The 72,089-nt window shown below is 47.6% G+C and overlaps 1 protein-coding gene across 1 annotated transcript; it reads left to right on the top strand.

The window, feature by feature from the left end:
- Positions 1–27,808: 27,808 nt before the first annotated feature.
- Positions 27,809–35,226, top strand: LOC103632469 (uncharacterized). The gene is made up of 5 exons (XM_008654279.2): positions 27,809–27,853; positions 34,332–34,394; positions 34,483–34,527; positions 34,613–34,867; positions 34,952–35,226. Exons 2-5 carry the CDS (start codon positions 34,392–34,394, stop codon positions 35,018–35,020), a joined length of 372 nt encoding a protein of 123 aa, XP_008652501.2. The 5' UTR covers positions 27,809–27,853; positions 34,332–34,391; the 3' UTR covers positions 35,021–35,226.
- The last annotated feature ends 36,863 nt before the right edge of the window (positions 35,227–72,089 follow it).

The following is a 72,089-nucleotide window of genomic DNA, read 5'->3' as shown; positions in this document are numbered from 1 at the left end:
ATAAATATTTTAGTTGTAAATAATTTTGGTATAATTATTATGATTTTTAGAATTATTTAAAATGTATTTATTTATATTTTTAAATAGAAAAGAGAAAAAATAAATTGAAAAACCCTAACCCTAGCCGGCCAAGCCGGCCCACTAAGGGCCCAGCCGCGTGCCCCCATTTCCCCCTCCCCTCTCTCACTAACCGGTGGGGCCCACCCGTCAAGGCCCCTCTCCTTCCTCCCTCCAGCGCCGCCGCCGTGCGCGCCGCCGCGTCGCGCCCCCCCCCCCCAGTCGAGCCGACCCCGCTGGCCCCTCGCCTCCCCTCCGAGCTGGAAACTGATGCTGCCATCTCTTCCTCTCCCTCCCCCAGTTCCCTCTCCTTCAAGTCGGTAACGGCCGAGTTAAAGCAAACGCCATCAATGGCGTTTTGATGGCACCGCCGCCGTCTTCTCCCCTCCCCGTCTCTTCTCCTCCTCCCTTCTCTCTATAAATAGGAGCCAGCCAAGCCCGTTTTCTCTCCCTCCCCACTGTGCTCCCTCCTCTCTCTCTCTCTCTCTCTTGCTCGTCGTCGCGTCGAACCGCTAACCGCCGGAGCCTCGCCGTCCACGCCCTGCTCGCTAGAGTTCGTCGAGTCGGCCGCGCTCGTCGCCGTCCACCCCGACGCCGAGACCGCCACTGCCCTGCTCCCTGCCCGCGATCGTTTCGCCCCTCCCTGCTCATCGAGTCCCCTACGCGTGAGCAAGAGCTCCAAGGTAGAAGAAGGAGATTTTGCATTTTAGCCCCCGGTTTTGTATAAAACTAATTTCGAAAAATCCAGTTCAGAAAGTATTGAAAGAGACCCCTGATGTATACATTTAATTATAGATCAGCCCTATAGAAATATTTTGGATATAGACATTATTTTTGTATTTCTAAATTAAATAAGTTATGTCATGATTCTATAATATTGTGATTAGGTACTTGTCGGGGACCATAATTAGGGGTACCCTCAAGACGCCTAATTCTCAGCTCGTAACCCCCATCAGCATAAAGCTGCAGAGGCCTGATGGGTGCGATTAAGTCAGGGATCAGTCCATACGAGTGACTCGATCACGCCTCGCCCGAGCCTAGCCTCGGACAAGGGCAGCCGACCCCGAGGGATTTCCGTCTCGCCCGAGGCCCCCCTCCAACGGCGGACACGTCTCCAGCTCGCCCGAGGCCTTGCCTTCGCTAAGAAGCAACCCTGACTAAATCGCCGCGCCGACCGATCGAGTCGTAGGAGCATTTAACGCAAAGGTGGCCTGACACCTTTATCCTGACGCGCGCCCCCCGGCAGAGCCAAAGTGACCGCCGTCACTTCGCCGCTCCAATGACCGGTCTGACAGAAGGACAGCGCCGCCTGCGCCACTCCGACTGCAGTGCCACTTGACAGAATGAGACTGATAGGCAGTCGGGCCCTGCCAAAGGCGCCATATGAAACTCCGCTCCGCCCGACCCAGGGCTCGGACTCGGGCTAAGCCCCGGAAGACGGCGAACTCCACTCCGCCCGACCCAGGGCTCGGACTCGGGATAAGCCCCGGAAGACGGCGAACTCCGCTCCGCCCGACCCAGGGCTCGGACTCGGGCTAAGCCCCGGAAGACGGCGAACTCCGCTCCGCCCGACCCAGGGCTCGGACTCAGGCTAAGCCCCGGAAGACGGCGAACTCCGCTCCGCCCGACCCAGGGCTCGGACTCGGGCTAGGCCCTGGAAGACGGCGAACTCCGCTCCGCCCGACCCAGGGCTCGGACTCGGGCTAGGCCCCGGAAGACGACGAACTCCGCTTCGCCCGACCCCAGGGCTCGGACTCCGCCCTGGCCTCTGCCGAACGACCTCCGCCTCGCCCGACCCAGGGGCTCGGGCTCGGCCTCGGCCATGGAAGACAGACTCGACCTCGGCTTCGGAGGAGCCTCCACGTCGCCCGACCTAGGGCGCAGGCCAGCCACGTCAAAAGGAAGCGCCATCATCACCCTACCCCGAGCCGACTCGGGCCGCAGAGAACAAGACCGGTGTCCCATCTGGCTAGCTCCGCCAGATAGGCAATGATGGCGCCCGCAAGCCCTGTGACGACGGCGACTCTCAGCTCTCTTACGGAAGCAGGAGGACGTCAGCAAGGACTCAACCGCTCCGACAGCTGTCCCTCCGCCAGGCTCCGATGCTCCTCCGACAGCCACGACATCACACCAGCTGGGTGCCAAGATCTCTCCGGTTGCCACATTGGCATGTACTTAGGGCGCTAGCTCTCCCCCGCTAGACACGTAGCACTCTGCTACACCCCCATTGTACACCTGGATCCTCTCCTTACGCCTATAAAAGGAAGGACCAGGGCCCTCTTAGAGAGGGTTGGCCGCGCGGGGACGAGGACGAGACAGGCGCTCTCCTAGGGCCGCTCGCTTCCCTCACCCGCGTGGACGCTTGTAACCCCCTACTGCAAGCGCACCTGACCTGGGCGCGGGACGAACACGAAGGCCGCGGGATTTCCACCTCTCTCACGCCCGTCTCCGGCCACCTCGCTTCCCCCCTTCGCGCTCGCCCACGCGCTCGACCCATCTGGGCTGGGGCACGCGGCACATTCACTCGTCGGCTTAGGGACCCCCCCGGTCTCGAAACGCCGACAGTTGGCGCGCCAGGTAGGGGCCTGCTGCGTGTTGACGAACAGCTTCCCGTCAAGCTCCAGATGGGCAGTCTCCAGCAACCTCTCCGGCCCGGGACGGTGCTCCGTTTCGGGAGTCTTGAGTTCATGTCCTTCGACGGCAGCTACGACATGATACTCCTTCCACCGCCGCGCGACAACGACAATGGCGGCCGACAACCCGCCCGCCGGCGGTGGAATCGACGACATCTTCCCCGTGTGGTGGAAGAACAACATTCGAGCTCGCCCCGTCCTCTCCCCCGCCAACGGAGGAGGAGGCGGGGCAACCAAGGCCAAGCGGGAGGCCGCGCTTCGTCGGCTGTCGAGCGAATCGACATCCCCAGTGCCCCAACGGGGGGCGCGTCGGGCGTCGACCTCTCGTTTGAGACGAAGGCGGGTGCCGTCCCCCCGCGACGCGCCAATCCCGAGCAAGTGGACGACGCCAGCGCGCTCGCGGAGAGCTTGCAGGACGTCGCCCTCGTACCTGAGACGACAGTGCAATCAGCCCCCGACGTGACTATGTCGCTCCTCGTCGACCAAAAGGTACCGACTAATTCCCATCCTACGTCATTTCGACTCAGCCTCAACTCGCCTAGCGACCTTGCTTTGGCGGGCGCTCTCGTTGAGGCGAGTGCAACCCCTCTGGGGTTTCGCATGTAGTCGCCTTGGGACCGGTTGACGGACGTCTCGACCTACGGGCCCTCTGGGTCCGAGGAAGATGACGATCCCAGCATCTGTTGGGATTTCTCTAGATTTGGCAACCCCAGTGCCATGCGGGACTTTATGACCGCATGTGACTACTGCCTCTCCGACTGTTCCGACGGTAGCCGCAGCCTCGACGACGAGGACTGCGGCCCAAGCCGCGAATGTTTCCACGTCGAGCTAGGGGATCCCTCCGAAGGCAACCATCTCGGCATGCCGGAGGACGGTGATCTCCCTAGGCCGGTGCCTCGCGCAGACATCCCGCGGGAGCTAGCTGTGGTCCCCGTTCCGGCGGGGGGTCACGACCCACAGCTCGAGCAAGTCCGCGGGGCGCAGGCCAGGCTCGACGAGGGAGCAGGAGCGCTTGAGCCGATCCGCCGGGACGTCGGGCAGGTATGGGCGGGCCAACCCCCAGCCGGAGAAGTACATCACCTGCCCCAGGGTTTCCAGCACCGCGTCGCCAACGACGTCAGGGTTAGGCCGCCACCCGCATCCAGTGGGGTCGGTCAGAACCTGGCAGCCGCAGCGATGCTCCTCCGCGCGATGCCGGAGCCATCAACCACCGAGGGTCGGCGAATCCAGGGAGAGCTCAAGAATCTCCTGGAAGGCGCTGCGGTCCGACGGGCCGAGAGCTCTGCCTCCCGAAGGCAGGGATACCCCTCGGAACCTCATGCCACGACTTCCCGATTCATGCGGGAAGCCTCGGTCTACACCGGGCGCACGCGCAATACCGCGCCTGCGGCCCCGGGCCACCTCGGCAACGAGCACCATCGTCGCGACCGTCGGGCCCACCTCGACGAAAGAGTGCACCGAGGCTACCACCCCAGGCGTGGGGGACGCTACGACAGCGGGGAGGATCGGAGTCCCTCGCCCGAACCACCCGGTCCGCAGGCCTTCAGTCGGGCCATCCGACGGGCGCCGTTCCCGACCCGGTTCCGGCCCCCGACTACTATCACAAAGTACTCGGGGGAAACGAGACCGGAACTGTGGCTCGCGGACTACCGCCTGGCCTGCCAACTGGGTGGAATGGACGACGACAACCTCATCATCCGCAACCTCCCCCTGTTCCTCTCCGACACCGCTCGCGCCTGGTTGGAGCACCTGCCTCCGGGGCAGATCTCCAGCTGGGATGACTTGGTCCAAGCCTTCGCCGGCAATTTCCAGGGCACGTACGTGCGCCTCGGGAATTCCTGGGACCTCCGAAGCTGCCGGCAACAGCCGGGAGAGTCTCTCCGGGACTACATCCGGCGATTCTCGAAGCAGCGCAACGAGCTGCCTAACATCACCGACTCAGATGTCATCGGCGCGTTCCTTGCCGGTACCACCTGCCGCGACCTGGTGAGTAAGTTGGGTCGCAAGACCTCCACCAGGGCGAGCGAGCTGATGGACATCGCCACCAAGTTCGCCTCTGGCCAGGAGGCGATCGAGGCTATCTTCCGAAAGGATAAGCAGCCCCAGGGCCGCCCATCGGAAGATGCTCCCTAGACGTCAACTACACGCGGCGCCAAGAAGAAAGGCAGGAAGAAGTCACAAGCAAAACGCGACGCCGCCGACGCGGACCTTGTCGCCGCCGCCGAGTACAAGAACCCTCGGAAGCCCCCCGGAGGTGCTAACCTCTTCGACAAGATGCTCAAGGAGTCGTGCCCCTATCATCAGGGGCCCGTCAAGCACACCCTCGAGGAGTGTGTCATGCTTCGGCGCCACTTCCACAGGGCCGGGCCACCCGCAGAGGGTGGCAGGGCCCACGATGACGACAAGAAGGAAGATCACCGAGCAGGAGAGTTCCCCGAGGTCCGCGACTGCTTCATGATCTACGGTGGGCATGCGGCGAACGCCTCGGCTCGGCATCGCAAGCAAGAGCGCCGGGAGGTCTGGTCGGTGAAGGTGGCGGCGCCAGTCTACCTAGACTGGTCCGACAAGCCCATCACCTTCGACCAAGCTGACCACCCTGACCACGTGCCGAGCCCGGGGAAATACCCGCTCGTCGTCGACCCCATCGTCGGCGACGTCAGGCTCACCAAGGTCCTGATGGACGGGGGCAGCTGCCTCAACATCATCTACGCCGAGACCCTCGGGCTCCTGCGCGTCGATCTGTCCTCCGTCCGAGCAGGCGCTGCGCCCTTCCACGGGATCATTCCCGGGAAGCGCGTCCAGCCCCTCGGACGACTCGACCTTCCCGTCTACTTCGGAACGCCCTTCAACTTCCGAAGGGAGACTTTGACGTTCGAGGTGGTCGGGTTCCGAGGAACCTACCACGCGGTACTGGGGAGGCCCTGCTACGTGAAGTTCATGGCCGTCCCCAACTACACCTACCTGAAGCTCAAGATGCCGGGCCCCAACGGGGTCATCACCGTCGGCCCCACGTACAAACACGCGTTCGAATGCGACGTGGAGTGCGTGGAGTACGCCGAGGCCCTCGCTGAGTCCGAGGCCCTCATCGCCGACCTGGAAAGCCTCTCCAAAGAGGTGCCAGACGTGAAGCGTCATGCCGGCAACTTCGAGCCAGCGGAGACGGTTAAGGTCGTCCCTCTCGATCCCAGTGGCGACACCTCCAAGCAGATCCGGATCGGTTCCAGGCTCGACCCCAAATAGGAAGCAGTGCTCGTCGACTTTCTCCGCGCAAACACCGACGTCTTTGCGTGGAGTCCCTTGGACATGCCCGGCATACCGAGGGATGTCGCCGAGCACTCGCTGGATATTCGGGCCGGAGCCCGACCCGTCAGGCAGCCTCTGCGCCGATTCGACGAGGAGAAGCGCAGAGTGATAGGTGAGGAGATCCACAAGCTAATGGCAGCAGGGTTCATCAAAGAGGTATTCCATCCCGAATGGCTTCCCAACCCTGTGCTTGTGAGAAAGAAAGGGGGGAATGGCGGATGTGTGTAGACTACACTGGTCTCAACAAAGCATGTCCGAAGGTTCCCTACCCTCTGCCTTGCATCGATCAAATCGTGGATTCCACTGCTGGGTGCGAAACCCTTTCCTTCCTCGATGCCTACTCAGGGTATCACCAAATCCGGATGAAAGAGTCCGACCAGCTCGCGACTTCTTTCATCACGCCCTTCGGCATGTACTGCTATGTCACCATGCCGTTCGGTTTGAGGAATGCGGGCGCGACGTACCAGCGGTGCATGAACCATGTGTTCGGCGAACACATCGGTCGCACAGTCGAGGCCTACGTCGATGACATCATAGTCAAGACAAGGAAGGCTTCCGACCTCCTCTCCGACCTTGAAGTGACATTCCGATGTCTCAAAGCGAAAGGCGTCAAGCTCAATCCCGAGAAGTGTGTCTTCGGGGTGCCCCGGGGCATGCTCTTGGGGTTCATCGTCTCCGAGCGAGGCATCGAAGCCAACCCGGAGAAGATCGCAGCTATCACCAGCATGGGGCCCATCAAGGACTTAAAAGGCGTGCAGAGGGTCATGGGATGTCTTGCGGCCCTGAGCCGTTTCATCTCACGCCTCGGCGAAAGAGGTCTGCCTCTGTACCGCCTCTTGAGGAAGGCCGAGTGTTTCGCTTGGACCCCAGAGGCCGAGGAAGCTCTCGGGAACCTGAAGGCGCTCCTCACAAAGGCGCCTATCTTGGTGCCCCCAGCTGATGGAGAAGCCCTCTTGGTCTACGTCGCCGCGACCACTCAGGTGGTTAGCGCCGCGATTGTGGTCGAGAGGCAAGAAGAGGGGCATGCATTGCCCGTTCAGAGGCCAGTTTACTTCGTTAGCGAGGTACTGTCCGAGACCAAGATCCGCTACCCACAAGTTCAGAAGCTGCTGTATGCAGTGATCCTGACGAGGCGAAAGTTGCGACATTACTTCGAGTCTCATCCGGTAACTGTGGTGTCATCCTTCCCCTTGGGGGAGATCATCCAGTGCCGAGAGGCCTCGGGCAGGATCGCAAAGTGGGCGGTGGAAATCATGGGCGAGACAATCTCGTTCGCCCCTCGGAAGGCCATCAAGTCCCAGGTATTGGCGGACTTCGTAGCCGAATGGGTCGACACCCAGCTGCCGACGGCTCCGATCCAACCGGAGCTCTGGACCATGTTTTTCGACGGGTCACTGATGAAGACGGGAGCCGGCGCGGGCCTGCTCTTCATCTCGCCCCTCGGGAAACACCTACGCTACGTGCTACGCCTCCATTTCCCGGCGTCCAACAATGTGGCTGAGTACGAGGCTCTGGTCAACGGGTTGCGGATCGCCATCGAGCTAGGGGTCAGACGCCTCGACGCCCGCGGTGACTCGCAGCTCGTCATCGACCAAGTCTTGAAGAACTCCCACTGCCGCGACCCGAAGATGGAGGCCTACTGCGATGAGGTTCGGCGCCTGGAAGACAAGTTCTACGGGCTCGAGCTTAACCACATCGCTCGGCGCTACAACGAGACTGCGGACGAGCTCGCAAAAATAGCCTCGGGGCGAACGACGGTTCCCCCGGACGTCTTCTCCCAGGATCTGCATCAACCCTCCGTCAAGATCGATGACACGCCCGAGCCCGAGGCGCCCTCGGTTCAGCCCGAGGTACCCTCGGCCCCCGAGGGCGAGACACTGCACGTCGAGGAGGAGCAGAGCGGGGCCACGCCTGATCGAAATTGGCAGACCCCGTACCTGCAATATCTCCGCCAAGGAGAGCTACCCCTCGACCAAGCCGAGGCTCGGCGGGTAGCGCGACGCGCCAAGTCGTTCGTCTTGCTGGGCGATGAGAAGGAGCTCTACCACCGCAGCCCCTCGGGCATCCTCCAGCGATGCATCTCCATCGCCGAAGGTCAGGAACTCCTGCAAGAGATACACTCGGGGGCTTGCGGCCATCATGCAGCGCCTCTAGCCCTTGTCGGGAATGTTTTCCGGCAAGGCTTCTACTGGCCAACGGCGGTGGCTGACGCCACTAGAATTGTCCGCACCTGCGAAGGGTGCCAATTCTATGCGAAGCAGACCCACCTGCCCGCTCTGGCTCTGCAGACGATACCCATCACCTGGCCCTTTGCTGTGTGGGGTCTGGACCTCGTCGGTCCCTTGCAGAAGGCGCCCGGCCGCTACACGCACCTGCTGGTCGCCATCGACAAATTCTCCAAGTGGATCGAGGTCCAACCTCTGAACAGCATCAGGTCCGAGCAGGCGGTGGCGTTCTTCACCAACATCATCCATCGCTTCGGGGTCCCAAACTCCATCATTACCGACAACGGCACCCAGTTCACCGGCGGAAAATTCTTGGATTTTTGCGAGGATCACCACATCCGGGTGGACTGGGCCGCCGTGGCTCATCCCATGTCGAATGGGCAAGTAGAGCGTGCCAACGGCATGATTCTACAAGGGCTCAAGCCTCGGATTTACAACGACCTCAACAAGTTCGGCAAGCGATGGGTGAAGGAACTCCCCTCGGTGGTCTGGAGCCTGAGGACAACACCGAGCCGAGCCACGGGTTTCACGCCGTTCTTCCTGGTCTATGGGGCCGAGGCCGTCTTGCCCACTGACCTGAAATACGGCTCCCCGAGGACGAGGGCCTACAGCGATCAAAGCAACCAAGTTAGTCGAGAAGACTCGCTGGACCAGCTGGAAGAGGCTCGGGACAAGGCCTTACTACACTCGGCGCGGTACCAGCAGTCCCTGCGACGCTACCACGCCCGAGGGGTCCGGCCCCGAGACCTCCAGGTGGGCGACCTGGTGCTTCGGCTGCGGCAAGACGCCCGAGGGAGGCACAAGCTCACGCCCCCTGGGAGGGGCCATTCGTCATCGCCAAAGTTCTGAAGCCCGGAACGTACAAGCTAGCCAACAGTCAAGGCGAGGTCTACGGCAACGCTTGGAACATCCAACAGCTACGTCGCTTCTACCCTTAAGATGTTTTCAAGTTGTTCATATACCTCGCACCCACGCAAAGTTTAGTCATCAAGGAAGGGTCGGCCTCGCCTCGGCAAAGCCCGACCCTCCCTCGAGGGCTAAAAGGGGGGCGACCCCCGCTGCGTCGAAATTTTCCTCGAAAAAAGATCTCTTTTAGCAGAATATCTTTCGTGCTTTTTGACTACTTCGAAAAGCGGATCCTGAAAACGATGGAGTACACGTAAGCAGCCAAGGCTGACCGAGCCGAGGGACTCCTACGCCTCCGGGATACGGATACCTCACTCATCACCTTCTGCGATAAGTAACTCGCATTCGGATAAAGTGATTCCACGGACCGAACAAGTCTTTACGTTCGGAAGCTCTTCTGCCGAAGCGATCCTTCGAGCCTTCTCGACTGAGTCAGTGACAGGGCCTCATGGACGGGTGAAAGTACGCGTAAGCGGCAAGGCCGACCGAGCCGAGGGACTCCCACGCCTCCGGGATACGGATACCTCACTCATCACCTTCCGCGAGAAGCAACTCTCGCTCGCACAAACATTCCTATTACCGACAAAAAAGTCTAGATACTCGAAATAAGAGGAAAAGAGACACAGCTTTACAACGCAGCGAGGGTGTGTGTTCTGGCCTCAGCGGCCGCAGAAGGCACACGCTACAAGACAATCTGATCCTGCAGGCTCGGGTCTTCACGCTGGAAGGGGGCTGTAGCACCCTCGGCATCGACGACACCTTCAGCGAGGTCCGACCCAGCCTCGGACGGTGACGCGGTCCAGGGAGTTCTCCGGGAATCCGGCCCGAGCAGGCGGCTCGGCCGGTTACCCCTGGGGCCTCGGCCAACCATCTTCCAAGGGCGCCAGCCCGATCCGAGGCCTCGGCTGATCAACTCCGGCATCGGCCCCGCTGACGGACAACCCGGTTAGGCTCCGGCCAACCAGGTTTTCATTTTCGAGCCAACTCCGCCTCTGTTCGTGCTGATATCGCTACCCCTGGCCTTGGCTCGTCGAAGAGCGGCCAAGGGGTCTCTTTAACTAAGCTAGAGGAGCCTCAGACAACAAGGCCGATCGAGCCGAGGGATTCCTACGCCTCCGGGATACGGATACCTCACTCGTCACCTTGACACGGGGCGACTCATGCTTGGTGAAGCGGTTCAGATAATCAACAGGCGAGTCTTAGTGCTCGAAAATGAGGAAAAAACACGGCTCCGTGCCAAAATTACATACATGTTCAGGCCTCGACAGCCACAATGAACAAAAACACTGGCATTCAAAGTGCCATTACAAACGGAACTCCGGTTCCCCCTCCGCAGGTACGAACAACCCCACTCGATGGGGGTGGGCCTGCGGAGCAACAGAAGACTGACGAGCGGCTCGCCGCCGCCCGCTCTAACTACGACGACAACGACCCCCCACTTCTGCCCAGACCAATGGGCGGAAGGGGCGGGCAGCCACGCAGGCGGCATGCAATCGCGCCAGGTGGACGCGCTTCTCCGACTCCCAACACGCCAGCATGGAGGCCCAGGCCCACGCGTCACGCAACCGGCGCGCCGGATGCTGCATGCAAGCAACTGCACCGCCACTTGCGCCACCACCGCGCCTCTTCGGTTGCGGAACCAATACCGCGACTCGAGGCGGCCCAGCGCACGACCCAGCAGCGCCAGCCTGGCGCGACGGTCAATACAGCCGAAAGTGGGCCGGCAGTAATGACGGTGGCAGGCGGGCGGGAGCAGCGGTCACGTCGTCGGCCAGGCTCACGTCCCATCCAGGGGCAGCAAGAGAGCCTCCTCTCACGGCGTGAAGACGACGCGCCCGTGATCCGTCCCTCGAACGGCTCGCGCACGCACAACGGCCGCCCCGCCAACCACTCGCCCTGTCGCATTAACTCCGCGGCAGGACAGGCGGTGCTTCTGGCAGGAGAAGCGGGCGACGCTTCGCCTTCGCCGTAATAACCGCGCCAAAAAAGGTACGCCACGTCGTTCGATTTCGTATCCTTTTCCTTTTTTCCTCTTTCTCTATCTCTTGCAATAGGGACCGGGAAAGGGGGATACCCCGAAAAGGATCCTTCCCTGTGAAGGAACCGGGCTTCGAGCCCCCCCTACTGATCAGAGGTTCGAAGGCTGGCCCCCCGAGGGGTTCAACAGCCGCCTCAGATCGCGTGGGCCCTACACCCACTACTGGTCAGAGGTTCGAAGGCCGGCCCCCCGAAGGGCTCCACAGCCGCCTCAGGCTACTCGGGCTCCGCGCCCATTACTGATCAGGGGTTCGAAGGCTGGCCCCCGAAGGGTTCACAGTCGCCTCAGACGCCGAGCGAGGGATGACCAGGGGTACGTTCGATACATAACCAAGGCTCGGGCTGCGCTCCCGAGGTACCCTAGGACATTTCCGAGACCAGCGGGAGCGATCTTGTAACGGAATCCCATCGGAGGGAGGCATCGAGCCCTCGGACCCCGTCGCCAGGGGACCGGGTCCGGCAGATCACCCGCAGGTACTTTTGGGCGTGCCTCTGGGCCCCTAGCCGACCCCCAACGAACGGGGCACAGACGTCCACTCGGATTACCCGCTTGCAGCTCACCGGAGACACCATGTTCGGTGCCCATCGAGGGTAACATGGCGCTCTCCCCCCCTCCTCCTTGCGGAAAGGCGACGTAGGGGCGTATGTAAAAAAGCCGAGTCTGTCCCTGATCGCCCTCTTGCCCTGTGCGGAGGCTCGGGGGCTGCTCTCGCAAAATCGGCTCCGGCCGAACCGTTGACAGCGTCAACATACCAGCCCGAGAACTTGGGCCCCAACCGTGCACCCGGGCTACGGCCAGTTCGCATGAGGGAACAACCAGACCAGCCGAGGCATTACGCAAGACATTAAGACCTCGGAGGAGTGAAACCACTCCTCCGAGGCCTCGGGGGCTACACCCGGCGGGTGCGCTCGCGCGCACCCACCGGAACAGAATGCAACCGAGAAAGGCTGGTCCCCTTGCAAAAAAGTGCGACGAAAGCCTCCAAGCGAGTGCTAACACTCCCTTCGAGGCTCGGGGGCTACTGTCGGGGACCATAATTAGGGGTACCCTCAAGACGCCTAATTCTCAGCTGGTAACCCCCATCAGCATAAAGTTGCAGAGGCCTGATGGGTGCGATTAAGTCAGGGATCAGTCCATACGAGCGACTCGATCACGCCTTGCCCGAGCCTAGCCTCGGACAAGGGCAGCCGACCCCGAGGGATTTCCGTCTCGCCCGAGGCCCCCCTCCAACGGCGGACACGTCTCCGGCTCGCCCGAGGCCTTGCCTTCGCTAAGAAGCAACCCTGACTAAATTGCCACGCCGACCGACCGAGTCGCAGGAGCATTTAACGCAAAGGTGGCCTGACACCTTTATCCTGACGCGCGCCCCCCGGCAGAGCCGAAGTGACCGCCGTCACTTCGCCGCTCCACTGACCGGTCTGACAGAAGGACAGCGCCGCCTGCGCCACTCCGACTGCAGTGCCACTTGACAGGGTGAGACTGACAGGCAGTCAGGCCCTGCCAAAGGCGCCATAGGAAACTCCGCTCCGCCCGACCCAGGGCTCGGACTCGGGCTAAGCCCCGGAAGACGGCGAACTCCGCTCCGCCCGACCCAGGGCTCGGACTCGGGCTAAGCCCCGGAAGACGGCGAACTCCGCTCCGCCTGACCCAGGGCTCGGACTCGGGCTAGGCCCCGGAAGACGGCGAACTCCGCTCCGCCCGACCCAGGGCTCGGACTCGGGCTAAGCCCCGGAAGACGGCGAACTCCGCTCCGCCCGACCCAGGGCTCGGACTCGGGCTAAGCCCCGGAAGACGGCGAACTCCGCTCCGCCCGACCCAGGGCTCGGACTCGGGCTAGGCCCCGGAAGACGGTGAACTCCGCTCCGCCCGACCCAGGGCTCGGACTCGGGCTAGGCCCCGGAAGACGACGAACTCCGCTTCGCCCGACCCCAGGGCTCAGACTCCGCCCTGGCCTCTGCCGAACGACCTCCGCCTCGCCCGACCCAGGGGCTCGGGCTCGGCCTCGGCCATGGAAGACAGACTCGACCTCGGCTTCGGAGGAGCCTCCACGTCACCCGACCAAGGGCGCAGGCCAGCCACGTCAACAGGAAGCGCCATCATCACCCTACCCCGAGCCGACTCGGGCCGCAGAGAACAAGACCGGTGTCCCATCTGGCTAGCTCCGCCAGATAGGCAATGATGGCGCCCCGCAAGCCCTGTGACGACGGTGACTCTCAGCTCTCTTACGGAAGCAGGAGGACGTCAGCAAGGACTCAACCGCTCCGACAGTTGTCCCTCCGCCAGGCTCCGTTGCTCCTCCGACAGCCACGACATCACACCAGCTGGGTGCCAAGATCTCTCCGGCTGCCACATTGGCATGTACTTAGGGCGCTAGCTCTCCCCCGCTAGACACGTAGCACTCTGCTACACCCCCATTGTACACCTGAATCCTCTCCTTACGCCTATAAAAGGAAGGACCAGGGCCCTCTTAGAGAGGGTTGGCCGCGCGGGGACGAGGACGAGACAGGCGCTCTCCTGGGGCCGCTCGCTTCCCTCACCCGCGTGGATGCTTGTAACCCCCTACTGCAAGCACACCCGACCTGGGCGCGGGACGAACACGAAGGTCGCGGGATTTCCACCTCTCTCACGCCCGTCTCCGGCCACCTCGCTTCCCCCCTTCGCGCTCGCCCACGCGCTCGACCCATCTGGGCTGGGGCACGCGGCACATTCACTAACGCCGACAGTACTAGAATCCTTTTTTATTAACTTCTCATTTGGCACATAAAATAATATTATGTTACCGATTGTGTAAGTATAATTTTTTATGATATATGGAATTAAAATAAATACTAGGTCCCATTTTCTTAGTCATGTTAAAATCTAGATTATTACTAGTCATGATGACTGTGTTCATACGTATAGCACTTAATTACTTAGAATTAGTAAAATATCTATTTATGTCATAATAACTATGTTTATGGTATTAAAGTCCAAAATTAGTAATCTACATTAATTCTTAGAATATTAATGTAAGGTGGTTTAGAAATAAACATTTCTAGCTATACGTATAATTTCAATTTAGAAAGAAAAGGATAAAACCTAAAAGGACTATTATTAAGTAATAAAGAAAATAATTATTTTCCGTAAAGTTTGTTAAGACATTTTTATCTACATTATACTTGATAAACTAGCGTCATAGTCACCTACTCATATTTTCACCAATAATAACTCAAGGTGGAAGATATAGTGGATTAATAAATATTTTTGTTGTAGGCATATTTATGAGTACAGTTGTGTAATGTGTATGTAATGGTGAATGATTACCCATATAATGGTGTATGTTTATTATTTTGCATACGTATGCTTTTGTATGTACGATACACAAATCAATGCTAGAAGTTGACTGTGAGGTAGATGAACCAAACTCGTTCAAGGACGACCCACAGGACACTTTCGTGCAAGGCAAGTGGATTCTCCCTCTGCATTTCTATTTGTACCGAAATAATGCATACAATAATATTTACTTTTGGATATATATTGCATAATTTGATGGGATTTGCCTAAATCAGGATTTCCTAGAATTACCAACCCTATTCCTTGAATTACCCTAGGATAAATGCTATGCTTAGCAATTTTTGCTATTGCTCAACTTGATAAATATGATGTCACTCTTTTAATGATACTATGTTCCAGAAATGAAGTTTTATTATGATGTTAGCCCGATGGTTAAACAAGAACATTTTGTATTAAATGGAACATGGAGTGACCACCCAGGATAACAGTGCAACCACGAGTGCTATAATGGCTCTGGCTTTGGTAATTAACTCTATAGACTTAGTGCTTAGCAACCCTACCTAAAGATGGGTAAGAGGGGGCGGCAGTGGTTTGGTGGCAGCTCATGTTAACATGGGGTGGCAGTCTTGGCTAAGTTACCTCACCTAGAGGGCCATCAATACTGACGTGGAAACCTTAGCGGGTTGCTTTTACTAAGGATATTTTGTGAAAGACTCATAGTGGATCCCTAGCCATTCACCTCGGTAGTGTTTACGGGTCTGATCAACCCAGGCTAGATGGGATACACAGCTTGTGGGTAAAGTTGTACCACCTCTACAGAGTGTAAAACTGATATGTCAGTAGTGCTCACGGTTAAGAGCAACCTGGACCCTCACATGATAATTGAACTTAAAGATGGAAAATAAATCGTGATCTGATGATCTACCGGTGGTTTGCTTAAGTGATTTAGCTTAAGTGCTTTTGATATAATATTATGCCTTTGATTAATTGGGATATTTGGGATACACACTTATTAGTAAGACATGTGTTGCTAATAAAATATTGACCAACTAAAATGTTTATCGCTAATCCATAGCCTACCTTGTTAACTTGCATTAATTTCCCCCACTTCCTGAGCCCCAACCATAAGTGAGCTCACCCTTGCTAATATTTTGATCAGAGGGTGATGACGAAGACTTCACAGATGACGTTGATGAGTTTTGAGTCTAACGATGCGCCAGTCACTTTCCTGTGGAAGAGTGTCCATGTTTAATTCTGTCGTACTTTGATTATGAAACTTGTTTAAGATACTATGATTCAGATGATGTAATAAAGTTACTCTACTCTCTTTACGCCTTTTTTGCATTGTCTTTTGATATATTACACTTGTGATGTCAACATATGTGTGGAAAATGGATCCTGGCCCACATATGTTATGCATTCGGTTTTGCCCCCAGAACAGGGTGTGATAGAAGTGGTATCAAAGCTATGCTGACTTTAGGTCGTTAGACCAGTTAGAAATGGAAAGCCTAGTCTGTTCAAAACATGCTAATTTTGTTCTTACAAAATTATTTTATTAACCTTACCTCTTTAAAATTCAACTAAGTTGACATTTTCTCTTGTAGATGGTTCGTACAATCCAAACCACTCGAATCAACACCAACTACATCCCTCCGCCACGGCAAGTTCCTGTCTACCCAGTGGTAATCGAGGAAATTTCTGTGGATCTCCCTCGCATTCGTGTGGAGAACGGAGTCATTCTGGAGGACATCTCGGAGGAGTTTCTGCCTACGCACACCCCGTTGGCAGACTCACTAGCCTTCGCAGCTGGATCGTCAACTTCAGCACCGCCTGCACCAGCAGTCCCAGCCCTTGCTCCCGGAGGCAACGACCCAGACGACTCTGGTGACGATGATGAAGACGAAGAAGAAGAAGAAGAAGAAGAAGAAGAATAAGAAGAAAACATCAACGATGAAGCCAACGATGAACAGCAGGACCACTACTTGGGGTTATGGCCTGTCACTGAACATTATACCTCAATGTTCGAGACAGGGCACTTCCCTAACCTGATGTTCTGTATGTGTTGGGAACCTATGTCCGACCCCTGTATGAGACCAGGCGAGTGTGTGAGCCTCCTCGGGCTTGCTACTACATCACTCGCATTCATGTCAGGGTGATGGATGCAGGTGATAGAGGGTTCAGGACTCTATCAGCTCATGAGTCTCTGACGCCGCTACCACCTATGCTTCTTCGGTCAGCAATGCTACTAGGCAAACTCTGTGGTCCCTCAGCCACACCTACCGGCAGCAGCTGCACAACATGAAGTACATGCATCTTCCTCTGCATATTCGTGGAGAAAGCCAGACCAGCATTGTTCTAGGTGGAGCTGGAGAAGATCGCCTCAACACCCTAGCTGGTGTGGTGGCAGGTCTTAACACCGACCTGGATAGTGCTACCCTGGACCTCTCTAGGGTACACTTGGAGCTGGAGGATGCACACGCAAGGATCGCAGCCTTGGAAGCTCATCTTGATGGAAGGATTCCCCCTGAAGTTCAAGTCCATGCCATGGCGTTATCCCCTCCCCGCAAGAGGATCCGCTATGGAGAACCAGGATCCATCACCAGGCTGCTATAGATTTTTCATTTGTGTTGTAATAAGTTAGTTTTCGCGTTAGACGAAGAACACTTTTCTACTACTACACTTATAATAATAACAACCATGTGATGGTGTTGTTTGAAATGTTTGATTTGGATTTTTACATGAGTGCAATGGTCTTATGGAATGATGGCCATAAGAGCATAAAAAAATAATAAACTTAACATTAATAATAAGCTATTCCCCATAGAATCTTTTCTACTCTTCACTTACCCCGGGATTGCACTTTCTAACCACCCAGATGGTGAACACTCGGTCAGGTCCCAATAACCATCAGAACCAGCGTGGACAGCAGTTGCCACCACCACCACCCAATCCCACTATGGATCAATTCATCGCAGCGCAGATGCAACTTCTGCAAGGACTCACAGCTTCTGTACAGCAGATTCAACAGAATCAGCAGAACCAGCAGTACCAACAACAACAACATGCACCCCAAGCTAGAGATAAGCACTGGGACATCATGAGTCATCACCCGCTTGCTTTCTCTCATGCAGTAGACCCTTTGTATGCCAATGACTGGCTTAAGGTCACTGGAAAGAAGTTAGACATCACCCAGTGCAATGACCAAGAGAAGGTCTTGTACGCTTCGGGAAGACTCGAAGGAGCCACGTTCGATTGGTGGGATGCCTTCACAGTGGCACATGCTAATGTTGATGCCATAACGTGGCAGGAATTCCAAGTGAACTTTCATGCTCACCATATTCCCTCGGGAATCATGAAGCTCAAGAAGAAGGAGTTCCTTTCCCTCACACAAGGGAACATGACTGTTAGTGAGTACTATGATCGCTTCACCCAACTTTCACGTTACGCCCCAGAAGAAGTGGACACTGACGAGAAGCACCAAGAACGTTTCTTGGAAGGATTGATTGGGCCTTTGAACTATAAGCTACAGAGCCACAACCTTCCCAACTTCTAGACTTTGCTTAACAAGGTAATTGACCTTGAAAGCAAAAGGAAAGAGTTGTCAGATCATAAGAGAAAGTACCAAGGGCAAACCAGCAGGAATACCTGTCAGAACAACTCCCAAGGTTCTCAGTTCCACTCTAGAAATCAGAGTGGGAACAACAACTACCAAGCACAACGCTCTGGACAACAAGGTCAGAGGAGCAAGCAATACCAGAACCAACAGAGAAACTGCACTCAAATCGGTTAAAGGTCTAGTGGGCAACAACAGAACCGTCAAGGAAGCGTCGTGAACACACCGGCCGAGAACAACAACACAACTACCCTAGTTCAACCAAATGGTTGTTTTAAGTGTGGCGAACTTGGCCACTACTCTAACAACTGCCCAAGGCGTAACCAACAGACACCCCAGAAGAATAGCAACCAGAGGACTGACCAGAACACACCTGCTCGTGGATCTACACAGAACAAGACTCTGCAAAACCAGAGTAGAGGAAGAGTTAATCACATGACAGCGAAATCAGTTCCTGAGGATGCTGACGTGGTGTATGGTATGTTTCTTATTAACTCCATACCTGCATCAGTTTTATTTGATTCTAGAGCATCTCACTCCTTCATAACAAAGTCATTTGTGGAAAAACATAATATACCAAACTATCCCTTGAAGAAGAAACAATTAATTCGATCACCAGGAGGTCAACTTAGAGCCACTCACTCATGCCCTCAGACTAAGATTGAAATTAGAGGCCTAAGCTTTCTAGTAGAGCTGATAATTTTGGACTCAAGTGAAATCGATGTGATACTTGGAATAGACTACTTGACCAAGTATGATGGAGTAATATCCTGTGCCAAGAGGATGGTTACATTAACCAGTCCGCAAGGAGAAAGAATTGAAGTCAATGTCAGTATACCAGCAACAGCAAAGGCAATGGTAAATCAGTTGGAAGAGAAATCTTTGGAGAACATCAGAATAGTGTGTGAATACCCACATGTATTTCCAGAAGAATTACCAGGTATGCCACCTGATCATGATATAGAGTTTTCTATTGAACTATTACCTAGAACCGCACCAATTTCAAAAGAGCTTACCGAATGGATGTCAAAGATTTAATTGAACTGAAGAAACAAATAGAAGAATTGCTAGAAAAAGGTTTTATTCGCCCCAGTTCATCACCATGGGGAGACCCAGTTCTATTTGTGAACAAGAAAGATGGTTCAAGGAGAATGTGTGTCGACTATAGAAGCTTGAACGAAGTAACAATTATGAACCCATTACCTCGAATTGAATATTTGTTTGATCAGATGAGAGGAGCTAAAGTATTCTCAAAAATTGATCTAAGATCAGGCTATCATCAGTTGAAGATTCGGACTGAAGATATACCTAAAACGGCCTTCACTATAAGATATGGACTATATGGATTTTTAGTCATGTCTTTTGGACTGACTAATGCACCATATTACTTTATGAACTTGATGAATAAAGTATTCATGGAATACCTCGATCAGTTCGTTGTGGTATTCATCGACGACATACTAGTATACTCTCAGAGTGAAGAAGCACATGAAGGTCATCTGAGATTAGTTCTACAGAAACTTCGAGACAATTAGTTGTATGCAAAATTTTCGAAGTGTGATTTTTGGCTGAAGGAAGTCGCTTTCCTAGGTCATATTATCACCGATGGAGGAATCAAAGTAGACCCCGGTAAAATAAGTGAAATACTAAATTGGAAACAACACACGGATGTGTCCAAGATCAGGAGTTTTCTTGGATTAGTAGGATACTACAGAAGAATTATCGAAGGCTTCTCCAAAATAGTGAAACCCCTTACTTCACTGTTGGAGAAAGGAAAAGAGTTTAAGTGGGATGAAGCATGTCAGAAATGTTTTGAGGAATTAAAGGAAAGGCTAACCACTGCACCAGTGCTAATTATGCCTGATAATTATAAAAGGATTTGATGTATATTGCGATTCATCACATCTAGGACTTGGATGTGTGTTTGCAAGAAGGAAAAATGATTGCCTATGCTTCAAGGCAGTTACAGAAGCATGAAAAGAATTATCCTATGCATGATTTGGAATTAGCTGTCGCAGTGCACGCTTTGAAGATTTGGAGGCACTACATGATTGGAAACAAGTGTAAAATCTTCACGAATCACAAAAGCTTGAAATATATCTTCACACAGAAAGAACTCAACCTAAGACAGAGAAGATGGCTTGAGTTAATCAAAGACTATGATTTGGAAATACAATATCACCTAGGAAAAGCAAATGTAGTCGCAGATGCTTTGAGCCGTAAAGGTCAAGTGAACAGCATCACTACTCATTTGATGTCACATTAATTGTACTGGGAAATGGAACAACTCAACCTTGGTATGCTCAATAATATGGAAGCAACAATTATGGAAGTTGAATCTACTTTGGAAGAAGAAATTCGTAAAGGACAAGAGTCTGATGAGAAAATCAAGGAAACTAAGGCACAAATTAGTTTGGGTAAAGCCCCAGATTTCACAGAAGATGAACAAGGCACAGTATGGATTAAAAAGAGAAGTTGTGTACTAGAAATCGAGCACTTACGCCAACTTATTTTAAGAGAAGCTCATGATTCGGCTTATTCTATTCACCCTGGAAGTACTAAGATGTACCAGGACCTAAAAGAAAAGTATTGGTGGTACAGTTTGAAAAGATATGTGGCTACTCATGTTGCACTATGTGACGTGTGTCAACAAGTCAAAGCCGAACACCAAAGACCAGCAGGATTACTACAACCTCTCAAAGTACCAGAATGGAAATGTGAATAAATCGGTATGGATTTCATAGTTGGACTACCCCATACTCGGGATGGCTATGATTCGATATGGGTTATAGTGGACAGGTTGACTAAAGTGGCACACTGTATACCTGTGAAGACAACTTACTCGGGAGCCCAGTTAGCAGAGTTATACATGTCAAGGATGGTTTGTCTGCATGGAGTACCGAAGAAGATCGTATCAGATTGAGGAACCCAATTTACCTCGCGCCTTTTGGAAAAGACTACATGAGTCCATGGATACCAAGCTAAACTTTAGTTCAGCTTATCATCTGCAAATGGATGGGCAAACGGAAAGAACAAACCAAGTGTTGGAAGATATGTTAAGAGCTTGCGCTCTAAAGCATGGTAGAAGGTGGGATAAGAGTTTGCCTTATGCAGAATTCTCGTATAGCAATAGTTACCAAGCAAGTCTAAAAATAGCACCGTTTGAAGCACTTTATGGACGAAAGTGTAGAACACTTCTTTATTGGAATCAAACCGAACAAGCACGTATTTGGTCCAGAAATTCTCCAAGAAGCAGAAAAGCAAGTACAGATTATCAAAGAGAATTTGAAAACAGCACAGTCGAGACAGAAAAGCTATGCTGACAATAGAAGAAGAGAGTTGATCTTTGAAGTAGGAGACTTCGTATACCTTAAAGTTTCACCGATGAGAGGCATGAAAAGATTTAAAGTAAAAGGTAAACTATCTCCTCACTACATTGGCCAAATCAAAATTTTGGAAAGAAAAGGTGAAGTAGCGTACCAGCTAGCGCTACCCGATAGTTTATCAGACGTGCATGACGTATTTCATGTGTCACTTCTTAAGAAATGCTTAAGAGTACCGGAGAAACAATTACCTATGGAAGAACTCAACGTTAATGAGGATTTGACTTATTTAGAGTACCCTATCAGAATTTTAGAAACATCTTGCAGAATTACTGGGAGTAAAGTTATCAACATGTGTAAAGTTCAGTGGAGTCATCATTCAGAAGATGAGGCCACTTGGGAAAGAGAAGATGAACTTAGAGCAGAATTCCCCCAGTTATTCTAAGAAGTTCCTTAATCTCGAGGACGAGATTCTTTTAAGGGGGTAGGTTTGTAACACTACAAAACCATCAACTAAAAATAATGCATTTAGATTATTAGTGGTAAATAAGGTAATGAATTTTTATTTCAAGTGCTTGATTTTTATTTGCATTTAGAGTAATTTTGTTTGCTCATAATTGATTTATGGTTGTTGCATAGAATTTCTTTTATATTGAAAATCCAATTAATGAATATAGAAATATTGGTCCAAAAATAAATATTTTAGTTATAAATAATTTTGGTATAATTATTATGATTTTTAGAAATATTTAAAAATATATTTATTTATATTTTTAAATAAAAAGAAAAGAAATAAATTGAAAACCCCTAACCCTAGCCGACCAAACCAGCCCACTAAGGGCCCAGCCGCGCGCCCCCATTTCCCCCTCCCCTCTCTTACTGACCGGTGCGGCCCACCCGTCAGGGCCCCTCTCCTTCCTCCCTCCTGCGCCATCGCCATGCGCGCGCCCGCTATCGCGCCGTACGCGCCGCCACGTCGTGCCCCCGGCCGAGCCGACCCCGCAGGCCCCTCGCCTCCCCTCCGAGCTAGAAACCGACGCCGCCATCTCTTCCTCTCCCTCCCCCACTTCCCTCTCCTTCAAGCCGGTAACGGTCGAGTTATGGCAAACGCCACTACTAGAAAATCTCCCTTGTATGTACGTTTTAGTTGTAGCGCACACAAAAGCGTCTCTACGGCGATACATAAAGACGTTATTTGAAACAATTTTAAGAACACATCAAAATGTTACGGTATTTGACACGCTTTCAACGTGAAGAGATACCTAAACACAATTTTTAACACGCTATTAAAATCATATTAGAATGACACGAAATTAGACACGCTTTCAATCGTCAGTAACCTATAGACACGTTGCAAAACACGTATTAAAATCGTCTATGGGAACCTTAAGACGCTTTTTGATATGCAATTAAAAACGTATAAAAATGGCATAGTTAGACATGCTTTCAATACGTGACTAACATGAAGATACGTCATAAAGCGCATCGAATAATAATAATAATAATAATAATAATAATAATAATAATAATAATAAAAATCAGAAAAATATATGGTCATGTCCACTTGAAATGGGAAAAAGTATGGTCACTCACTCGATAATAATAAATAGAAAAAGCGCCTGATTTAGGCACACTCATAACCAGAAAACATCAAAGTTAAGAATAATTAAATAAGCCATGTTACAAGTCTCATGGATTGTAGTATTTAATCAAATAGGAAAATTTGTACACTAAACAACATTAACCCAACAAGTTGGCACCTCCTATCTAAAGTAACACATATTAGTTCATTCTGATTCAGTGCAAGTAAAAAAACCCACAATATTCTTCTATAGCATTAGATGACCGGAAAACCTAAGCCTTGTCTAACTTTCTTCATCGAGTTATACACCCATGTCAAAATTATATCTTAGGCTAACTCTCACCACAGTGTTCCATGGTTCAGCTTTTGGGTTTTGGACATACAAGACTTGCTGAATTTGTGATGAAAATACAAAAGGATCATCATCTAGTTTATCACCAGTGTGTATTTTCCGGGAAAAATTCATATGACTGTATCCGAACTCATCTTGTCGTAACCCAGCTTTATGATGAACATCATATCATTCACACTTGAAAAGCACTACCTTGTAGTTTGCATATGACAATTCAACTATATCTAATAATCTGCTAAAATAATTAACCCCATCATCAGCAATGGTGAACACACCACTGTTTTGTGTCAACCATGCAGCCTCACGACTCAAAGTGTGGAACCTCGAACCATTAATAATGTAACCATTGTATGTCACTCCATATCTGTTTGGTTTTGCAGCCAAAGCTCGGACCTTTGTCGTGATCCCTGTTCCATCACCTAATATAACCTGTATATAAGGAAAAACGCTCACGTACATTTCTTTTATTAGTTCCATACCAAATTTGCAACAATTTTAGATGTACAGACCTTTTGCTCCAACCAGTCAGGAAAGTGCTGATCCATCAAATTCTGAATGGAGGAAGGTGTTAGATTAATTGAGGGATGTAATTTTCTTTTCTCCTCATCCAAGAATTCTCTACAACAATAGTATCAGTATCATGTCAGCAAATAGCAGTAAAAAATAAATACAGGTTACTGGTTATAATAAATGTGATGTTGTGTGTTTTAGAAATACTGAACTATTGCATATTGCAAGCTTGAAGCAAGTTCTGGACATTCTAATTATTAAAAATGTATCTTGCAGCATGCGATCTTATCTCTAAACCATTTTAATTCTAAGTAATTTCCTACAGAACAATATTACTCCTTTATTAGTCATTATCTTAACCACTTCTGAACATAAGACTTCAAATTTAAGCTTTGTTTGATCAACTAAACTGTAGAAATACTCCTTCCACACTAGTGATGATAAAAAATTTGGTCATTAATACTGAAAGAAATTAGGTTTAGATTCCTAAGGCCTTTAGCCCTACACTCTAATCATTAAGAAAACACACAAACAAACCAAATCAGCCAGCATCACAAAAAATAAATTATTAAACAAATGAAATCAGTACCCCTCTACTAGACATCTTATTAAGGTTCAGCGTTCCAGCCAATCCAGAAAAGAAACTCAAACACGGGCAGACTAGTATCGAATAAACAACATCACACTTTGAAGGAGACAACACTATATGAATGCACCTGCGGAAATCTTCAAGTTCATCACAATGCCGCAACACATATCGATGAGCCTGAACAAGAAGCTGCTTATCAAGGTTGATGGCAGTACTCTTTCCAATAGGTTCACCAGCAGTATCAAACAAATACATGTTTGCTATTTCATCAGATGGTCCAGGATTTCTAGATGGCCTTGTAAAACGTGTAGTTCCTTCTATAAATTTGGAACAAAAGGTCAAGCACTCCTCCATGCAATATCCTTCAGCTATTGATCCTTCTGGTTGAGCTTTATTCTTCACAAGTGCCTTCAGCTTAACAAAATATCTAAATGCAATAATTGACATATGTAAGTTAAAACTGAATTATTGATTATCATTGTGCAAATTAAAGTTGACTACATACCTCTCCATGGGGTACATCCACCGGTACTGAACCGGACCGCCTAGTTTAACTTCTTCTACCAAATGCACCATCAAATGCACACTTACAGTAAAGAATGATGGCAGGAAAATTCTCTCCATATCACAAAGTGTCATCACAATACTGTCTTGAAGCTGCTCCAGCTCAGCAACATCTATGACCTTGGAGCACAACTTCTTCAAGAAGTTAGATAACTGAACAACTACTTTCATGACATCCTTGCTAGGGTAACAAGACAGCAGTGCCACTGTAAGAATGTCATGCAGTAAAATATGATTGTCATGACTCTTTAGTCCAGTCAATGTACAATCTTTCATATTTACACACCTAGATATATTTGATGCATACCCATCTGGAGTCCTGAGGTTCTGAATTACTGAGCAAAAAATCTCTTTTTGATCTTTAGACATAGTAAAAGGTGCATCAGGAGTTGTTTGCTTTCCTTGAGCATCTACTACAGGATGAAGATCCTCTCGAATTCCAAGTTCAACTAAATCTAGTCGGGCATTCAGGTCATCCTTTGTTTTATGACAAATATTCAGTAGAGTGGCGATAAAGTTGTCACACACATTTTTTTTCTAAGTGCATTACATCTAGATTGTGTCTTAGTTTGTTGTGTTCCCAATATGGTAGTTGAAAGAAAATTGACCTCTTTTTCAGCCAATCTTCTGGTTTCTTCTCCACATTACCACAACCCCCATCTAATTCCTTCTTTTCTCCTAGTCTTCTACGCTTGCGTTTCTGACCACTTTTATCTTCGACTTTCTTATTCTTGCCTTTCTTCTTACCCACCTTGGATGTTCTCTCCCCTTTCCCTAACACGAACTCTTTGCCTTCCAACATTTTCAAAACAGTAGTTCCACTCATTTTTTCAGGTGAAAGTCCAGTCTCTACCAAGCCATCAAATTGCATCCTTTGCCTTCGGTATTTGTGATTTATTGGCAGCCAGCGACGATGTCCCATATAGCACATATTTTTACCTTTCTTCAGGTGAAATGATTTTGTAGCTGGACCACAAGAAGGACATGCATATCTACCGCTCGTGGTCCATCCATATAGGTAAGCTAGTGCAGGAAAATCATTTATAGTCCACAATAATGCAGCTCGAAGAGTAAAATTCTTTTCTGAGGAGGCATCAGGTGTTCTATCTATTCCCGTCCACAAAAGTAATAGTTCATCGATAAGGGGCTGCAAATATACATCTACATCATTACCTAGAGAATCTGGTCCAGGTATGATCATTGACAAAATTAAAGATGTTTGCTTCATGCAGATCCAAGATGGAAGGTTGTAGGGAACAAGCATTACTGGCCATGTACTGTGCTTTAAATTCTTGTTCCCAAAAGGGTTAAATCCATCACTAGCTAGACCAAGGCGTACATTACGAGCATCTTCTTTAAAGTCAGGATATCTACGATCAAAGTCTTTCCAAGCATCACCATCTGCTGGGTGGCGTAGTTTTCCATCCTTTGTTCGCCCCTCGTCATGCCAGCGCATGTCATCTGAAGTTTTGGTAGATGAAAATAACCTTTGGATCCTAGGAATCAATGGAAAGTAACGCAACACTTTGGCTGGTTTCCTTTTCCCCTTAGGTTTCACTACAGAGGCATTTGAATCCTTCTTATCAACTTTCCAACGAGAGCTCTCACACACGTGACAAAAATCTTGTTTGGCAAAATCACCTCGAAAAAGAATGCAATCTTTGGGGCAAGAATGGATTCTATCATAATCAAGACCTAAGTCACGGATGATTTTCTTCGCTTCATAGTATGTCTTGGGTAGATTAGCTCCAGGAATACCAGATAGCAGATCCATTAGTCCTGTAAATGATTCTTGTGACCAACCATGTAAGCACTTCAAGTGATATAAGTGAACTAAAAATGACAGCCTAGAATATTTACACCCAGAAGAAAATATTCTTGCATCTGCATCCTTCAATAAGCTTGCATATATATTATGTTGCCTCCCCAAAGTATCTCCTTCCGCTAGATTCATATTATCCTCAGTGGCATTATGTTCCACATCTACAGATCTAGACTGAATATCATCTGCTTCAGCACCAATTATACTTGCAGCCCTTCCAAATGCAGCATGCAAGAGTTCTTGCATGTCATCCAGTCTTCCATCCTGGCGGTCTCATATTGGACCTGAAGTAGTCAAATTTGCACTAATATTTGGTACATCAGCAAGTTCTATAGATGGCCTGTCATATTTTTCACCATGATGAACCCAGATAGTATAACCTTTAATAATACCATCACATCTCAGATGTGTCCTGACCTCATCACAGCTGTGGTTATATCTATTTTTGCAGTTTATGCATGGACAAAGTATCTCGCTACCTTGTGGAAGGTCCCGGTAAGCAAATGCTAAAAACTCCTCAACGCCATTTTTGTATGCAGTGTCCAATCTTGATTCTTTCATCCAACTTCTATCCATCAATCTTTATATTATGACCTATTAAAGTTGAATAAAACACGTAAGCATTTATCCAAACCAGTTTATTTATCTGTCCAAATCCCTACTAGCAATCTGTCAACAACTCCAATCGAAACACAAATTTACCAGAGGGACAGAGAAGGCAGTCAGCAGCACCTCAGCGGTCACTGGTCAGTCGGTTAGCCACTCAGAGCCTTGGACAGTCGGACCTCAGCAAGCGACGCTCGGGCCTCCGCAAGCCTCAGCTGCTGGTGGCCCTAAACCGTGACAACACCTAATTCTGTTCCGCGGTACCTGTTCCACGGTACCTGTTCCACGGTACCTGTTCTGCGGTTCTCCCAAGCAGACAAAGATACGCTCCATTGCGCAAGGATACACTTCATTTTATAACCAACCGGCGGTCCATCTGGGGAGGAGAGGGCAATTTCCGAGTCATCGCATCAGGTCCGATCCGCTCGATTCGCCGGCGGCGCCACCAACCAGCAAGGTGATGCCTCCTCCTTCCTCTTCCCCAATCCGTGTTTCCGATGGTGCCGTCGGGGAGGGTGCCGATGGGTGAGGCATGCGGTATGCGGCACGGTCGTAGGCCACGGCGGCGTCCTCGATGCTGTCGTACGTGCCGAGCCACACGCGCGCGCCGTAGGGGGAGTCCGGGAACGCCAGGGATCCGCGCTCGTAGGGGGAGTCCGGGAACGCCAGGGGGAGTCCTGTGGCAGCTGAATCTTCCTGACAGATTCGACATATATAGCTTGGATCTCATATTCTTACAGATGGTGAGTGATTACAGGGAATAGCATATTAGCATATATTTGTAGGTATCTGCAAAACAGATTGAGACACAATTACATATTAAAAATTAGTAGAGGCACAGTTATGTATTAAAGATCAGTATAGGCATACATTGAATGCTAGGTGCAGTGGCTCTGATATATCTTATAGAGCATACGACTAGGAAACCTGAAAAGGTCTAAAACTGGTATTTCCGATCTCCATTGGCTGTGATGATTGTTCTTGTTCATAGTTTGAATCCCATCATAGTGCTGATCTTCCCTCTACACTACACTACTGCTTGGATAGGCTCTTCTACTATGTCTGCATCTTCCAAACACCATCCAGTTTTTGGCTAGCATGTGCTTGTAGTGACTATTGTATTAGTTATTACTGACTTGCAGGATGGATGTATTTGCTTAGTTAAAATAAAAGATAGTTGTGTTTGCTCATCTAATCATTATGATTTATGAGCACACATATTTATTAACGTATATGATTATTTTTATATTTTATTGAAACGAGAGCTATTTTTCGCGACATTACATAAGGTCTTGCAACATCCTATATTACTGACACATCTACTTTCGCATAGGAGTAAGCTGGCTACTTTGGTTCTAGCAAAGTGATGCTATCGCTGATAAGAACTGCAACGACATCAGGCATTGTGGGACGATCTACTGTTTTTTCTTGAACACACAGCAAGGCCAAAGCAAGGTATTTCATCAGCTCTTCCAGTTCGTAGTCATCACTAAAGGATTGATCAACGAACTCATTCCATCTTCTATCCTTCCACAGTTCCCAGGCCTGAAAAGAAAATTGATTCTTTACATGTGTATGGTGGTATAGCTTTAGCTGTTAGATGTATCTACAACTGCTAGTGCTAGACAATAGCAATAAAACAGGGAGGTACAGGAAAACACCCTATGCTTTGAGCCCTATACTTCATGGAAAGAAATATTGTACAACACCATACAGATACACTATCAATAGTTACTGATCTGTTAGTATAATGCAATCTTGTTATAAGGGAAAACATATCTGTTTTACCAATTCTACAGATTTTCGAGTCCTTGGTTGCTTACGTATTCAAGAAGGTTGTAGAACTCTCCATTGTGCTGAAAACCTGAGCTCCTCTTTCCACTTATAATCTCAAGAAGCAGGACCCCGAAACTAAAAACATCTGACTTGATCGAGAGAAGGCCATCAGACACATATTTAGGAGCCATATATCCACTAGAGAAGGAGAGAATGCATGTAGTCAGAATGCAAATGCTTTGATAGAAATATTAGTAACAGAACTGTACCGATCTAGTTCAGTCGACTGCAGACCCAGATTCAGCCTCCCTTTTCTCCTATTTCTCCATAAGAATAGAGCTACCCTCCCACATCAAACTTATTCACTGAACATTGATCTTTCAATTTGTTGTAAACTTCCATAGTCAATACCTTACAGGTTTCGAGTTATAGAGCCCCAAAGTGAGGCATATCACACATGGACCATAGTTTCACTCTACTGAAAACTGAACCCAGAATTTCAGAATTTCAAACTATCAAGTTTTGGTCTAAAGGGTGAAATCTAAGATCTGACCATAATTTGCCAAAAATCAAAATACCAAAGTGTTGAAGCCCTAAATCCATATGGAATCTGTTAGAGAACTTGACCCAAAATTCCTATCCTCAAATCTGAATTTTCAGACTTAGTGATAATTTTGGGTTCTGAACTTTTATGCCTAAGCCAACTTTGAAGTCCTTTTATTATTCAGTCCATTGAGTTTTAGCTTAGGACCATGATATCAAAATGGTAGAGGATCTATGAATGTGCAACTTTGTTGAAGGGAGATGGACTCAGTACTACATAAAATGTGGCTGTTCTAGACAGTTTGAATCTGGGTTCTTTATAGAAAAGCTGAAGAGTACATATTGGTAAATTATTTAACTCCACTAGTTTTCTAGGTGATTCTGGTGTGCAGCCGTAGGCCTGAACAGATGGGGTTGAAGGGGGGATATTTTCCATCTGGTGTAGCCTTTTTTTACTGAAGATGCAGCTGACAACTTGGAGAACCATCTAGTGATGACTCAGCTGCTTGAACTGTATTTCTCCATATTTCTCCACCATTCACACATCTTTGGGTAATCTCTCAAACCTTGTTTAGCTCTCTATTGCACCGGGATGGCCAGAACACCGAGCTGGAGCTGGCAGTGGTGACCACCCTTCCACATCTTTTACCATTGTGGACCACCCCATCGTCGACCGGGCTGCTCACGGTTCCTCCAGACAAGTTTAGGTGAGCACCATGACTTTTGTACGCCGGTGAGGCTTTCTATATTTCTGAATATATGCATTTCTAAAGGGGGGTCATTTTGTAGTGTACTGAGGAAATCACCATTAGCCACCTGCACTTTGGCGACAGCACAGGAATGAGTTTGCAAACCCAACCTGTCCACAAAAATCTTGTTAATAAAACTAGTGGAGCTACCAGAATCGACCAAAATCAACATGGTCTGATTACCCACCAAAGCTCTGACCCTCATACATGTTTCCTTAGCAGTACCTCTGATGGCATTCAGAGAAAGATTGAGACCATCTGCTCCTTCCGACTCATCCTGCTTCAACTGAGAAAGGACCTCATCAGTCAAAGCCATACCCAACTCTTCTGTACTCAGAGCATTAAGCTGCATTTGTAATCTCTTGGGACACTTGCTTTGATGACCGGCCTCAAACTTCTCACCACAGGTATAACATAAACCGTGTTGTCTTCGATACTCCTTGACTGCCCTCTCCTTGGACAAATCGACTCTAGAAGATAATTTCACCTTAGTCCTCCCTCCTTGCCCATAGGACCGAGATTGGCCTGAAAACCTCAACATCTTTTGCTTCTGTTTCTCCATTATAGCCTGCTGCATCTGAGCCAATAAAGCAGCTCGATCCACTGTTGTAGGCAGATGATACTGCACCACACCCTGCAGGTCATGTTTAAGGCCTTTGATAAAATGTGTAACAAACAAAGTCTCATCCAATGTATGGTTATGCATGGAAGCAGCATAACGAGCTTCATTAAATTCCTTCAAATACTCTTCCACGGTACCCCTCTGATGTAAATCCACCAACTCTCTCATGGTCTAAGGGTACTCGTCCACACCAAATTTCTGCAACACTGCCTGAACAAATTCCTGCCAACTACCGAGACCATGCTGCAGCTTATACACCTCAAACCATCGCGATGCATTGCCTTCCATATGCAACGAAGCACTAGTAACCCACACTGTCGCTGGAACATGGAAAAGAGCGAAATAATCGACACACTTAGCAAGGCTCAGGTATGCCGTGGGGAGTATTTTTGATTTCCTTATTTCCTTTCTGTCCAAGACTTCACGGTTACAATATTTAAACCACCTGGCACTTAGCAGGCCACCCACACGCCACAACTAGGAAACACTGGCCCAACATGGCCCACTCACACACAGCCACCCACTACTACTCATCCATCAATGATCCATCTCCTCCTTCATCACACAAAGCTGGAGGCAAGGCAAGGAACAAAGCAGTCAAGTCGTCCATGCAAACTGGGACCATCAGACGTGCTCGGACCCCTGTTGCTCAGCCTCCACTGAGTTAGTCTGCTTCGGACCACCACTATAGCAGGCAGATAACAAGCATTCTAGATTGGAGTTTTTGATAGATTGCTTGTAGGGATTTGGACAGATAAATTAAACAGGTTTGGATAAATGGATTTTGTTGATCTCCTATATGTAATAAGCAGAATCAATCATGACAAGAGGACTTCAAAGATTAAAGAATTTGAACATTGATGGAGATGGTGCAGAAGCTGCTCAGGAGGAGCACGAAAATGTGGCAGATAATGAGAACAATGAAAGTTTACAGTCCCCTCCTGATGTTGATGGTTTATTAGTCCGCCTGCCACACCAACCTCGAAGTCTAATTAAGATCATATGTAAGTTTCAGGTTTGTTCTTGTATATCTTGGTACAATGTGAAATCTTACATTTTCATATATGCAGGGCCAAATGGAGAGGTTAGACAGAATATAGGGGAATTCACACTTTCAAATTTACTAGCATTACAAGGAGGAAAGGTAATTGTAGAGACAGATGAAAATGGTGTCCCAAATGAAAGGTCAGCCTCCATTCTTGGGCAGCACCTTGGCCATGTAGCAGAAAGCCCAACCTTAGCTCCTTTAGACATCCCAAGATTTGACAATCGCAGGTTTAATTCACACAAGGAACAAATAATAAAGGATGTTGAGGTAATTTTTTGTTATCGGTGCAAGCATGTACCTTCATTTTTTATATATGTACTAACATTTACCTTCCTGTATATAGCTAAAGTTTGCCTTCCCAAGGCAAACCATACATCTTACAAGGGACTGGATCCTAAGGACAGTTAATAATAGGTGGCGAGCGTACAAATCTAAGTTGAAGAAACAATACTTCAATCGTGACGAGAGAACTCTAGAAGAAATCCTAAGAGAGAAGCCACTAACGACTAATGAACATCAATGGAGATCTCTAGTTGGAATTTGGTGCCAAGAGCAACATAAGGTGCCATCTATTTACTCAACATGTTTATATCAATTTTTAATCAAGGAATGTTACATTATTGCTTAATCATTGCCTGTCTTTGCAGAAATTATGTTCCACAAACTCTCATTGTGCAAAAGAACAGAAGACTGCACACACATGTGGGAGGAAAAGCCTTGCTAGATTAAAAAAAGAGATGGTGATAAATATTCATCCATATTTGTTAAATTTCACTTTCATCTATCTGAGGATTGAAATTACAGCCATATAACTCAATTATGCAGGAAACCACAACTAAACGAAAGGTTCATAGGATAGAACTATGGGAGGCAGTTCATAAAAAAGAAGAATGGTAGATACACAACAGAAAAAGCAGAGACGCTGATGGTACGTACATTTTCTGGTATAAATGATTTATGCTTGATCTAAAAATCAGCTTATAGTTCCTTAACCTTCCTATATACTTGTTTCAATAGGCTGCATCTTATGAGGAATTTAAAAAAGGCGAGGGAACAACGATGGTAATCGTCTTTCATCTAAAGATTACAATGAAGTGTTCAATGATATTGTTGCCAAGGATTTCAAAGCACGTGGGTACTATGATGATAAGTACTGGAGTCAAGTACAAGCTTTTCAAGGTTTACCGTTTGTTATTCAAACGGAGGAAGAAAGAATGTACCAAGAGAAAGTAAATGAAATTGACAATAAAATGGAATCCGTGAGTGGTCTCATGAAGCATTGGCTTACTTTTATGTCAAAAAAGTATCCAGAAGATTTAACCCCAGAGATGAGAGAAGCTTTACAAAATAAAGTAAGCTTGCATTCAACCATGGCCCCCCTCCCTCTCTAGAATAAGAGCATATTTTTAACAGTATGTTGGTTCAAATATTTCAGGGTGGTGATAGTTATGACCAGCGCACTGAAGATGACAAATCTGAAAATTATGCTGCCAAAGATACGAGTAGGAGCCAAGAAGATTCAAATGCTGACGTGACCTCTCGAACAAATGAAGTGCATGTATACTTCCTTTATTTCAATTATTAAATATCATTAGCTACTATATAATAATATTCAAGCTCTTGCTAATGGCTTGTAGAACATGGTTCATGTCGAGCAGCAGCAACAACAATCTGTCCATAGAAGTCTTGGACGAACTCAAGTCCATACATCTACACCACATGAGCAAACACCTTCAAAGGTATGTTAGAAAGGCCTACTCAATTACCAATGCACATGTATCTTGTATTTTTTTGTATTTTGTTACCTGCTTCAAATTTGTTATTTTGCAAATTTGAATACTTGTAGTTGGATATAGATTGTTCTTGCAGAATAGAAGAGATATAAAGGATTTTCATGTGAGATGAATTTGCAAAGTTTCTTTTCACCTGTTGATTTATTGCTCTTTGATTCTGTGTAGTTTTTTAAGAAGTAGCATGTACTCTGCTTTCATTCAGTTGTTAATCCGTCTCATTTAGCCTATATAAACTTAAGTGAAAAGCATTAAAAACTCCCTTTTAGTTTAGTTGCCTAATTAATTAGCTTTCTTTTGCAACTCTAGGGTTCAATAATTGGTTCCTGTTCGTGTACATTCCCTGTTAAAATCTAATATTTATAATTTCCTTTTTCTATAATAATTGAGTGAAACTATGCCTGTAGGAGGCACAACTTGATGGCAATGTAGTCACAGATTTGCCAAGTGATCCTATATTGCACAACATGGTATGTCTAAGCTAATTGTATTATTGTTTCAATTAAAATATAAAGCATAATTTGATTAAGTGATGCTATGATTTGATGTTTATTATAAAGAACTCGAAGGGTTCAAGCTGCCAGCATGGGCATATCAGAATCAGTATGTGGTTTTATTTGCCTTATTTCTTTCCAATTATGACGTTGTTTTACCAAAAGATCATATGTTCATGTTTTGTAATTTGTAGAGACAAAAGCAAGTCTACCTTATTTCACTGATAAACAAAGGCAGAGTTGTGGCCAAAGGGAAGTTAGTGACTACAGATAGCCAAAGAGAAATATTAGGAGCAAAGCTTGGACCAGAATATTGTGGGGTTCTTGTTGAAGGCCTTGAAAATATTGAACTTGGCAATATTATAGATGAGGAGATACCTAGACCATCTAATCAGATTCGTACACTAATTGATGCTATTGGCTATGTTATTCCTTGGCCAATTACACATGTAAGTTTCTTTTTTATTTCAAATAGTACATGTGTCCCCATAACAACTTCAAATTGAGTTATTGATCTAACACATGCTTCATAGGTGAAGCAAGCTAGAAGCTCATCTTGTACCCGCAACAAGTTGGTACCTGCAGCATGTGGACAAAGCTAGATGGGAAGCCTAGTATAATTGCAAAGTGAATCAGTTCGATTCTAGTAGTTACTAAAATTTTTAAGTGATATTTGTATGATATTGCCACTTTGGCTTTGCTTCTTTGTGAACACAATTGGCAGTTACTGAACATGTTTGCTATCGAGTTAGTTAGCTTCTTGATATTTTGCCAAGGCCAAAAGCAATATTATTGAGGGTTTATAATTTGATTTTTTTTAACATTCATCTCGATGCACATTTATATATATAAATATATAAATGAAAACATCTTTTTTGGCACGTAATAAAGTGTTACAGTATAACGTGTCTATATTATTACAAACAAATATAGATGTATGTACAAAATCGTTTCTACAGGTCTTAATAAACACTTTGACATTACTATATAACGTATTGATATGCGTAGGCACACAATACAAACGTGGCTATAGTATTGTTTCTACTTTTGTTAACACGCGTTTTGGCATTACTATAAAATGTGTCACTCGCCAGTTCAGCTGACACGTCACCTTTCCACATCACCTGCCACATCATTTTTCCACATCACCTGCCATGTCACCTATCCACATCACCTGCCATGTCATCATTCGTGTCACCTACTATATCGTCTCTATACTCCTTAATGCGCAATAAAGCGTCACTATAAAACGTGACTATAGTAATACACATGAATTATGAATGTATCTATAATATCGTATCTATATTTTTTCACACATAATGAAACGTTACTATATGACGTAACAATAATAGACACATGTTATATGCGCATCTATAAAAGCGTATCAATGTGTCTAAACATGCATCTAACGTGTCTATGAAACGTCTATTCATCTAATATATACGCTTACAATAATCGTTTCTACAAAGTCTGATACGGTCCATACGAAGACGCTTCTAACACGTTTTTGGAAAGTGTGAGTACATTCATATAGAGACGAATTAAAGCGTGCCTATTGTCCAAAAAAGCATAGCTACATGGGGGGTTTTCTAGTAGTGCGCCATCAATGGCGTTTTGATGGCGCCGCCGCCGTCTTCTCCCCTCCCCAGCTCTTCTCCTCCTCCCTTCTCTCTATAAATAGGAGCCGACCAAGCCCGTTTTCTCTCCCTCCCCACCGTGCTCCCTCCTCTCTCTCTCTCTCTCTCTCTCTCTCTCTCTCTCTCTCTCTCTCTTGCTCGCCGTCATGCCGAATCGCCGACCGCCGGAGCCTCGCCGTCCGCGCCTTGCTCGCTGGAGTTCGTCGAGTCGGCCGCTCCCGTCGCCGTCCACCCCGACGCGAGACCGCCACTGCCCTGCTCCCTGGCCGTGATCATCTCGCCCCTCCCTGCTCATCGAGTCCCCTGCGCGTCAGCAAGAGCTCCAAGGTAGAAGAAGGCGATTTTGCATTTTAGCCCCTTTGTATAAAACTAATTCTGAAAAATCCAGTTCAGAAAGTATTGAAAAGAGACCCCTGATGTATACATTTAATTATAGATCAGCCCTACACAAATATTTTGGATATAGACATTATTTTTGTATTTCGAAAATAAATAAGTTATGTCATGATTCTATAATATTGTGATTAGGTACTAGAATCCTTTTTGATTAACTTCTCATTTGGCACATAAAATAATATTATGTTACTGATTGTGTAAGTATAATTTTTGATGATATAAGGAATTAAAATAAATACTAGGTCCCATTTTCTTAGTCATGTTAAAATCTAGATTATTTCTAGTCATGATAAATATGTTTACACGTATAGCAATTAATTACTTAGAATTAGTAAAATATCTATTTATGTCATAATAACTATGGTTATGATATTAAAGTCCAAAATTAGTAATCTACATTAATTCTTAGAATATTAATGTAAGGTGATTTAGAAATAAACATTTCTAGCTATACGTATAATTTCTATTTAGAAAGAAAAGGATAAACCCCAAAAGGACTATTATTAAGTAATAAAGAAAATAATTATTTCCCATAAAGTTTGTTAAGACATTTTTGTCTACATTATACTAGATAAACTAGCGTCGTAGTCACTGTGGCAGAACCTCCCAAGTTATTGGGCCCACATGCACCTGTTCTCGTCTTAAAGACCTCAGACGGCTATGCATGTGCACCGGGTAACTTAACAGGATTCGTCTGAGTGTCCCAAGGACCCTGGATAAACCACTTATAACCAGGATCACAAGATTAAGTAAACATAAATCACATACCCACATTTGTAGCGGAAATTCTTTATTACAACATGTTATAAGTTACCACAAGTTTACATTATATTTATCGGAGTGATTACAAAAGTGATTCAAAGAAAAATACTTTGAAATGTTATAAATTATTTGTAAGTTTGAAAATATACGATAGCTCAATGACAATCCTCAATAAGAAGTATGGAAGAGCTACTTTAACCTGTAAGAAGGCCAAGCCCACCGGCACTTAGCACCATCAACAGGAGCACAAATCTAGTATCTGCAACAACATGGTTAAGAAAACCCTGAGTACGAAGTGTACTTTCGCAAGTCTTACCCGACTAAGGAAAAATGACTCTCAAGGATATCCACTGTCCGGGGATATAATGACGATCTGAATCGATTTACTCATCTGAGGATCTCTAACCACACGACATATGTTTCTCGTAACTCTTGCATATGTCTACCATTCCCATGGATCCTCCACTGCATGAACAGGTCCGCGCCACCCGAGAGCACTCCACCTCTTTTAGGCGGTCCTATGCCAGGAAGGTACGTGCCACTCTCGCCATCTCTCCACTCCTAGTGCGCGATTGTCTTTTCATATATGGAATAGCCAGGTTCAAGCTTACCCTGTCCCATATCCAGGGCTTGTGGCCAGTTAAGATAGTCCTTGATCATACAGGCCTACATATGCATCCAATCTTTAATTAACCTGGGTGGAGCATCACCTGTTCCTAGCCCAAGTCTCGAGTTAAGTACTTCCACCCTTAGGATTGTTTTGTGTTCCTAAGGATGAAAAGAGCATTATAGGGAACTTTGCAGTAAGATCCCACCATACTCCCAATGAAAATATTCTTGCAGGTAGAAGCCATCCTTCCTCAGGATAACCCCTGAGCTAGGCATTATTGCAAAAGACAACCTCTATCCACAAGATCTAAGCAGGGCTAAGCATTTTTGTAAACAATATTTGATACTTCCAAAGAAGTATCTATAACAGGAATGGATATCAAGGTAGTCAATGCATCAAATAGTTTTCAAGCAATTCCTATAAACTTAATGCACATTTCACTAGACTTAAGTGTATAAAAGCCTTTTTTTTAATACAAGGAAGGGGTAAATGCACCGGGGCTTGCCTGGAATAACACTAGGTTAGTGTTTGTTAGATGACGTCCACTTGGCGATCAGCTTCTGGCCTGGCACTTGTTCAGGTCATCCATCCTTAAGTTCGTCCATCATCATCACCTTGCAAAGAAGCCCACGCTTAACAGCATCTTGTGGTCGACTCAGCTCTGGTCCTCCACATCACGTGATCACTTAACGTACCTAAATGATATATGTAATGCACATGAATGAGAACAAGGAAGAGTAACACAAGATATTATGATGCTTCGCAATATAAATTAACTACTTAATGATGAGGCACTATAACACTTCATCAGCAAGCACTAGTTATCGACATACGACCAAGCGCAGTAATCACGTTTTTTTGGCTAACCGAATCTAACGCAAACATCACAAAACAACAAACTATACACACCAAGCACAACACTCATGTTCCTCCTTTCTGATTGGATCTAATTCCGAAATCAAGCAAGAATAAATTATTTAACCCGCACTATCATCCTTAGTAAAATATTTCATCGGGAGTCTAATAAAACTTGGACTTGTCATTACTGAACACCAACGACTTAGAATAAGTATAGGAACAATCTAATTAATTATTTAAACTGTGTGTCTTAATTAACTTGAATTACGCACTTAACTAAATCAAACATCACAATATTTACTCTAACCCATACAACATTAACAGATAACATAGCGTTTGGTAAAAAAATTCTCGACGACTTAAATATCTAGAGTACTTATGTACACAGATGACTAAGTACAATAATCATGCTTCTCAAGATTAGTCGAATCTAGCATAACTACCCTAACAAAACATGTCAGCTAGCTGATTTAATACTAAACCTATTTTTAATGTCATTGATTCATCAACATCGTATACTTGTCTACCGAAACCTCCTTCGCCTAAACCGTATTTTAAACACGAGCTTTACATGATGTGTCTACACCACAATTGTGATCACAAGCACATCGTCACTATTAAATGAATTAAATTACCCTAGTCATTTGTATCCACCACCAAAACACTCCCCGCCTAAATTACATTGCCGCCTAAACTTTACCATATACATATAAAAATGTCTAATTAATAATTATTACCAGAAATTGCATAAACATTAATAACCTATTTTTAAATAAAAATAGTATATAATGACTATCATTACGACCAGTAATTTAATCTAACGCATCCAATCATTAAAACAAAATAATAGAAATAGAGAATCAGCTCACCACTAAAATAAACTTAACTTGAAGACCGTGATATCGACATCGACTTCTGGTTCGCACATAGCACCGAATATCTGATGGGGCATCGTACTGCACTGTGTTTCTCTGGGGACCGGATGGCGAGGTCCGAGATGTTCGGCATGGCGACGAAGAGACGACGACGAGCACCATGAAGGGATCGACGACGTTGATGCACATCATGGTGAGGCGGCGTACAGCGAGGGAAACAAGAACAGGCGGACAACCGGTCACGAACTCGACGAGGAGGCGCGCGGAGGTGGATCGACGAAGTTGTTGCTCACGATGCGGAGCCGGAGGACGGCAACGCAGCACCAACTAGTGGAAACGGACGGTGTTGTGCCAACGGCGGGGCAGAGAACGACGCTGGCCGGGAGCGCGCGCCACGCGCGGCTGGAGAAGTGGCATGCGTATGGCGGCTGACTGCCAAGCCGGACCGAGCAGGGAGAAGGCAACGGCACATGGCCCAGAGGAGACGCACAGACTGGCCATAATAAGGCCGTCGGAGAACGTGGCTAGGACGCTGGCATCCATGTCCATGGCGTGGTCGAGCACCACAGCGAAGTTGAGGAGGAGATCCGCCACCCATAAAGTCGAGGAGGTGGTGAGCAACCCACACAACACGAAGGAGTCGCAACGAGGAGAGAGCTCGAGCTGGAGGAAGAGGGTGTAGTGAATGGCGACGCTGGCCTGCGTGCCGAGCTGGGAGGAGACACTGGCGTGCTAGGGGGAAGCCGAGCAAGAGCGCGACCAAGCCTGCGGCGACCAACAACTAGGCGCAATGGCGAGGGAGAGACGAGTGTGCGTGAAATAAGATCAAATCCCAGTTGTGCAGCCCCTATGAGCGAGACACATGCGTATGGAGGTGGCATGAGGAAGGGAGTCTCCACAAAAATTTGTGTGATCTCGTACTTTGGATAAGAGAAAGGAACGATGAGATAAAGGAGAGAATTTTCCTTATTTTTTTAGAAAAACATACGAATGTATATAATGCTTTGGGGATTAAGGTTCTGTGTGGATGTAAATGGACTAAATCAAAATGATATCGACTTCAATAACAGCCGAAATCTTATCTGCTAATGTACACTTACGATAACGTGATGAAGAAACAATCCAATTAAAAATCCTTAGACGCGATGTCACGATTGACTAGAGGGGACTAAATTAATTTATATCTAAAAACTTTAGTCGACGACTTCTAATAAATTTTGTTTGAGATAAAATTGGAAGACTGAACTAAGTTTCCAAATTCGTATTTAAGCAATCAATGAATTTTAAATAATCACCAGACTTGCTAATTTTCGGAACAATTATGTTCCGAGCATCACAAAAAAAATTAAGAAGAGTCCAGATGGATGAAAACAGATACGATAATGAAATTATGATAGACGAAGATGACTAGGACATAAAGGTCATTATCCTCAGTCTGAACAAGGAAACAGATTAATTATGAATACTCAATATTAGCTCTAATTATCTCGGATTTTTTTTAAAATATGAAAACGAATCAGCTAACCATTGTTCTGGTTTCATTTAGTTTAAGTTTGATTTATTCTAAACAGTCCACCCTTAATATTATCACTACAGAGTTTGTAGAGATTGCTCGAACAAGAGTGAAATAATTAGGTGACGTTTCTAATTCGCTTTAATCGATTAATTTTAATTTGCATTCATTTCGGCTAAATTTAGACGAATTTTTGCCCGCTATCAGAACATTCGACTACAGAGCAATTCGATTAATAAATCTACGCCTTATATTTCTTGGACATGAACGCGATCGAAATTATAGACTCGAACTATTTTCGAAGTCACATTCACGCTCTCGACCAATCTGAACTGCACCGTACTCAGCATTTTTTAAGGTTACTAAAGTCCGAACTTCGTGAAATATTTTGGACAGTCCCGATAAACGGAGACAGATAAGATATTGAAAATCGTAATAGGCGAAGACGATTAAAATTTAGTGACTATTATATTCATCGATATCCCGTACTTAAGACCATAGTCGATGTCGAATGGGAGATAAACACCTAAGGTATTATAGCCCTCCCCCCTTAAAAGAATCTTGTCCCGAGATTCAGAGCAAAATACTTCTAAGAGTAGATAGGCGTGTAACCCTGGTCCATACAGACAATAGCGTAATACAGATCCGAACACGTGCGAGTATCTTAGGATGTTGTTTCTCTAGTGGATATAATAGATATCACTTCAGACTAATTAGATATGTCGTCAGAGACTATCTGCCAAAACAACACATAAGGTTCCATGTGTGTGATTTCCTTTTTCTGACAACATGAGTCTGCTAAGCGACTAGTGGACAGGTGGATAGCAATTGTCCAAGCCGAGTTTGATGCAACCTTTTGGGTAAAACACAGTTCAAGAGATTTCTGCATTCTACCAATCCAAAGGTTGAGAGTTCACATTTGTTAGCAGGAGGTCAAATACTTGAATAGAGATCCCTTCAACCATGTTGTTCATTTATCTCCTTCACGACAAACCAAATGGGTTGAAAATGCATGGATCAAACAAAGGAGTGAATGAACAAACTCCTGCTTTCAGTCGCAAGGGAAGTCAATCTCCATTTTGAGACCTAATCAGTTGTCTCTTAATACTAGAAAGCTCCAGGGATTCACCTTTACAACAAGGATTGTGAAAGGATGTGCAGTCACTACCATGGTCAGGAGTCATGAGGCCACACATGAAAGAGGTGATTGTTATCACACAATTAGACATTGATGGGTTCTGATTTTTTTTAATGGAGACTTCTAGTTTGGTAGCGAATTTGTTAAAGAACACATCAAAGTGGTATACTCTTTTGATCCAACAGTGATGGCATATGTGGCTTGATCATTTCAGAAATAGCATCGAAATCGTTTCAAGGGAAAGGCCCACGGAAGATAACATATCATAGTAGTTTCATAATGGATCATGACTAGAGACCTTGATACCAGCATACACCAAGAAGCAAATCATGTGTGCATATTCATAGGAGGCTATCAGTCTCGCTATGGCACCATAAGTCATTAATCCTGACACCATTACTAAACCTCACCAACAATGAATCCTATATAGCGTAAAAAGATTGTGCCGAAATAACACATTGATATAGCTTCATAATGGATTACAACTACTAACTGTGATACCAGTGCATGCCGAGCAGCACAACCTTATGTGTATACCCATAGGAGGCCCTTAGTTTCGTCGCAGCACCGTCAGTTTTAGTCATAACGCCATTACCAAACTCAACCAATGAAAAACCTTACGTGGCACAAATAGACTGAGCCAGGATGACAATATACAAAATAAACTCCACTTGCCAGAATGGTTACAAGTAGAGCCAAATAGATCATGGCCCGATGAAAGGAACAGACATGGTCAAAACCTAAATTGGTTGATGAAGGGAGTACGATGGGAGACTGTTATTTTAGCCCTAAGCATATTTCTATGCCCATCACAAAGATTACAAGGTCAAGGATTAGTATCTGATTAGATACGGAGGGAAGACAATCATAAGATTAAGTTGGTATGCCTTCGATAGATATGAGGAAACCAAAGGCATCAAACTCAATAAAATGATCAGACATGTCTTTCCTGGGTTAGGTTGATAAAGCGACAATGCAATCCTCCAAGAGAGACAAAATAGAATGGAGACATAAACTTCCACCAACCGAACAAGGGAATGGTTTTGGAAGGAGACATGACTCGAGATTCTTGTTTTAAGCCTGGGTACGCTTTATGTCCAACAAAGAAATTATCTAAGCATTCATTTGCATGAGTTTGGTCATGGAGGGATAACAGAAAATTCAAATTTGGGTCATGGTTCACTAAATAAGAACATGGCCTAGTTTTGGGTTTAGGAAAACAAGCCACAAACATTCTATCGGCACATCAAACACAAGAGCAAACACAATTTGCACTAATGGTCAAATTAAGAAAAGCTAGAAGCCATCTAAACACGTATATCTAAGACACCACATTATTTACAATCACCAATTATTGGAATAAAGGTGAGAGCAGCATTTTGGTGCACAGGTGACAAACACGATGCAACAATCAGGATGCATGCTCGTCCTATTCATTCTCACAAATTTTTGCCAATCTAATGTGGCAATAGCGTTCTATATCGGTGGCATACTTACTGAAAGCACCTAGAGGGGGGTGAATAGGTGATCCTATAAAATTCAATACTAAATAGCCACAAGTTTGGTTATAAAGATGTTAGTACAATAGAACCAAGTGGCTATAGAGCGAGCTCTTGCGAATCACAATAATCACAGAGAAAGACAACACAAGAGACACAGTGGTTTATCCCGTGGTTCGGCCAAGTATAATACTTGCCTACCTCCACGTTGTGGCGTCCCAATGGACGAGGGTTGCACTCAACCCCTTTCAAGTGATCCGATGATCAACTTGAATACCACGGTATTCTTCCTTATAGTTTTCTTCCCGTTTGCGAGGAATCTCCACAAGTTGGAGCCTCTCGCCCTTACAAGATTGATCACAAAGAAAGCACGGAGTAAGGTTGGGAAGAGCAACACACACTAGAATTAAATCAACACCGCAAACACGCACACAAGTGAGAAGATGAGCACACAAAACACGCGCGGGGAGTTTGCAACTCGAAAAGTGCTCCAATCTCAAGAACGATGAACGATTGCATGAAAGTGAGGACTAGAAGTCTTGGAATGCTTAGAGTGTGCTTGGTTTCCTCCTCCATGCGCCTAGGGGTCCCTTTTATAGCCCTAAGGCAGCTAGGAGCCGTTGGAGGCCAACAAGGAAGGCTATCCTTGCCTTCTGTCGGGTGGCGCACTGGACAGTCTGGTGTGCCACCGGACAACCACTGTTCATGTCCGGTGCATGATCTCCTTCCTATTCTGGCGCAGACGACCGTTGCAGAGACGTGGCAGTTGGTGCACCGGACACTGTCCGGTGCACACCGGACAGTCCGGTGCCTCCTGCCAACCGTTGGCGCGGGACACGCGTCGCCCGCGGATTGCGCGGCCGACCGTTGCGCTGGCGGCCGTTGGCTCACCGGACAGTCTGGTGCACCACCGGACAGTCCGGTGAATTATAGCCGTACGCCGCCAAATTCTTCCGAGAGCGGCCTGTTCACCGGAGTCCAGCCTGGCGCACCGGACACTGTCCGGTGCACCACTGGACAGTCTGGTGTGCCAGACTGAGCAGAGATTTGGCTGCACCGAGCCAAGTCTTTTGGTTATTTTCTTTTCTCTGTTTCTAGCACTTAGACAGAATATGTTAGTACTCAAAACAATGTAAACGTACCTTGTTACATGATTTGCATCTTTTGCTTGTTTGGCACATAATATTCCACTCACTATGTGTTGGACACTTAATCACCAAAACATTATAGAAATGGCCCAAGGGCACATTTCCCTTTCAATCTCCCCCTTTTTGGTGATTTATGCCAACACATCAAAAAGCAATGCAGAACATGCAACATCGATTCAAATTGAAGACCAAATTGTTTTTTACTCTAATTTGGCATATTTGGATCATTCTTTGCCACCACTTGGTTTGTTTTTGCAAATCAAATTCATTTTGCTATCTCTAAGTCAAACTCACTTCTTTGGGCATAAAGAGATATATTCCAAAAGTGAAATTGAACACGATCCAAAAACTCCCCCTTTTCCCATAATCATAGAATCTCCCCACAAGAGACCAAATTTTGCAATAAGAGTAGTTTGACAAATCAAAAATTCTAACTCTACTATTTTCAAAATTCTCAAGTGGTAGCTGATCCATTTGCTTTGGCCTTAATTTCTCCCCCTTTGGCATCAAGCACCAAAACGGGATCATTTTTTGCCCTTTAACCCCATTGCCTCACCAAAATCGTCAATTAAGAGCAAAAGGCAATAAGATCATAAGTATGAACCGGAGTGCAGTGGAAGTCTTTGCATGGTCCAAGTTCACCTTTCCCTTTCAATTCACCTTTGAGACTACATCAAGTACACTTAAACACAAAGGTTAGTCTCAAAAGGTCAAGTTGTAGCACTTCTCCCCCTAAATATGTGCATCATTCACACATGGACTTGTGAGGTCCGGGGATCCCTTGCACAACTTGAGTACCAAAAATAATCAACAAATTGCATAAAGTAACTTGATCAAAGGCATAAAACACATGTATGCTATAGATCAATCCAAGTTACGTAAATCTAAGACATTTAGCTCACTACGCAACCTGCAAAAGGTCTTCTCATCTAATGTCTTGGTAAAGATATTGTTGGGGACTCGTTCTCAAATGCTATGAATCAAGAACAAGGCAACACAAGATGTTAAATATCAAAATCCTTCGTCCTTTGAATCATTATTTCCCTCCGGATATAATGGACTTCGGACGAAGGTCATGAAGGACAAACCTTCATGAACATAACAAAAGATAAAGAGTATTTAAACACAGAATATAAGAAATAACATAATCTCTGTAAACATTATTATTAATTTATTTTCTACTTATATTACTCATGTAAATAATGGTAAATTACAAATATACCTTCGGCTTGAAGGGATGTGAATACAAGTGTGATGCAAAAGCAAAGTGCCAAGTCAGCGTGAACAGTACGAGAATACTGTTCACATATTTATAGGCACGGGTCGCAGCCCATGCAAAATTACATTAATACCCATTACATTTAACAATAACTCTACAGTAATTCTTCGAGGTCTAATTTGGCTTTTCATCTTTAAGTCGGTTCCCCTTTTCTGCCGTTATGCCAAAGCTTTTCTGCACATAACTTCGTGATCGTCTTTTCCTTCGTCGTAATCGCCTTTCGTCCCGGTCAAGCTTCGTCTTTAACCGTGCTTTTGTATACTCGCAATCTGACTTCGAAGGTACCTGTTTACATGTTTCTCTTGGAAAACATTGTCAAATCATGTTTTTGAGGACCTTCGGAAGCCAAAGGCCCCCAACAGTAGCCCCTCGCAATATTAATTTACTGTAAAGATAAGTTTATATTGCGATACGGACGAAGGCTATGAGCCGAAGGTTCGAAAAAACACCTTCCTTTTGCTAGAATAGCAACAGTCATTGACAAGCGGGACCCTCCAGTTTTCGACATACTGGGTGTATAAATATGAGCTCACCACAAGTTTATTTGGCACGCTATCTTACCATTTGTTCTGCCTGATCAAATAGCTCTCTGTCCACAAATATTTGACTGCCTCTCTAGATTTTAAGCTTCGGACTAAAAGCCCTTTTTTAAAAGAACTTCCGAAGGGATGTCTCAGGAAAAGAAAGTTGTCGCCGAAGTGAAGCTGAGCATTTCTGAGAAGAAAAATCTGGGCTTCATTGAATCAATAGCAAAAACAAATATAGAGAAAATTACTAGGGAAATTTTGGAAGGCTTATCTGAAGATACTGGTGAAAGTGATAGCTATGACGCAGACAGCGGAGGTGAGGATTCCGAAGATCGACCATGGCGACCAAGCCATTCAGTCTTCGGAAAATCAACTATTGGACAGAGTCACCTTGAAAACATGAGGGGAAGATATTTTCGAGATATATCCATCGTGAGGGCAGATGTCGGAGAAAAGACTGTGCCGACTCCCGAAGATAATGAAGTCGTGATCTTCCGAAGCTTTTTCAAAGCTGGGCTACGATTCCCTTTAAGCATGTTTGTGGTAGAAGTTCTGAAAATATATCATGTTTATCTTCATCAACTTACCCCTGAGGCAATAATAAGAATGGGACTTTTCGTCTGGGCCGTGAGGAGCCAGAGCCTGGAACCAAGTGCGAAAAGCTTTTGCAATATACATGAGTTAATATATGAGACAAAGCCCTGGGGTAAGGAGCAATATCATAACAACTTTGGTTGCTACAGCTTCGGTGCTCGCTCTGGATCAAGCTGTCTCGTGCCAACCTTTCGGAAGAGATGGCCTGGGGAATGGATGAAAGAATGGTTCTATGTAAAAAATGATTTGAAGGTTCGAGAAGATATTAAAGATATCATCATGTGTCCTATCTGGCAGCGCTTCGGACTCCGGAAACCGAAGGTAGAAATGGATGAAGTAGCCGAAGAATGCCAAAGGGCCTTCGGCGTAGTCTGCTCTTTTATAGGGACAAGGGATTTAATACAAGAACATATTGCCTTCAGAGTATGGCCACTTGCAGATAACTGGGAAATGCCGAAAGAAACTGTTAGAGAAACTGATGAAGGTGGACTAGTCAGGCTGAAGTACACATTCAAGTATGGAGACAAGTTTGCTGAGCCAGATGATGATTGGTTAAAGAGCATTGAGAATGTAAGTGATGAATTGCTTGGGGTATACTCAAAGGCCGAAGACACTACCTTATCAGCGGCCTTCGGAGGCCGAAAGAAGAAAAGACTCAACCGTGTATTTGACGCAATCGGGTTTGTCTACCCCGACTACCGCTATCCAGCGCGGGGTCAAAAAAGAAAAAGCACAACTTCTGCAAAAGAAACTGCTTCAGCCGCTCCTAGCGAGCCAGCGCCAAAGAGACAAAGGTTAAAGGTTCTCACACACCGGCCACGCTATATTGAACCAGCCACGGTGCCTGAATTCGCCGGTGAATCCTCTTCGGCCGCCGAAGCTAAAGATTCAACCCTGCTGCCCGAAATCAAAGAGTTGGCCGAAGTGCCAGCAACAGAAAAGATGGAAGAACCAAGGACTAAAGAAGCAAAAACATCAGAAGTTTCAGGTCTTTCGGCAAAGGTTGAAACAGGAAAAAGCCAGATGGGTCCAACAGTGACCCCGAAAAGAAAGAGGATGGTTAATGTGTTAGATGTTCTGGAGACAATTAAATCTTCAAGCATAACTCCAAAGAAAACTCTTGAAACTTCTGGAGTGTCTACTGAAGCCTTTGTTGCTGAAGCTTCAAAACAACAGCCTGAAGCTGAAGCTGAGGCTGGGCCTTCAGAGCCCACCAAGGAACAACCTTTGGAAACCGAAGAAAAAACTACAAAGGTAGCTTTGGAAGCCGAAAAAATGTCAGAGCCAATTTTGTTTGAAGAAACTGACACTGCTGCCCCCGAAGCATCTTCCTCCATACGCGATTATAGTGTGCGACATGCTTCGGGGAAGAAATTATCTGAAGAAGAGATTTATGAAGCTGGTCACTATGCCAGAGAATTAAAATATCCGAAGGGGGCACTAGTGTTCAATGGGACAGACGAAGATGACTTCCTATACTGCCTCCCTGATAATAAAGAATTATCTGTCTGCCGGGAGATGGCCAGGAGTATGAGGTTTCCGAAACTTGAAGCTGGACTCTGCGCTATGACGAAGGACGATCTTGCAGATAGTCTTGCATATAATAGTCTAAAGGTATGAGAACTATATATTTAGAAATTTATAATTTTCAAATCATTCTTTTATTCTTATACTAATTCTTGTATATATATAGGGTTTAATATTGAGCAGCGCGCTGAGGGCGCAAAAGAATGCTGAAGACGAGAGCTATGAAATTGCTTTCAATAATCTACGATCAGAGGTTATTAAGCTGAGAAACGAAGCTCTGGAAAAAGATAAAATTCTGCTTACATTGGTGGACAAGATAAAGGAAGACGAAGCTACATCTAAGGCTCTAGCTGAAACCCAAAAACGCGAAATTAAAGATCTTCAGAAACAGCTAACCAGAGCTAAAGAAGAACGTATACTTGAAGAGACAAAACGAGAGCTTAGTGATCAATGGGCCAATCATTTAGAAACAAATGTTAAAGAGCTTCGTGCATCCCAGAGAAGATGCTATGATAAATCTATAGTGTGCGTTCAGAATATAAAATCCAGCTTCGCCAACGTCGGTGCATTCTCCAGCGAAGAGAATTTCTCAAGGGGCAATCCCGAAGGTCCGATGAATGGATCAGTCACGAAGCTGAGGCCTTCGAGGAAATCCTGAATAGCCGAGGAGACATATGTGCTTTTTCGGGTGCTAGGGGAATCGCTACTGTTTTGGAGAGGAAAGGTTGCGAGCATGTAAAATCCTTAGCGCGATCCGAAGCTACTTTGTCCTCCGAAGACATTAAAGACCCCTCAGCCGAAGCAAGCATGATTGGCGGAAAAATTTTCACCGATATCTGGGACAACGGCGGCCGAGAAATGGCCCAAGAAATTATTCAAAAGAGCAAAAAAGGCATCCATGATGCTAGAAAAGTAGCAGAGGCTGCTGAGAAAAGTACTGAGCCCGAAGGGCAAATAGGTATTAATTAGTGTTTTTCATTCTATTGTAATTTTTGATTCCAGACTTTGTCCACGGTTTGTAATAGTAATATAGCTGTATCTTCTCCTCCCTCAGAACCTGCTGAAGCATCTCGGGGCCCCCACTCGAAGGGGGACGATGAAATTAGAGAGATGGCCGAAGCCATCATGGACAAGGTTGTCGACCAGCTACTAAACGAAGCTGCAGAAATAGTTCTTAGGGAGGATTAAATGCTATTGTAGAAACATTTGGAACGTAACATGTGTAATGCATTGTAACTTTGAATGTAATATATAATCTATTTATAGTTCAGTTCTTTACGATGCATGAAATTTTGCATACATACCATTTTTTGAGCCTTCGGCGAAAAAACACCTTCCCTTCTTTTCATGCTTCGTGAAGAAAATCTTTTATATATCGCAAGAATTTGCAAACTTCTCTGATGGGGAATATCCAAGCTTCGTGAAATATTCTCCGAAGCTGTTTTATGTTGCCTCTCTAATGAAGCTACACGTCTTCTTGATTTATCTTGTGCCTTAACGCGATTTTCTCTTTTTCAAATCACCCTCCGAAGACCAATGGTGTATCCCCTTCTTGTTCCGCATGCAATATGTTGTATGATGCTTATGTTATGCTAAATGATGTGATGATGTTATGTTATGCAAAATGATATTCGTGCCGAAAGTACACACATCCCTGCAATAAAACACACAATCTTTTTATATCAGCGCTGACTTTTCGCTGTAAGCCTCCCTTAGGAGCTTCTTCGCCTTTTACTTCAGCGGAATCAGCGTTTATTTTTCGCTGTAAGCCTCCCTTAGGAGCTTCTTCGCCTTTTACTTCAGCGGAATTAGCGTTTATTTTTCGCTGTAGGCACAGAAAACTTACACTGCGCTCCCTTAGGAACGGCTTTTTGGTGCTTTGAATAAATTGCAATGCGTTCCTTAGAACAAATTTTTGATAACTTCGAAAATCCTCCTTGTCAATCATAAATTCTCATGCTTCGGCATCTCAGGCCTATGGAGAAGATATATTTTCATTACAGTAAAGAGCGAAACTATTACAAGAAATTGAAAGGCGATAAAAGACGTTAAAACTACCCTTAATTGTTCCTTATTAAAAAGAAAGCAATACTGAATGCAAAAATACGAAAAACTGCTGTCGAGGTAGGATATTTGTCAGTAAATGTGCTTCGACTCTGGCACAGTGCTATTGACTGTGCGAGCTTCGGACTCCTCTCTGAAGTCCCGCTGGGGGTTAGTGCGCTGACTCCCTTCTGGTTGCTGGCCTCTTTGTGTTGGTGGTGGCGGCAGAGGCTGCTGCCAAGATGCTTGGGGTTGGCTTGCCGAAGCAACAGAAGCTGCAGGGTGATTGCCTACATATTCTGGAATGTAAGGCGAATGATACGAAGCAGTATGCATGACTTGCTTCGGCTGACTTTGTTGTGCTGCAGCTTCTGCTATCTCCTTTTGCTTCTGGATGGTAACATGACACATCCTGGTAGTGTGGCATTTGTCTTCACCACAGAATAGGCAGTAAATCTTTCTTGGCTGATCTCCAAATCTTCCCCCGAAGCCCCTTGCGCCTCTGCCCCTTGGCACTGGCGGCCGAAAAGAGCTTTGCTGCTGCCCCGAAGCTTGTGAAGAATATTGTGGCTTTTGCTGCTGACTCCCTCTATCATCATTTTGAGTAGAATTATGAATTGACCTGACGTGCCTCGGGTGAAATCTTCCTCCGAAGCCCCTGGTCATTTCAGAAAACCTGAATGCTTCCTCCCTTCTTTGACGGAAGTCATTGTCAGCTCGAATATACTCGTCCATCTTCTGGAGCAGCTTCTCCAAAGTCTGTGGCGGCTTCCTGGCAAAGTATTGCGCTGAAGGTCCCGGCCGAAGTCCCTTAATCATGGCCTCAATGACAATTTCATTGGGCACTGTTGGCGCCTGTGCCCTCAGACGCAGAAACCTTCTGACATACGCCTGAAAATATTCTTCGTGGTCCTGGGTACACTGGAATAGAGCCTGAGCGGTGACTGGCTTTGTCTGAAATCCTTGAAAGCTGGTTATCAACATATCCTTCAGGTTTTGCCATGAAGTAATTGTCCCTGGTCAAAGAGAGGAGTACCAAGTCTGAGCAACACTCTTGACGGCCATGACAAAAGATTTTGCCATGACTGTCGTATTGCCACCATACGAAGATATGGTTGCCTCGTAACTCATCAGAAATTGCTTCGGGTCTGAATGACCATCATACATGGGAAGCTGAGGTGGCTTGTAAGACTGAGGCCATGGTGTAGCCTGCAATTCTGTTGATAGACGAGAACCATCATCAAAAGCAAAATTTCCATGATGGAAATCTTCATACCAATCATCCTCATTGTAGAAACCCTCCTGATGGAGCTCTCTGCGCGGAGGCCTTCGGTTCTGGTCATCCTGAACAAGATGACGAACCTCTTCCGAAGCTTCATCTATCTGCCTCTGAAGGTCAGCTAGACGAGCCATCTTCTCCTTCTTTCGTTGCACCTGTTGTTGGAGCATCTCCAGGTTTTGGATTTCCTGATCCAAGTCATCCTCCGGAGGCGTTGGACTGGTAGCCTTCCTCTTCTGGCTTCGAGCCTCCCTAAGAGAAAGGACGTCCTGATTGGGGTCCAGCGGCTGTAGAGTGGCAGCCCCTGTCGCTGAAGCCTTCTTCGGCGGCATGACGAAGGTGATGTTTGCCGAAGATGTTCAAAAGCTCAAGAAATGGAAGTGAGTTCACCGGAGGTGGGCACCAATGTTGGGGACTCGTTCTCAAATGCTATGAATCAAGAACAAGGCAACACAAGATGTTAAATATCAAAATCCTTCGTCCTTTGAATCATTATTTCCCTCCGGATATAATGGACTTCGGACGAAGGTCATGAAGGACAAACCTTCATGAACATAACAAAAGATAAAGAGTATTTAAACACAGAATATAAGAAATAACATAATCTTTGTAAACATTATTATTAATTTATTTTCTACTTATATTACTCATGTAAATAATGGTAAATTACAAATATACCTTCGGCTTGAAGGGATGTGAATACAAGTGTGATGCAAAAGCAAAGTGCCAAGTCAGCGTGAACAGTACGAGAATACTGTTCACATATTTATAGGCACGGGTCGCAGCCCATGCAAAATTACATTAATACTCATTACATTTAACAATAACTCTATAGTAATTCTTCGAGGTCTAATTTGGCTTTTCATCTTTAAGTCGGTTCCCCTTTTCTGCCGTTATGCCGAAGCTTTTCTGCACATAACTTTGTGATCGTCTTTTCCTTCGTCGTAATCGCCTTTCGTCCCGGTCAAGCTTCGTCTTTAACTGTGCTTTTGTATACTCGCAATCTGACTTCGAAGGTACCTGTTTACATGTTTCTCTTGAAAAACATTGTAAAATCATGTTTTTGAGGACCTTCGGAAGCCGAAGGCCCCCAACAGATATAGGCTAGCTGGTTCTCAGTGCTAATATGGAAAACCTCGATATCTCCCTTTTGTTGGTGGTCTCTCAAAAAGTGATGTCGGATGTCTATGTGATTAGTGCGGCTGTGTTCAACAGGATTATCCGTCATGCGGATTGCACTCTCATTGTCACATAGGAGTGGGACTTTGCTCAGATTGTAGCTGTTGGGGACTTGTTCTCAAATGCTATGAGTCAAGAACAAGGCAACACAGAGAATGTTAAACGTTAAAGTCCTTCGTCCTTCGAAGCATTATTTCCCTTGAGAGATAATGATTTTCGGACGAAGGTTGTGAAGGACTTACCTTCGTCAAAGCAACATATAAACGAGGAAAGAAACATATGGAATATAAAAGATAATACAAACAGTTATTTATTACCATCAACTCATTTCAATTTTATTATTAAGGAAAAATAGAAATGATAACAAGTTACAAAAGTACCTTCGGCTTGAAAGAAGGTAAAAGTACAAGCGTAACGCAAAAGCAAATGCCAAGTCAGCGTGAACAGTACGGGAGCATTGTTCATCTATTTATAGGCACGGGACGCAGCCCATGTAAAATTACACCCATGCCCTTTACATTTGCTAATAACTCTATAATAATCCATCGGGGTCTAAATAGCCTTTTCCCCTTTAAGTCGGTTCCCTTTTCTGTTATCACGCCGAAGCTCCCCTGCGCATAGCTTCGGCTCTACGCCATCCTTCGTATTCTTTGTGCTTCTTCACACTGTAGTTTTGACCTAAGTCCGAAGGTACCTGTTCATGTATCATACTCCAGAAACATTGTTAAATCATATTTTTTTAGGACCTTCGGAAGCCGAAGGCCCCCAACAGTAGCCCCTCGCAATATTAATTTGTTAGAATAATAAATTCAGATTGCGATATGGACGAAGGCCTCAAGCAGAAGGTCCGAAAAAACACCTTCCCTTTGCTAGAATAGCATCAGTCAATGACAAGCGGGGCCCTCCCACTTGCAACGCACTGGGCGTATAAATAAGAGCACACCGCGAGCACATCTGGCACGCTTTCTTGCCATCTGCTCTTGCTTATTCAACTTTTAGCTCTTTGCGCACCAACACTTGCTTGGCTTTTTAGGTTTTTTAAGCTTCGGCTTTGAGAGCAGTTTTTTAGCATTTCCGAAGATGTCTAAAGATAAAATAGCTGTTGCTGAAACGAAGCTGAGCCTTTCTGAGGAGAAGAATCTTGGCTTTCTTGAGTCAATAGCAAAGACGAATACGGAGAAGATTACAAGGGAGATTTTAGAAGGTTTATCTGAAGATACTAGTGATAGTGACAGTTATGATGTGGAAAGTGGCAGGGAAGACTCCGAAGATCGACCCTGGCGACCAAGCCATGAAGTTTTTGGAAAATCAACTATTAAACAGAGCCATCTTGACAATATGAGGGGGAGATATTTTCGGGATATGTCTATTGTGAGAGCTGACAACGGAGACAAGACTTGTCCTACTCCCGAAGAAAATGAAGTCGTGATCTTTCAAAGCTTCTTGAAGGCTGGGCTTCGGTTCCCTCTAAGCAGTTTTGTGATTGAGGTTTTGAAGATATTCCAGATTTTTCTTCACCAGATTACTCCTGAATCCATTATAAGGATGGGAGTCTTCATATGGGTTGTGAGGAGTCAGGGCTTGTTGCCAAATGCTAAAAGTTTCTGTAGCATGCACGAACTTTTATATGAGACGAAGCCCTGGGGTAAAGAGCAGTATCACAACAACTTTGGCTGCTATAGCTTCGTTGCCCACTCTGGGTCAAGCTGCCTTGTGCCGACCTTCCGGAAGCGATGGCCCGGGGATTGGTTGAAGGAATGGTTCTATGTGAAAAATGATTTAAAGGCACGAGAGGATATTAAGGAGATTATCATGCGCCCTATCTGGCAACGCTTCGGCCTCCGGAAGCCGAAGGTGGAAATTGATGAAGCAGCCGAAGAATGTCGAAAGGCCTTCGGCATAGTTTGCTCCTTCATCGGGACAAGGGACTTAGTTCAAGAGCATGTGGTCTACAGGATATGGCCTGTTGGAGACTTGTTCTCAAATGCTATGAATTAAGAACAAGGCAACATAAAATGTTAAATGTTAACGTCCTTCGTCCATGAAACAATATTCCCATGAGGATAATGAACCATGGACGAAGGTTGATGAGAACATAATTACGAAGGTTAAGTCTTCGTAATTAAATTCTGATAGATGATATAAGATAACATAAAATGAAGGGTATGAAGAGATAAATGAATCATAAACGAATTAAATTATATTTTCGTAATATATTGAATTATTGAATACAATTATACCTCTGCCTTGGCAAAGAAAGATTCCCGAAAGATGCGATTACAATTGCCAGAATGCGTGAACAGTAAAGGAATACTGTTCACTATTTATAGGCACAGGACACAGCCTGTGAGGAATTACAATTATGCCCCTCATAAAAGTTTACAACATTGACCCAGACCTTTATGGACTAAAAGGTCATTCTATCTTTAAGTCGGTTTGTAATACCGAAGCTTTATGAAGAGGAACCTTCGGCTATCTCACACAAGCAGCTTCAGCCGAAAGCCGCTTCTTCCTAGAAGACCTTCGGCGACGAAGCGTAGACCCAACAGTAGCCCCTTTCGCGGTGCTAGATCGTTTTTCGTAACGAGCTTGATCCGTGAAAAAAGTCTCTTAAGCTTCGGGGAGCCGAAGGTCCAAAAAACACCTTCCCTGAGCTCGTTGTCGAGAAACGATTCAGCGCGCAGCGGTCCCACCTTGCAGAGTTACTGTTTGGTCTCTGCGGTCCACCTTGCAGCGAGTGCGAGCGGGTGCCCGCCTGGTGTAAAAATCCTGGCGCTTCGCCTTCTTACCTGCAGTACTATATAAACAGACGAGTAGGTGTGAAGTTACCACAGCATTCATTGCTATTTGCACTGTTTTGCTGCCAAAATTTTTAACCATCGTCGAAGCTTAACTCTCGGAATCGAACGAAGCTCCAGTTTGAAGCCTGCTTCGTCAGAAGAAAAAACTTGGGAAGAAAAAAGTATTAAATTTTTACAAATTCAGAATTAAATGGCCAGAGTGCGTTCTACCGCTAGGGTTGAGCGTGAGGGGGGCGAAGCTGAAGGTTCGGAGACTGTTCCCATCTCCGAAGCGATGAAGAGGTCCGGACTGGTAACTTCGGAAAAGATCCCCAGTGATGATGCGGAACAAGCAGAACAAGCAATTGCCGAAGCAGAAGAAGAAGATATTGAGGAAACTGATCCGGAAGATGATTATCGCATTGCCATGCCAAGCAAGCCCAGCCACTTGGACTTCGGAAAGTCTACTGTTTCGAAGGCTGATCTCTCCAAGATGGTAAAGTCGGGCTTTTTTAATGAAAATCAGAAGAAGCTTTTACGCTTCGGGGGAGAAGAGACTACCCCAAAGCCGGAGAAGGATGAAATTGTCATTTTCAAGAGCTTTCTAAAGGCTGGATTAAGATTCCCCCTACATGGGATTATTGCAGAGGTACTGAAGAGGTTTGGTATCTACTTTCATCAGCTGACTCCTAACGCTATTGTTAGGCTTAGCGTTTATATCTGGGCCCTCCGAAGTCAAGCGGTGGAGCCGTTCGCGGACAGCTTTTGTCGAGTTCACGAACTGCACTATCAGACGAAGGCTAGAAAAGATGGATTGCATGACAATTTTGGTTGCTATAATTTTGCTTACCGGAAAACCACAAAGTTTCCTGTAATCAGCTACCGGAGCAAATGGGCAGCAGGCTGGAAGTCGGAGTGGTTCTATGTCAAGGTTGATGACGACAAGGAGAAGCTTGTGCAAAGTCCACTCGAACTAATCTTCGGAGAAACCCGACCTCGCTGCAACATGACACCAGAAGGTCCAACACAACAAGCATTGAATGAATTCAGAATTATTGCAGAGCATATCAGTACAAGAGACCTGGTTCAGGAGTTTTTGGCTTTCAAAGTTTTTCCTAGTTTGAAAGAATGGGAAATGCCGAAGCTAAAGGGGGAGAAGAAAGAAGGTGAACTTGTGCGTTTACCTTACTATTTCAAGTTTAAGAAATACTTTAAAGCACCTTGCCAAGAGTGGTTGGATACAATTGAAGTAATGTGCAATGAAATACTCGGCAATTATTCTAAAAAAGAAGATCAGTTAATGACCGCGGCCTTCGGCACCCGTCCGAAGCGAAGACTGAATCGGGTGCTGGACGCCCTGGGTTTCGAATACCCTGACTATGAAAATCTGAACAAAGGTGCTGGGGGCCAGAAAAGGAAAAGGATACCTGAGGCCTTAAATGAAGATGAGAAAGAACCATCAAAGAAGAAAATTCCGAAGAAGAGAAAAGCGTCTTCTCCGAAGCAAAAAGTGTCCGACGAAGAAGAAACCCCCGCATCACCCTCTGCCACTGACGTGGAGGAAATTCTGAAGGTAATGACTGAATCCTTGCCTGCGAAGCTAAGTCCATTGAGGCCTCAACTGACAAAGTTTTTTCAGAAGGAAAAGGAGCCCGAAAAAATGAAGAAAACGACTAAAGTAAAGAGACAGAGGATCATCGGTGTGACAGAGGTAATTAACAAGACACCGCCAAGAGCTTCAGCTCAGAAGACACCAGCGGCTGAGGAAGGGACAGATATTGAAATCACACCTTCGGAGGTCGCGGCTGCCGAAGCTGCCTCAGCTGAAGATTTGAACCTGGAGAGCACAATCGAACACATTGACAAAATACTGCTAGACATGGCTGCAGAAGAAGCTACCACCGCCGCCGAAGAGGCCGCAGCCGCAGCGTCGGGGAAAGGGAAGGAAATTGCTGATGAAGCTGCAGAAAACGAAACCTTCATGTTTCAAAATTTAGTTGGAGAAAAATTGTCAGAACCCGAAATAGAAGAGCTTAAAGAGTATGCCAAATCTTGCGGGTACAAGCCAGGAGCACTCCTCTTCGGAGGTATTGATGATGAGAAATTAGATTGTATCCGAAACCAAACTGGAGCCAAAGTTATCGGTACTCTGTCAAAGAGTATCGGTTTTCCGAAGCTAGAAACGGACATTAGCCGCTACCGACGACAACATATCGTTGGTAGTTTATTTTATTCCAATTTCAAGGTGAACTACTTTTCCCTTAACTTTTATTGTTTTTAATAATGAAAACATGTCTAACGAAGGTTGTTTTCGTGCAGAGTATGCCGTTGAGCAAAGCCTTGAAAATGCAGCAAGATTTTGAAGACAAGAAACACGAAGTTATAATTGAAAATTTAGAAAGCAAAATAAAGGAGCAAACAGCTGCTGTTGAGAAGAAGAACTTTGAGCTCCAAGCAGCTGAAGGTTTATTGGCGAAGGCCGAAGCTAAAATAGCAGAACTGAACACCAAGCTTCTCCGCCAATCTGAGCAGTTCGAACAAGAAAAGCAAGATCTTAATGCAAAACTTGAAGCCGAAGCTCAACAAAATTCAGATTTGAAAAAACTATTGACGAGCCTTCAAGAAAAATGTTTGGAATTTAGCAACAAATGCATTCAACGATTAACAAAAATTTTCCACTCAGTTGGAGCCAGCAGTGAGAAATTCACCCCCTCAGCTGAAGATTTACCGAAGACCTTCGAACATATTGAGGGTGAAATTGACGAGCTCGACGAAGTTATAGCCGGGCACGGTGACTTCTGTGCCTGGGTAGCTTCTCGGGGCACTGCTGCAGCTTTCCTAAAAGCTGGCTGCGATCATGGAAAGATTGTCAATAGGCCAAATTTCACTTTATCACCATCAATCCTAGATGACATTCCTGATCTCGCCCGAAGTATTTCCAATAGATTTGTAAAAATGATATGGACAAAAGGTGGGCGAGAAAAGGCTGGAGACGAAGCTCGGAGTCATCTTGAACCAGTAAGAAATCATACCTTGTGCTTACCTCTTCCTTCAAGCTCGATTTTGACTTACAACAACTTAATTCATGTAGGATGACGAAGCCGAAGTCGACGATTAAAAGAATGACGCCGAAGCTAAAATCCCTCGAAGATTAAATAGGAGTAGACTGTAGACAGACTCAGGAAACTTTTGAAATAACTTTTTGTAAATGTAACTAAATTTGCCTTTAATTAATGTATGTGAAATGCTTTGTTGTGAACGAAATTATCTTTTTTGAGCCGAAGGCGAAAAAACACCTTCCCTTCTTTTCGTACACAGCGAAGCATAGAAAACAACATTTCTCTTTCTTCCGAAGCTCTCCTTTTTGCACGCGAAGAAGCTCTTCTCTTATGCCGAAGCAACCGCTTATGCCATGATGATGATTATCCTACATATGCCTGGATGAATGTTTATGAATGCAAATGCTATGATGTAATGTGATGTGCAAATGAATGTCCAAACATATATCCGAAGCCATACTCTCAGCCATTATTTCCTTAGAAACAATCACACATCAGCTCTGCATTCCCTTAGGAACGACTTTGGAGCTTCTTCGCCTTTTACTTTCGGCGGAATCAGCGTTGACTTTTCGCTGTAAGCTCTGCATTCCCTTAGGAACGACTTTGGAGCTTCTTCGCCTTTTACTTTTGGCGGAATCAGCGTTTACTTTTCGCTGTAAGCTCTGCATTCCCTTAGGAACGACTTTGGAGCTTCTTCGCTTTTTACTTTTCGGCACTCGATGGTGCGTTCTCAGCTTTTACATTTACACTCCTTGGGGGATTTTGCTCTTATAGAACTAAAAAAGGAAATTACATATGATGGCCCCATTAAAAACCTTTCTCCCCCTTTAGAAAGGAAAAGGGTGCCATAAAAAAGAAAAAACATAAAAAATTACATCAAATTACACATAATATCGCCGAAGCTCATCCGCATTCCAAGATCTAGGAATGTCGTTGCCGTCCATATCCTTCAATCTGTATGAACCGGGTCTTGACAAAGATGCTACTAAGAAAGGTCCCTCCCATTTCAACTACAACTTGCCCGCTGTGTCTGGGTTGGCCACCCTCCGAAGCACCAAATGTCCTGGCTCAATATTCTTTAGCCGAACCTTTCTATCTCGCCATCTGATTGTTTCGGCTTGATATTTATTGATATTCTCCACAGCTTGAAGCCTGATCCCTTCTAAAGCATCTTTTTCCACAGAATAAGCATCTTCAGAACCTGATTCTGCCGAAGCTACTACTCTTATTGATCCAGTTTTAGCTTCCTCCGGAGTTATTGCTTCGTCACCGAATAATAACTTGAATGGAGTAAAGCCTGTAGACCTTGATGTTGTTTTGTTGTGGCTCCACACCACTTTGGTTAACTGACTTGGCCACTTTCCTCTGGGTTGATTGAAGATTAACTTCATTATTCCTGTCATTATAATGCCATTGGCTCTTTCAACGAGCCCATTTGACTCCGGATGCCTGACTGATGCAAAATGGATCTTCGTACTAATTTGATCACAGAAATCCCTAAAAGCTTCGGAGTCGAACTGTGTTCCATTATCCACAGTGATGGCCTTTGGTACCCCGAATCGACAAACAATATTTTGCCAGAAAAACTTTTGAATGGTGGCCGAAGTTATTGTGGCTAAAGGCTTTGCCTCAATCCATTTGGAAAAATATTCCACAGCCACTACAACATATCTTAGGTTCCCTTGGGCCGGTGGTAATGGACCCAACAAGTCAAGGCCCCATCTTTGCAATGGCCAGATGGGTTGTATGAGTTGTGTTAAGGACGAAGGTTGTTTTTGATCTCTTGCACATTTCTGACAACCTTCGCACTTTTGAACTAATTCCGCTGCATCCGAAGCTGCCTTCGGCCAATAAAATCCTTGACGGAAAACTTTTCCAAGTAGCGGCCTAGATCCAATGTGAGATCCACACAGGCCTGCATGTATTTCTTTCATCAACTCTATGCCTTCGGTTCTAGATAAACACTTAAGCAACAGAGCACAAACTCCATGCTTGTACAACTCCCCTTCTATCATGACATATGGACGAGCTCTTGCCTCTATCCTCCTGTTATAAGTTTCGTCATCTGAAAGGAATTTACCCTGAAGGTAAGAAATGATTTCAGTTCTCCAATCTCCGCTATAAACAGGAGATATATTGAGGACTGCTCTTTCAAGGAGTTCCACTGAAGGTGCCTTTATTGTTTCGAAGAACACATCCGAAGGTAAAGGCAGCCCCTGTGCTGCTGACTTAGCTAGCAAATCAGCATGCTCATTTTGTCCTCGAGGGATATTTTTGATAGAAAACCCTTCGAAGGAAGCTTCGACTCTTCGAACCATATCCAGATATTTTTCAAGCTTCGGATCTTTAGCCTTGCAACTCTTGTCGATATGACTCGAAACAACCTGGGAATCAGTTTTAAGAATGGCCCTTCTGATTCCCATTGCTTTTAGCTTCCGAAGACCCAAAAGCAGGGCTTCGTACTCAGTAATATTGTTTGTACAACTGAAATCGAGTCTTGCCGCATAACAAGTTTTAACTTTGGATGGCGAGACCAACACAGCAGCTGCTCCTGCCCCGAAGGTTCCCCAAGACCCATCGCAAAACACTGTCCATACTTCGGCATCTTTATTTGTTTCTTCATCCTGAGCCCCTGGCGTCCAGTCAGCAATGAAGTCTGCTAACACCTGGGACTGGATCGAAGATCTATGCACATAATCAATGCAAAATTCATTGAGCTCTGCAGCCCATTTTCCAATCCGCCCAGTAGCTTCTCTATTTCTCATAATATCCTTCAACGGCTGCGAAGAAGGAACAACAATATTGTATGCTTGAAAGTAGTGCCGAAGCTTCCTGGATGCCATCAAAACAGCATATAATACCTTCTCTAATTCTGTGTAGTTTTTCTTTGATATACTAAGAACTTCAGATACAAAATACACTGGGACCTGCTTCTTGACCTGGCCATCAAGCTTCTCCTGAACAAGTACTGCACTTACCGCTGAGTGCGAAGCTGCCACATATAATAACAAAGGAGCCCCTGGCGTTGGTGGAGTTAATGTTTGTTGGAGCGAAGGCAAAGACGCCACCCTTCGCTCGAGGCCTTCGCTGCAGCCGCTGGTCCGCTGGAGGCAAAGCGGGCAGGGACACCCTTCGCAGGTCTCGGCGCTTTGACGAAGGCCTGCGGCGACGACCTCACACGACGCGGCCTCGTTCAGCCCCAAGGCCCACGTGTGATCCGGCCCATTGTAACGGGCCCCGCGTGGCCGCCTCTGTATTACGGGCCTGACTTGTAAAGGCAAACTTGTAATTACAGCTTGTAACCCTGCTTTATGGGAATATTCCGGGGATAAACTAGGCGTCTGAGGGCACATGCGTCCTTAACACAAGACGCTGGGCACTCAGACACCTATAAATACCCCCGCACAGTGCCCGTGAGAGGCGAGATAAACAGAGCTATTGCCCCCGTGCACGTAACCCTGTTGTCGCCATTGTTCACCCCCGTTGGCCCACTTGCAGCAGAGAGCAAGTTCCAACATTTGGCGCCCACCGTTCGTGCTACGACAAAACCACCCGCGATGGCACCCAAGAGAGCTAACCCCAAGGCTGACGAGGCTGCGAAGGCAGCACTGCTGGCCGCAAGAAAGGGCAAGGCCCTCGCCCTCACCCAATCCACCCACCAAGAGCCCATTGAGGACAATGTTCCCCACACCGGCGAAGACGACACCTTCCGCACCTGCGGAACCGAAGGACAGTCGCAGCCGCCCCCAGGCTTCGCCCCACTGGAAGGCGCCGACCTCACCGAGGATGGTGAGGCCCTCGGCGTCTCAACAGAAGAACAGCTGCAGCTGCGCGCCCTGCGCCTCAGGAACCGCAATCTCCAGAGGCAGAAAGAGATACTGGAGGCCAAGCGCCAACGTGTTTCCGCATTAGCCAAAGTGCGGCAAATGATACGCGACGAGGAGCAGAAAGCCCAAGACCTCGAGCGCGAGATCGCGCTGATGCAGCGCGAAGGCCACCTCGGTTTGCAGCAAGAACCACCCCTCCAACAACGCGCTCAGCCGGAGGACATGCGCGAAGGCTACCTCGGCCGACAGCACGGCCAACCCCTGCAGCACCGGGCGCAGCCGGAGAACCCGCGTTTCCCCCAGCATGACTACGCCCCCCAGCACGGCGCGCCATTCCAAGGGATCAACTACCTCGACGAGCGAAGTCCCCTGGCGCCACACCTGCAAGTGACGCCTTGGCCAGCCAACTTTCGAGCGGGGGCATACCCCAAGTACAACGGCAGCACCGATCCGGCGCAATACATCATGAGTTACCAAGTCGCCGTTGCATCAGCCGGAGGGGACGAGGCCACAATGGCAAAGTCTTTCATCATCGCCCTAGAGGGCCCAGCACTCACCTGGTTCACCAGATTGCCCCCGTTGTCCATTGATTCGTGGCGAAGTCTCAGGGACAAGTTCCTCCTCAACTTCCAAGGGTACCGTCCAGACACCGACGCTTTGGCCGAGCTCTCGCTTTGCAAACAGCTGGAAAAGGAGACTCTGCGGGAGTATTACCGCAAGTTCTTAACACTCAAGTCACAGCTGCCCTCTGTCGACGATCAGATCGCTATCCACTACGCCATCAATGGCCTTCGGGCCGGCGTCCTCTACAGCCATTGTATCAGGGATCCACCCAAGAGCTTGCAGGAGCTATATCAGCTCTTCGAAAAATATGCCAAATCCGAAGAGCTCCACCAGCGCAAGGTCGAGTCGCAACGGAAACCCAACAGTCAGACTCCGCAGTCCAGCCGCACGTGGACAAGGACTTCGCAGCCAGACTCCAGTCGAGACAGCCGCAGTCAGCAGCAAGTCCACAACATCGTCAACCAACAGCCTGCTGCTGACCCCCCTCGCCGCCAGGAATATCCCCCCCCAAGGCCGCGGAAATGGAACGCGCGGCAGGGGTCGAGGGCGGGCGCAGCAGCCGCCGCGCCGGTTCTATTGCCTTTTCCACGGCGAAGACTGCGCCCACCAGACCAAAGACTGCCCCGAGACGAAGGCCACCAGAGATAGAATGGCGAGGGCGCAGCCGGCCGACAATCCCAGAATTGTCGCGCATAACTACCAGCCACCCCCTCCACCATACGTCCACGCCCCCGCTCCGCATCCACCGCACCACGCTTACCAACATCATCAGGAAGTACAAATCGTACCTCCTCCACCCCCACCACCACACCAGCAACACCAAAACATTCCCCATCCCCCAAAGCAAGAAGACTTCGCCGATCAACCTTATCGCGGAGTCATTCACATGATAACAGGGGGGTCAAGCACCGACTTCGACACCAAGCGGCAGAAGCGGGACCACTACCGCAGCATCAACCATGTCGCCGTCACTGGCCCAGTCGTGCAGACAAAGTGGTCCCACATACCGCTAACCTTCGACGCGCGAGACGTCGACCTGCGCAGCGCCCCCCACATCGACGCAATGGTCATCAACTGCAGCGTGGCAGGTTGGGACTTACACAAAGTCCTCGTCGACAACGGCAGTCAGGCGGACATCATCTTCCTCCACGCCTTCGACCGCATGGGTATAAGCCACAGCTTGCTGCAGCCTTCGGACAACCCGTTGTATGGTTTCGGCGGCAAGGGCACCTTTCCAGTTGGCAAGATAGAGTTGCCCCTCTCCTTCGGTGTAGCACCCAATGCCCGAAGTGAGCAAATAACCTTCGACATTGTCGACATGGTATATCCATACAACGCCATCATGGGCCGAGGCTCCATCAACAAATTCGAAGCCGCCATCCACGGGTTGTACCTATGTATGAAGATACCAGGCCCGCTGGGCGCCATCACAATCTACGGCAACCAGCAGACGGCGCGCAACATAGAGCGGGACTTCGTGCCCGGTCAGAGAAATGTACACTGTCTCACGACCCAGCGCGAAGTCCCTACGCCGGCTAGCCCAACCGACAAGCAGCACGACAAGGCACAGTTGCAGTGCCAAGACGGGACCAAGACTGTCCCCCTCGATCAGGCCACGCCCAAATAGACTGTAACTATCAGCGAAGACCTCACGTCACTTGAAGAAGAGAAACTTCTCTGCTGCCTGGCCAAGAATAAAGATGCCTTCGCCTGGTCTGCCCTCGATCTGGTCGGAGTCAGCCGAGCCATAATCGAACACAGCCTGGGGATTGACCCTTCGGTGCGACCCAAAAAGCAGAAGCTTCGCAAGATGTCAGATGAAAAGACAGAAGCCGCCAAGGCGGAGGTGCATCGCCTCCTGGAGGCTAAATTCATCGAGCCGGTGGCTTACCCCACGTGGCTCTCCAATGTTGTGATGGTGCAGAAGAAAAGCGGAAAATGGCGCATGTGCATAGACTTCACCAGTCTCAATAAGTCCTGCCCAAAGGACAATTTCCCGTTGCCACGGATCGACAAAATAGTCGATAGCGCGGCCGGATGCGAGGTCATGTCCCTCCTCGACTGCTTCTCCGGCTATCACCAGATATACATGAAGGAGGAAGACAAGGCCAGCACCAGCTTTATAACACCCTTCGGCACTTATTGCTTTGTCAGAATGCCGGAGGGTCTCAAGAATGCCGGGTCCACCTTCTCCAGACTCACCAAAACGGTGCTCGAAGGGCAGGTCGGCAGAAACGTATTCACATATGTGGACGACATCGTCGTCGCCAGCAAAAATAAGGAGGACCACCTCGCCGACCTGGCGGAAACATTCGCGAGCATGCGAGATGCACGACTCCGCCTAAACCCGGAAAAGTGCGTTTTCGGTGTCCGCCAGGGCAAGATATTGGGCTACCTGGTGTCCCGCCGAGGCATCGAGGCCAACCCAACCAAGATCCAGGCCATCGTCGACATGTCGCCTCCGCAGTCCGCCAGGGACGTCCAGCGCCTGACAGGCAGGATGGCCGCCCTCAATAGATTCATCTCCAGGTCCGCCGAGCGAAGTCTCCCCTTCCTCAAAACCCTCCGCGGCGCGAAGGACTTCGCTTGGGGACCGGAGCAAGCGGCGGCCTTCGCCTCATTAAAACAGTACCTGGCGGAGCTGGCCATCCTCACAAGCCCAGACTCCTCGCTCCCCTTATTGCTCTATGTCGCGGCTTCGCCGCACGCGGTCAGCGCGGCACTAGTGCAGGAGCAGACAGTCGAAGGCGCAGTCAAACAGTGCCCTGTGTATTATGTCTCCGAAGTCCTGACACCATCCAAATGCAACATGACAGAGCTGGAGAAGATTGCTTACGCAGTTGTTATGTCCTCGCGCAAGCTGCGCCATTATTTTGAAGCATTCAAGGTCCGAGTCACCTCGGACAGGGGACTCGGCGAACTATTCAGGAACCCGGAGGCATCAGTGAGAATCGCCAAGTGGGCAGCCGAGCTCTCCGGCTACCACATCAGCTTCGAGCCCAGGACAGCCATCAAATCGCAAGTCCTGGCAGACTTCGTCGTCGACTGGACTGGGCCAGTAACACAGCCGGACCCATCCACAGAAAAGGTCTGGACTATCCATTGCGACGGTGCATGGTGTCATGCGGGGGCAGGCGTCGCTGCAGTCATCACCTCACCAGCCGGAGTCAAACACAGATATGCAGCACGCCTCAGCTTCGCTCTGGAATCCGACAAATGTACAAACAACATAGCAGAATATGAAGCAGTCATCCTCGGCCTCCGCAAGCTAAGGGCCCTCGGAGTCACCACCTGTATCATCAAAACAGACTCCAAGATAGTCGCCGGTCAGGTCGAAAAAGACTATGCAGCAAAAGACCCCGCGCTCATGCAATACCTCGCGGCTATCCGAAGTCTCGAGAGGCAGTTCAAGGGATTCACCCTACAGCATGTGGACAGGGCCAAGAATGAGGAGGCCGATGCATTAGCCAAGGCCGCCGCCAGGGGCGAGCCCCTGCCCTCCGACGTATTCTTTCACACCATCGGCACGCCAGCCGTCCGGAGCCCCGAAGGGCTCCAAATAACAAATGATAGCGAGGGCCACCGTATAGTCCACCTAATCATGACCGAAGACTGGCGGGCCCCAATAACCCTGTTTCTACAGGGATACTATCACCCAACCGACGTCAGTGAGGCGAAGCGCCTCGAGCATCGGAGCCGGGACTTCGCGCTAATCGAGGGCCAATTATACAAGAAGGGGGTCAGTCAGCCAATGCTTAAATGCGTCACCGAAACCGAAGGCATCCAAATCTTGCGCGAGGTCCACAGTGGAACTTGCGGCTCGCATGCGGGGCCAAGGGCCCTGGCTGCTAAGGTGATCCGACAAGGGTTTTACTGGCCTGCAATGATCTGCGCCGCAAATCGAGTCGCAAGGTCCTGCGAAGCCTGCCAGAAGTTCTCTCCTCGGTCAGGCAACCCCTCGCAATACACAAAGCTGGTCGCCCGTACATGGCCTCTTCAGCGCTGGGGCCTGGACATCGTCGGGCCCTTGCCCACCGCTCAGGGGAACCTCAAGTTCGCCTTCGTAGCCGTCGAATACTTCACCAAGTGGATTGAAGCGAGGGCTGTGTCCACAATCACATCAAAGACTGCCCAAAAATTCTTTTGGCAGAACATTGTTTGCCGCTTCGGAGTACCGTCCGAGCTAACAGTTGACAACGGCAAGCAGTTTGACAATCAAGATTTCAAGGATTTCTGTTTTTCCATTGGCACCAAGCTTGCCTTCGCTTCAGTCTATCATCCGCAGTCCAACGGAGTCGTGGAGCGTGCCAATGGGAAAATCTTCACAGCCATCAAGAAGATGCTCCTCGACGAGAAAAAGGGCAGATGGACCGACTTGCTACCGGAGGCAGTCTGGGCGCTGAACACAACCGAGTGCAGGGCGACCGGGTTCACTCCTTTCCGCCTTCTATACGGATCAGAGGCAATGACCCCGCAAGAAATAAAACACGGGTCTCCGCGCACAGCTCCGTCAGCCACCCCTGACGTGGATGAGCCAACCTCCAAAGATCTCATTGACGGAGACCGGGTCTTCGCCCTGCAGGCCTTAAACAAATACCAAGCCCAGACCAAAGCATGGCGTGACCGCGCAGTCATCCCAAAGGAGTTCAGCGCGGGGGACCTCGTACTCATCCGAACAGCTCGGACGGAGTCCAAGGGCAAGCTGGAGCCCAAGTGGGAGGGCCCCTTCATAGTCAAGACAAAAGCTTCCCCCAGCGCTTACAGGCTCGCAACGCCAGATGGCGAGGACCTGGAGCACTCCTGGAACATTGACAACCTTCGTAAATTTTTTGTTTAATTCCTAGGGCTGAGTTCGCCCTTGTAATTCACCGCAAACAATCTTGTACCGGCCCGCACTCTTTTCCTCCCGGGGGGTGAGGTTTTTAACGAGGCGGAGCCATGTAATATATGTGAGAAAAATCCCCCGCAAAAGCATGTGTCGAAAAAAGACCGCGACAACGGTCTTCGGCATTCGACCAATTCGAAGTCACCGCGAGGCTAAGCGCTAGCCACCCTCGCGTGCGACCAATCCGCGCAGAAGTCACCCAAGGGTGCAGCCGGACTTAGCACAACAAGTGCGCAAAAATCAAAGTCTATCGCGAAGACTATCCGCGCAGAAGTCGCCTAAGGGTGCAGCCGGATTTAGCACAACAAGTGCGCAAAAATCAAAGTCTATCGCGAAGACTATCCGCGCAGAAGTCGCCTAAGGGTGCAGCCGGACTTAGCACAACAAGTGCGCAAAAATCAAAGTCTATCGCGAAGACTATCCGCGCAGAAGTCTCCTAAGGGTGCAGCCGGACTTAGCACAACAAGTGCGCAAAAATCAAAGTCTATCGCGAAGACTATCCGCGCAGAAGTCGCCTAAGGGTGCAGCCGGACTTAGCACAACAACCGCGCAAAAATCGAAGTCTATCGCGAAGACTAACCGCGCAGAAGTCGCCCAAGGGTGCAGCCGGACTTAGCACAACAAGTGCGCAAACATCGAAGTCTATCGCGAAGACTAACCGCGCAGAAGTCGCTCAAGGGTGCAGCCGGACTTAGCTCCACAAGTGCGCAAAAATCAAAGTCTATCGCGAAGGCTTTTCGCGCAGAAGTCGCCTAAAAGGCGCAGCCGGAGCCTACCGCAAAAACCGCCCAAGGGCGCAGCCGACCCAGTATGGCAAAAGCAGAAGCGACAGCAAGACCAATTATAATCACACTGGCACAGCACAATCAATCACACCAGTCAAAGTACACAGCACCCTCGCAGGCACAAGCACGCGAGGGCACACTACTCCATTTTACAAACCCTTGCACATACACAAGCGAGGGCACCACGCCCTACATCGGCTCAACCTTAGGAATAATCCCCATCTCTCTATAATTAAATAACATTATCCTAAGCTCCTCACCAGCAAAAAGGCTTCGCAGCTCCCCTTCCCCCACACCCGAGACGGCCGGCAAAGACAGCAGCTCCTGCCGACCAACCCTACTAACGCGAAGACGAGCCCCTTCCTCCGCACTAATCCTACGCTTCGCAACCGCCCTTCGTCGTCGGTGCCCGGTGCTAGGACCGGGCACGCCTGGCGCGTCCGCAGCATGTAGCGCAGCCTCCGCCGCAGCCTCGTCCAGGGCCGCAAAATAGTCCAAGTCCTCCTCCGACGACTCCTCGGTCCATTCAGCCGAGCTCCCAGAGTCAGTAAAATCAAAAAACTCAGAAACAGACCCACCACATTCATTTCCACCTTCCGCGGTCGAAGCCGCCAAAAAACCAGTAGTAGCGGTTGCGTGCGCAGGCCCAAAATCTTGAACCTGCGCAGCAACCAAAATTCAGTACATCATCCAAAAATCCCTCAACCCTAAACACCACCTACGCCACCTGCGAAGGCCCTGCCGCTGCGGGAGCCTCCGCCGCCGCCTCCGCCGTTGTCTCCGCTGGATCTTCAGCGCCCGGCACAGCAGCTGCGGGGGCATCAGACGCGCCTTCGGCCACCCTTGGGAGTAAGCCTTCGCCGGCCGCAGCAGGTACAAGGGCGCCTGGTGCATCTTCCGCGGTCACCGAGGCGACTCCAGTGGCGGCCTCCGCACGGGTGGTCTCCGGCTCAGGCGGCGCGCTGTTCAGCGCCCCAAAATCGTCCACCCGCTCGCCGCGCTCCGCCTAAGACAAAACGTACAAAAATTCAGCAAACACACGCACAAACCGCATCCAGCAAGCACCGAGTAAACGACAACGTTACCTGAGCCCTTGCAGCCTCGGCCCGCGCCCGGACCACCTCTCGACCGTATGAACCCCACATCCGGTCATAGAGGGCCCCGCCGGACTCCTTCACCACGGGGTCTTCGACCTCAAAGATATCTCGCCCAAAATCTTCATCCACCTGGTCGAGGGCCTCAAAGTGCCGGCAGCCTTCGCGAGAGAGCGCGTTCATCGCTGCCTCGCAGGTGACCAGGGAGGTGAACGCCATCAACCCCGCCAAGACAGTGGGGAGCTCCTGCAGTTCCTCCTGCACCCACTCCAGACAGCGAAGTCCGGCCTCTCGCTCCGGCACCTCGAAGTCGCTCGTCCGCACACCCAGCTCGCGATATGAAGTCATGAGCTGCGTGCGCGTCCGTTCGGCCTCCGCTCGCGCCGCGGCCTCGGCCCCCTCCGCGCGGCTCTCGAAGGCAGCAAGCCGCCGCTGCAGCTCCCCGGCGAGCTCCTTGGCGACATTGCCCTCCGCCCGCGCCAGCCTGGCCTCCGCCTGCGCAGACTGCTCCTTGGCGATGGCTTCGTTGGCCTCCCTTCTCTCCTCCATCAGCTGGCGCCGGAGGTCTGCCTTCTCCTTCTCAAGGGCGGCCACCTTCTCCGCCAGCTTGCGGCACTTGCTGTCGGAGGCCGACTTCTCACGGACAGCGTCCGCGTGTTGCGTCCGAAGTCTCTCGACCTCGGCAGACAACGTCGCCGTAAGGGCCCCCGACGCAGTACGGCTGGTGAAGTCAGCCACCTGCAGAACACACATAAGGCCCGTGTTAAAAAAAAAAAAAAAAAAAAAAACTCGGCAGACCTGACTCAGCGCCTCCATTGCTCCTTTCAGCCGGCGGGTCGCCGCGTCCGCCTCGTCTCTGACCAACGCGAGGGCAGTCACCTCGCCTCCAGCGCCAAGGGTCTCTACCCCCGCCTTCGGCGCTGGCGCAGCCGTCGCGACCGCCGCGCCAGGCACAACTAGAGCGAGCGGGCCCTCGTCCAACCCTGCAACGCATCAACAGATTAAAAAAAAATGTGTGTACATATAGACTCACCCCCAAGATAATCCTCCACATCAATCTCAGTACCGAAGTCGGCAACGCGTTTGCCGGGCGGCGGTAGCGATCGGGCCGCCTTCGCAGCCTCCGCCACTCCGCTGGCGGACGGCACCACCTTCGACAGCTTGGGGCCTCCGGCGCCCACCGTCGCCTCCGGCGCCTTGCCAGGCGCGGAGGCACCCGCCTTCGCCGGCAATGGCGGCTTGCCTCCGCCGGAGGCCTCAGCCTTCGATGCTCCCCGCTGCCTTTTCGGCCGGGCTTCATGAACCCTCACGGTCGCCTGGCGTTTCCGCGCCGCCGCTTGGCGATCCTTGTCCATCACTGCCCACACAACATGACCGATATTTCGCCCATAAGGAAAAACTTTCCACCGACGAGCCATACGAGATGTAAAACAGTCCTCTTCATCCCAGGGGATAGGAATGTTTTTAGGCCAGCAACCCCCGGTAACCCTCAGCATCCGAGCCGAAGACTCCCGGAGCTCGGGCGAAGACATCCTCTCCCCCGGGGCCGCACACGTCCTCATTAACTCTCTAGCGAAACTATCAGACACCCCAAGCCCTCCCATCGCAGTACCTAATTTTCTCTTTCTCGAAGAGGTGGCGGCCGCCAGCGCGGGGTCGCCTCCGGCCTCCACCGCCGGTTTCTTCCCGCGGCGGTCTGCTTCGTCCTGACCAGGGTAGCCGTCGTACGGCAGTTGATTTAATTCAAAGACCCTGTTCAAGCGATCGTTTGACCCACGAATATCAAAACTGCGCTGGCCTTCCGTCTTCGGCA

The sequence above is a fragment of the Zea mays genome, chromosome 7, assembly GCF_902167145.1.
Source record: "Zea mays cultivar B73 chromosome 7, Zm-B73-REFERENCE-NAM-5.0, whole genome shotgun sequence".
Classification (NCBI taxonomy): Eukaryota; Viridiplantae; Streptophyta; class Magnoliopsida; order Poales; family Poaceae; genus Zea; species Zea mays.
This window is presented reverse-complemented; position numbering and strand designations above follow the sequence as displayed.

Coding starts and splice junctions, on each gene's coding strand:
- LOC103632469 (XM_008654279.2), top strand. Junction 34,528..34,612: donor GCATGGGCATATCAGAATCA/GTATGTGGTTTT, acceptor TGTAATTTGTAG/AGACAAAAGCAAGTCTACCT. Junction 34,868..34,951: donor TTCCTTGGCCAATTACACAT/GTAAGTTTCTTT, acceptor CATGCTTCATAG/GTGAAGCAAGCTAGAAGCTC.